At 47.6% G+C, this 70,587-nt stretch overlaps 2 protein-coding genes across 9 annotated transcripts; one reads left to right on the forward strand and one right to left on the reverse strand.

Annotated features, from left to right (window-relative positions):
* The first annotated feature begins 25,271 nt into the window (after positions 1 to 25,271).
* Positions 25,272 to 53,765, forward strand: BLCAP (BLCAP apoptosis inducing factor). 5 transcript variants are annotated; one of them, XR_007472184.1, is made up of 6 exons: positions 25,272 to 25,430; positions 33,787 to 33,905; positions 40,586 to 40,783; positions 47,596 to 47,813; positions 48,943 to 52,001; positions 53,403 to 53,765. XR_007472184.1 is itself a non-coding variant. In XM_004272829.3 (2 exons), exon 2 carries the CDS (start codon positions 33,963 to 33,965, stop codon positions 34,224 to 34,226), a length of 264 nt encoding a protein of 87 aa, XP_004272877.1. In that variant the 5' UTR covers positions 25,278 to 25,430; positions 33,787 to 33,962; the 3' UTR covers positions 34,227 to 35,710. The 5 variants fall into 5 exon arrangements, 1 of the variants encoding a protein (XP_004272877.1); XR_004484837.2 differs by adding an exon at positions 39,343 to 39,557 and having other exon boundaries at positions 25,278 to 25,430; positions 48,943 to 53,765; XR_004484836.2 differs by having other exon boundaries at positions 25,278 to 25,430; positions 48,943 to 53,765.
* Positions 29,543 to 31,989, reverse strand: NNAT (neuronatin). Of its 4 annotated transcripts, none has more exons than XM_033433702.2 (3): positions 31,797 to 31,989; positions 30,794 to 30,869; positions 29,543 to 30,553 (listed from the first exon to the last, which is right to left on the reverse strand). In XM_033433702.2, exons 1-3 carry the CDS (start codon positions 31,866 to 31,868, stop codon positions 30,324 to 30,326), a joined length of 378 nt encoding a protein of 125 aa, XP_033289593.2. In that variant the 5' UTR covers positions 31,869 to 31,989; the 3' UTR covers positions 29,543 to 30,323. The 4 variants fall into 4 exon arrangements, with proteins under 4 accessions (XP_033289593.2, XP_004272875.3, XP_004272876.1 ...); XM_004272827.3 differs by having other exon boundaries at positions 30,789 to 30,869; XM_004272828.3 differs by lacking the exon at positions 30,794 to 30,869.
* Positions 53,766 to 70,587: the final 16,822 nt, after the last annotated feature.

The raw sequence follows: 70,587 nt of genomic DNA on the forward strand, positions 1-70,587 counted from the left end.
TGGCTGCCGAGAGATTCGGACACATGGAGACACAGATACATTCTAGGCCCACCCTAAAACATGGGCCCAATACCACCCGGGCCCTTCCAGTGGTCCCAGGAGCCCAGAAAAGCACCAGGAGACCGTCAGGAAATTCCGGGTGTGGGGTTTGAGACCCCTGGAGCCACCATGTCATGATTTCTCCTCTCCTGTGTACACTGTTCCCCTGCGGGGTTCAGAAAGTGTCAGGCTATCCCAGGAACCACAGCAGGAACCTGCCACTTGGGAGGAGGACCCCAAAATCCAGCAGATCCCTGGCTCAGAGCCCTTACATTTGGAAATCAGCCCTGCCGGCTTCTTATTCATTCATTGTGGGCATGCCACGTGTTTGCTGGACACTATTCACATCAGGTGGTGAGCAAAGTCCTGCCCTGATGACACGTAGTGGGGAAGATGGACCATATACAAAAAGCAAGCAAATAGGTAACATAATCCCAGTTGATTATCCAGCAGTTCTACTGCTCGGCATACCCAAGAGAAATGAAAATATATGTCCGTATGTCCACACACACACTTGCATGTGAATGTTCATAGCACCTTTAATTCTGATCGTTGAGAACTGGACACAGCCCAGGTGTCCTTCAACAAGAAAGTGAACAAACCACCTGAAGTACAACCATACGATGGAATACAACTCAGCCATAAAACTGCATGAACTACCCATACGCACAACAGAGTGCGTGAATCGCAAAAGCATTACACTGAGCAAAAGAGCACGTGCCGAATTATTCCACGTGAAATTCTAGAAAAGGAGAAGCTGAGATACAGTGACAGAAAGTGGGCCAGTGGGTCCCTGGGGCAGGGAGAAAGCCATCTAACTGAACTTTGGGGGGGTGATAGAAACGTTGATTCCCGTGCTGGTTACGGACATACATATTTGTCAAAACTCATCACGCTGCACACTTTAAATGAGTGTCTTGTATGTAAGTTATACCTCAATAAAGTTGATTTTTTAAAAGATGCAATGCCAACAGCTATAAAGACAATAGGATGAATGGAGAAAGGATATATTTAGGATAATGTGGTCAGAGATGCCTCTCTGAGGAGCTGATATTCAAACTGAGAATTGCAATAGGCAAGCTGGACTTGGCTGTATCTTAGGGGAAACATCTCAGGAGCAAGACCAGCAAGGGCAAAGGTCCTGAGGCAGGAAAGACCCTCCCTTCATGCCCCAAATAACTGAAACAAAGCTTATACCATCACATACCCAAGGGCTGCCAACTTCTGGCCTAAATAAAACAATAAAAAGGGGGCTTGCTCCTCCTTCATGCTGGTCTTGGTTTTCTGGTTGTGCCCACAGACTGCTGTAAGTGGTGTGCTAATAGGGCCCACTCCAGCTCTGGGTTTCATCTGGGTGAATGAAACCTGCAGCTCCAGGGCAGGAGGGGGAAGTAGGGGTATCCCTGGCATTTCTTGCCTCTCTGTCTCCCTTTGGGTTCCCATGAAAGCAGACTCTGAGACAAAGATTAGGATGCAGGTGATTTCTGTGGGAGGTGGTCCCAGGAAGCACAGTTTGAGAGCAGAAAGCGAGCCTGGGAAGGGAAGAAAGCCAGTGCAGGGTTGTTAAGGAGGAGGTAGGTCCCTGCTGTGTGCAACTGGGGCTGATCTGGCTGGAGGCCTCTGGGACCCCGCCTGGAGCACATGGTCGAGGGCCAGTCCTGGGGCATGAACTCCTTGGTGAGCCCCGCTGCCCGATGTGTGTGGGCTGACCTGCTTCTGGCCAGAAAATGCCCTCAGGCAGAGAGACACAGAAAGATGTCAGTGAGGGCAGTACTGTCTGCGGGCCACCTCCAGGATGGGGCGAGGGAGGGGTATGGGCAGGGCACCAACCACATCTGCTACAGCATCTGACTGGAGACACGGGGCAGGAGGTATAAAGCGTTCTGCAATTTTTATTTCATTGCAGGTTATAAGGATCTGAATCTTATAAGGTACAGCCGCTCTAACATGGCTGACTCTAGCACCTCCTGTTAGAAGCAGCCTGGTCCCTTCAAGCCAAAAACCAGGGCTTCCCCCAACTCCTCACCTTCTTTACTCCCATATCCAGTCAGGCCCCGAGGCCTGTGGATTCTGCCCTCCTCCCTGTCCTCTAGGCCCTGGCCTCACGTCCTCCTTATCACTCCCCAGTCAATCCAGGCCAATGAGGTGTCAGAGTAACCCTCAAGGTTCCAGCCTTGCCAAGCTCCTCCCTCTCTCCGTCCTTGCTGTGGCTCCCACCAGTCTCAGCAGCATTTATCAATCATCTATCCCTGACCCACCTGCATTTGTTACTTACTTAATATTTTCTTCAAGATGAGTTGCCTGTTTGATTTATGTACATTTATCTTCAAAATGAAACTATTAAAATCATACACGATTTAAAAATTCTTGTGAAATCATGAACTTGATGTCCTATCTCAAATCATCCAGCCTCTTTCCTCTTCCTTCCCTGGTATCCCCTTGAGGATCAACAGTGGGTGTCAGGGTGGGCATCCCAGGTGGCCAATGCCCATCAGTAGGGCAACTGGGTCTGGGTACCACTGCCAGCCCCCCGCTGCTCCCCTGACATTCTGTTTAAGCTTTAGCATCTCCCACCCGGAATACCAGCCCTCTTGTGGAAGCCCTCTCTGCCTCCTGTCCCCCTAACCCCATCCAGGCCACTTCAGACAGATGTTTTAAATCCCAGTGGCCACACTCCACCCCTGCACAGCCCCCTTCAGTGGCTCCCATACCCCTGGGACAGTGTCCAAACTCATCCCCTCAGCATTGGAGGATTCCCTTGATCTCACCCCCTCCACCTCCCCTCCCTCCTCATCTCCCACCCTACACACACACACCCACACACACATACACACACACACACACACATACACACACACACATACACACACACAGCTAGAGCAGCACTGCTTCCAGACTTTTAGCTACGCTGTTCCTTCTGCCTGACATTTTCTTCCCACATCGTTATATATCTGACGCTCTCTTATTCATCCTTCAAAATCCATTTCAAATAATATTTACTTTCTACAGTTTCTCCCCTCTCTGAGTTCCCAGAATAATCAATTTCTCCCTCAGCTGGCTTCCCATACCCCTCTGCTCAGCTACCTGTTATAGTATGAACCATCTGGTGCCATGGACGCTGTCCAGATGCTTCCTTTCCTACGTGGCTGGGAGTGTTTGTTTTGAGGAGAAGGGTCTGGGGTGTGTCTTATTCATATAATGTACACAAGTATTTCTTTAGTAACTTCTGTATGCCAGGCACAGTGAAGGATACGGTGGATACAGCCATGAGCAAAACAGACTCAGTCTCTCTCCCCTGAATCTTGCAGCCTTAGGGGATTAAATACACAGACAAACAAATGCGTATATAATTTCCAAATTGTGGTAAGTACTATTAAGAAATCACTCTGGGTGTTTGAAGAGAGAATAATGAGGAACCCATTTGGATAGGGCAAGAAGAGAAGGCCTCTGTGAGATGACATTTGAGCTGAATCCTAAAGGAGCCAGCAAGAAGAAAGGCTGAGGTCAGTGTTCCGAGCAAAGAAAACAGTCGTGCAATGGCCCTGAGGTGGGAAAGTGATGTGTTCCCTGATGAGAATGGAGGCCAAGGTGGCTGGAGCAGTGTGGTAAGAAGGAGAGCAAGATGAGGTTACAAGGGTGGTGGCGGCTATATGACACAGGGTGTAGGAGACATTGACAGTGCTACAGCTAACAGCACCCTCACACCCTGGTGGCTTCCAGTGTCTTTCTGCCTGAGGGAGTCACTTACCCACAGCCCTGAGCTTGGCTGGGTGCAGAGGAAAGGTCTGGAGAGTTAAACCCCAAGGGTCACCCTTGATCAATGAGGATCAGGGTTTAGAAGATAAAATACCCCACCTTCCCTCAGGGCCAGGATGAGGCCAGTTTGTACCCCAGGAAGGGAGACACCTGGGGCACGAAATGTGAGATACTCTCGGCGTTGTGCAAGCGTTGAGTCAGCACCTGAGAGCAAGCACCTTCTTAAATGTTTTTATAACAGCTTTATCGAGATGTAATTCACTTACCATAAAGTTCACCCTCTTAAAGTGTACAACTCAATGGTTTTAGTATTTTCACAAAATTGGGCAACCATCACCACGCCCTAATTCCAGAACATTTTCCTGATCCTGAGAGGAACCGCGTACCCGTTAGTCACTTGCTAGCTCACCTCCCATCCCACCCCGCCCCCCAGCCCCAGGCTGCCGCTCATCTGCTTTCTGTCTCTGTGGGTTTGCCTATGGTGAACATTTCACAGAAATGGAATCATACAGTATGTGACCTTTGGGGGCTGGTTTCTCTCACTTAGCATAATGTTTTCAAGGTTCATCCATGCTGTAGTGTGTGTCAGTACTTCATTCCTTGTTATGGCTGAATAACATTCCATTGTCTGGATAAATCACATTTTGTTTATTCAGTTCATGGGTGTTTGGGTTGTTTCTACTTTTTGGCTATTATGACAAATGTTGCTATGAACATTCATGTATAGTTTTGTGAGGATGTGCGTTTTCATTTCTCTTGGGTGAATTACTGGGTCATACGGTAACTCAGTGTTTAACTGTGTGAGGAACTGCCAGGCTGTTTTCTACGGCAGCGGTACCATTTTACAAGCCTACCAGCAGCGTATGAGGGCCCCAATTTCTCCACATCCTTGCCAACACTTGTTCTTGTCCGTCTTTTGGATTGGAGCCATCCACGGGGTGTGAAGTGGTACCTCGTGGTGTCTCTTCATCTCTGGCATCCTAGGTACCTCGCTCGCCTCACCTTAGTCCCGGCCCCTGATTCCTCGGCCTTCTGATTCAGGTACCTTTATCTCCACACAGTCCCTCTGAGGGTCCCCTGCGGATTGAGCCCATGGCCTACAGCAGGAACACACCCATCCCAGCGCCCCCTGTAGGCCCTCCCTCTCATCTCACTTCCCAACTCCCACGTGTACTTCCTGTGATCACCTCCCATAGAAAGTTCTTGCACCCAAATCCTTGTCTCAAGGTCTGTTTGAGGGGAACCTGGGCTAAGACATATTGCCAGGAGGGTCACAGTGAGGAATTAAAATTGAAACTCTCCAAGAGCGATGGGCGGAGCCTGAAGAGTTTTAAGCAGATGGGTGACGGATCCTGATCTCTCTTTTAAAAGATCACACAGACTTCCCTGAGGGGAACAGAGTGTGGGGTGTCCCGAGTGGGCGGGAAAGACCAGGGAGGCCCAGTTGCCGTCATCCGAGATGGACTCAACAGGGCCACGAGCAGCAAGTGGACCAGCACAGTGCCTGACGAGAACCTGGTGCTCGGTAGCTGCTTGTGGAATTAAATGGAACTGGGTGGGAAGGGACAAGAAAACCTCTAGGTCACAGTGGTGTCTGGGATGGGATTTGGGGGCATTGTGAGATTTCAAGAGATGGGGTTGTGGGGCTTCCCTGGTGGCGCAGTGGTTGAGAATCTGCCTGCCAATGCAGGGGACACGGGTTCGAGCCCTGGTCCAGGAAGATCCCACATGCCACAGAGCAACTAAGCCCGTGAGCCACAACTACTGAGCCTGCGCGTCTGGAGCCTGTGCTCCGCAACAAGAGAGGCCGCGATAGTGAGAGGCCCGCGCACCGCGATGAAGAGTGGCTCCCGCTTGCCACAACTAGAGAAAGCCCTCGCACAGAAACGAAGACCCAACACAGCCATAAATTAATTAATTAAAAAAAAAAAAAGGAGAGAGATGGGGTTGTGTGTGTGGCATCCCGGTGGAGGGCAGGGTGAACAAAGGCCAAGAGACAGGATTCTAAAAGAACAGAAAGGAAGTGGGTTTGCCCAGAGCCCAGGGTGCCTGGGAGGAGCAGGGAGCGACCACGTGAAATGGCTGTGAGAGGGTGTCCCTGCTTCCTGGAAGCTTCTTAGAAGCTGCAAAATGCCAGACAGACCTTAAATAATGGAAAATGAGACTGTGGCAAGAGTGTATTTGAGAGCTCAGAGCAAGGGAGGGTCACGGTCAGGGTAGGGTTGGAGGTGGGAAGGGCTTTTCTTTTTATCCTTTTCACCTGGTCTTTCATGGAGCAAAATTCATAATGAGGTCAAAATTGATGAGGTCAGTTTTTCCTTTTATGGATCATATTTTTGCTGCATATATAACAGCTCTTTGCCTGGCTCTAGATCCTGAAGATGTTCTCCTATGTTTTTTTCTGAAATTTTTCTGTTCAGCATCGTATCCACTACTCTGTCTTCCAGCTCTCTAATCCGTTCCTCTGTTTCATTTAGTTTACTGTTGATTCCTTCCAGTGCATTTTTCACCTCAGTTATTGTATTCTTCATCTCTGTTTAGTTGTTCTTTATATCTTCTTTTTTGTAATGTTTTTTATTTTTAAAATTTATTTATTTAATTTATTATTTTTGGCTGCGTTGGGTCTTCGTTGCTGCGCGTGGGCTTTCCCTAGTTGCGGCAAGCAGGGGCTACTCTTCTCAGCAGTACATTGTTGTAGCTTCTCTTGTTGCAGAGCACGGGCTCCAGGTACGCAGGCTTCAGTAGTTGTGGCTCGCGGGCTCTAGAGCGCAAGCTCAGTAGTTGTGGCACAGGGGCTTCGTTGCTCCGCGGCATGTGGGATCTTCCCGGACCAGGGCTCGAACTCATTTCCCCTGCATTGGCAGGTGGATTCTTAACCACTGCGCCACCAGGGAAGCCCGTTCTTTATATTTTCTAATTCTTTTTTTTAAAGTGCTAACATCTCACTCTGTGCATCCATTCTTCTCCCAATTTCTTTGAACATCTTTACAATCATTACCTTGAGCTCTTTCTCAGGTAGATAGCTTATCTCCAGTTCATTTACTTCTTTTTCTGGGGTTTTATCTTGTTCCGCCATTTGGAACATGTTCCTCTATCATCTCATTTCATCTAACTTTCTGTTTTTATTTCTATGTATCTGATAGGTTGGTTATGTTTCCAGAATTTAGAGAAGTGGCCTTTTGTAAGAAATGTCCTGGGCATCCCAGCATCACACTCCCCTCTTGTCACCAGAGCTATATGTTCTAGGGGTGTCCGCTATGTGGGCTGCATGGGTCCTTCTGTTGTGGTGGGCTGACTACTGAGGGTGGTCTGGTAGGCTTGGTTGGCCCCCAGTCCAGTTGGTTGCCAGGCCCTGCCTTGTGCAGAGGCGGCTGGCCCTGGTTGGTGGGGCCATGTTACAAGGTGGTTGGCTGCAGAGCCCTAGGGGGCCCCAAGGCTTGTGCTGGCTCACTGGTGGGTGGATTCAAGGTCCAGGAGATCGCAGGGTGGTGCCCACCCACCGGTGGGTGAAGCCAGGTCCTGGAGCTAGTGCCAGCTCACTGGTGGGCACAGCCGGGTCCTAGGGTCTGACTGCAGGGCCCAGGGGGCCCAGATCTGGTGTCAGGTGGCTGGTGGATGGGGCCAGTTCCTGACACAGCTAACTTTGGGGTCCCGGGCGTCCCAAAGCTTGTGTTAGCCTGCTGCTGGGTGGGGCCGGTGCCCAGCTGGTCCCAGGGCAGATGCTGGCTTGCCGTGGGTGGGCTGGGTCCACAGGTTGGGGGGCTGTTATTGTTCTGGGGCTGGTGCCACTGGTGGGTAGAGCTGAGACCCGGAGACTAAGGCTGCAGGGCCCTGGGGGTCCTGGGTCTAATGCCTGTGTACTGGTATGTGGAACCAGGTCCTGGGCTCTCTGGTGGGCAAGGCCAAGTCTAGGGCTAGCTGTGGGTTAAGAGGGTCTTAAGGCAGCCTGTCTGCTGATGGGTGGGACTGTGTCCTCACCCAGTTAGTTGCTTGGCCTGAGGTGTCCCAGTACTGGTGACTACGGGCTGCTGGGCAGGGGCTGGGCTGGCTCCTGTGTCTAGCGAGCTCTGGGGAGGATTCCACAGTGGCACTCGCCAGCACTAGTGTCTACGTGGTAGAAGGAGCCCCCAAACGGGAGGCAGTGTCTGTGTCCCCAGGGGGAGCTCCAGTTGCCTCCTGCCTCTCTGGGAGACTCTCCAAGATCAGCAGGTAGGTCTGACCCAAGCTCCTTTCAAATTACTGCTTCTGCCCTGGGTCCTGGAGTGTGTGCGACTTTGTGTGCACCGTTTAAGACTCCTGAAAGCCAGCCCTGCTGACCTTCAAAGCCAAACATTCTGGGGACTCATCTTCTTGGTGCAGGACCCCCAGACTGGGGAGTCCAATGTGGGGCTCAGGCCTGTCGCTCCTTGGAAAGAATCTGCCTGTCTTGTTGTGGTTCCTTCTTTGTAACGTCTGTCATAGAAGATCTTTTCTGGTAGGTTCCAGTCTTTTTCGTCAGTGCTTGTTGTACAACTAGTTGTAATTTTGGTCAATGCTGTTGTATAACTAGTTGTGATTTTTGGTCAATGCTTGTTGCATAACTAGTTGTGATTTTGGTCAATGCTGTTGTATAACTAATTGTAATTTTGGTCAATGCTGTTGTGTAACTAGCTATAATTTTGGTGTGCCTGTGAGAGGCGGTGGAGTTCAGGGTCTTTCTACTACACCATCTTGGCCAATCTTCCTATTCACTTTAGTTATTATACAACTTACTTAAATTTTTTTATTGTGGTAAAATACACATAAGTATTTTATTCTTTTTGGTGCTACTGTAAAGGAAATTGTTTTCTTAGTTTCCTTTTCAGATTGTTCATCGTTTGTGTACAGAGATGCAACTGACTTTTGTGTGTTGACTTTGTATCCTGTTAATTAGCTGAATTCATTTATTAGTTCTAACAGTTCTTTTGGTGGAATCTTTAGGGTTTTACATATAAGATCATATCATCTATGAACACAGATCACTTTACATTTTGCTTTTCAATTTGGATTCTTTTTATTTCTTTTTATTGTCTAATTACTCTGGCTAGAACTTTCAGTATTGTGTTGAAGCGGTGAAAGCAGACATCCTTGCATTTCTTCCTGATATTAGAAGAAGAGCTTTCAGTCTTTCACCATAAAGTATGATGTGCATGTGGATTTTCATGTATGGCTTTTATTATGTTGAAGTAGCTTCCTTATTCCTATTTTGTTGAGTGTTTTTCTCATGAAAGGGTGTTGCATTTTGTCAAGGGCTTTTCTGAATCAATTGAGATGATCACGTGGGTTTCTTTTCCCCTTCATTGTGTTAATGTGGTGCATTACACTGATCGATTTTTGTATGTTGAACCATCCTTGTATTGCAGGAATAAATTGCATTTGGTGATGATGTATAATCTTTTTAATATGCTGCTGAAGCAATAGCTTTATGGATCTAACTCCTAGGGTAATGAAAATAAAACAAAAATAAACAAATGGGACCTAATAAAATTTAAAATCTTTTGTACAGTAAAGGAAACCATAAACAAAATGAAAAGACAACCCACAGAATGGAAGAAAATATTTGCAAACCGAACAACTGACAAGGGATTAATTTCCAAAATATACAAACAGCTCATGCAGCTCAATATCAAAAAAACAAACAACCCAATTAAAAAATGGGCAGAAGACCTAAAAAGACATTTCTCCAAAGAAGACATCCAGATGGGCAAAAAGCACACAAAAGGATGCTCAACATCACTAATTATATGAGAAATGCAAATCAAAACTACAGTGAGGTATCACCTTACACCTCATATGGTCAGGATGGCCATCATCAAAAGGTCTACAAATAATAAATGCTGGAGAGGGTGTGGAAAAAAGGGAACCCTCCTACACTGTTGATGGGAATGTAAATTGGTACAACCACTATGCAAAACAGAACGGACGGAGGTTTCTTAAAAAAACAAAGTTACCATATGATTCAGCAAACCCACTCCTGGATGTATATCCCGAGAAAAGCATAATTCAAAAAGATACATGCACCCCAGTGTTCACTGCAGCACTATTTACAATAGCCAAGACATGGAAGCAACCTAAATGTCCATCAACAGAGGAATGGATAAAGAAGATGTGGTATGTATATACAATGGAATATTATTCAGCCATTTAAAAAGAACGAAATAATGCCATTTGCAGCAACATGGATGGACACAGAGATTATCATACTAAGTGAAGTAGGTCAGACAGAGAAAGACAAATGTCATATGATTATCACTTATATGTGGAATGTAAAAAAATGATACAGATGGGCTTATCTGCAAAACAGAAACAGACTCACAGACTTCGGGGTCAGGCTTGTGGTTGCCAAAGGGGAGGGGTGGGGAGGAGGGATAAATTGGGATTAACATATGCACACTGCTGTATGTAGAATGGATGATCAGTGGGGACCTACTCTGTGGCGAAGGGAGCTCTGCTCAATATTCTGTAATGGCCTATATGAGAGAGGAATCTGAAAAAGAATGGATATATGTATGTGTGTGGCTGTATCATTTTGTTGTGCACTTGAAACTAACACAAAACTGTAAATCAACTATACTCCAATATAAAATAAAAAATTAATTAAAAAATAAATAAAAGCAGTTATAGAAAAATAAAAAAAATATGCTGCTGAATTTGGTTTGCTAGTATTTTGTTGAGATTTTTGTGTCATAGTTCATAAGGAGGTTGGTCTGTAGATTTGTTTTGTTGTAGTATCTTCATCTGGCTTTGGTATCAAGACAATAATGCTGGCCTTATAAAATAAGTTAGAAAATGTACCCTCCTCTTCAATTTTCTGGAAAAGTTTGAGAAGGGGTGGTATTAGTTCTTCTTTAAATGTTTGGTAGAACTCACCAGTACAGCCATCAGGTTCTGGGCTTTTATTTCTTGGGAGATTTTTTTTTTTTTCCTTTTTTTGCGGTGTGTGGGCCTCTCACCGTTGTGGCCTCTCCCGTTGCGGAGCACAGGCTCCGGACGCGCAGGCTCAGCGGCCATGGCTCACGGGCCCAGCCGCTCCGCGGCATGCAGGATCCTCCCGGACCAGGGCATGAACCCGCGTCCCCTGCATCAGCAGGCGGACTCTCAGCCACTGCGCCACCAGGGAAGCCCTGTTGGGAGATTTTTGATTACTGATTCAATCTCCTTATCAGTTATAGATCTATTCGGATTTTCTATTTCTTTATTATTTAGTTTTGGAAGGCTTTGTGTTCTAGGGACTTGCCCATTTCCTCTAGGTTATCCAATTTGTTGGTATAGGATTATTTTAGTATGATCTTATAATTCTTTTTTTTCTCTAGAGTTGGTAGTAATGCCCACACTTTCATTTCTGATGTTAGTATCTGAGTCTTCTCTTTCTCTCTTAGTCTATATAGTTAAAGGTTTGTCAATTTTGTTAAAGTTTTCAAAGAACCAACTTTTGGTTTTATTGACTTTCTCTCTTGTTTTCTATTCTCTATTTCATTTATCTCTGATCTGATCTTTATTATTTCCTTCCCTCTGCTGGCTTTGGGTTTAATTTGTTCTTCCTTTTCTAGTTCCTTCAGTTGTAAAGCTAGGTTATGGATTTGAGATCTTTCTTGTTTTTTTTTTTAATATAAGCATTTATAGCTATAAATCACCCCTTAACATTGCTTTTGCTATGTCTCATAAGTTTTGGTATGTTATGTTTTCATTTTCATTCATCTGTAAGATTTTTCTAATTTCCTCTGTGATTTCTTCTTTGATCATTTGTTGTTTTAAAATGTACTGTTTAATTTCCACAAGTGTGTGAATTTTCCAGTTTTACTTCTGCTATTTTTTTTAAAGGAATTTGGATTTTTTTTAATTAATTAATTTATTTATTTATTTCTGGCTGTGTTGGGTCTTCGTTTCTGTGTGAGGGCTTTCTCCATTTGCGGCAAGTGGGGGCCACTCTTCATCATGGTGCGCGGGCCTCTCACTATCGCGGCCTCTCTTGTTGCGGAGCACAGGCTCCAGAGGCGCAGGCTCAGTAGTTGTGGCTCATGGACCTAGTTGCTCCGTGGCATGTGGGATCTTCCCAGACCGGAGCTCAAACCCATGTCCCCTGCATTGGCAGGCAGATTCTCAGCCACTGCGCCACCAGGGAAGCCCCCTTCTGCTATTTTTTAAAATTTAAGAATACAGCATGTTAGTATATATGCTCCTCAGTAAAGAGAAAGAAATATTTATGATCAATCAGAACAAGCCCTTCATTTCAATGCTACTTAGTTTGGGATGAAGATAAAGTTCTAAACAATAAGGCAATTATATGATTCTCATTTTCAGAGTTTTTAAAAATCAAGCAGTGAGAATCCCTCTTCAGATATATATATACACACCTCAGAAAGTATGCAGATTCTTTCATTCAACAAATACGAACTATTTCACCAGGTAGTCTGCTAGAAAACAGGGTTACATCAGTGAATTAAACAGGCAAACATCCCTGCCTCCCAGGAAGAGGAGGAGACAGATAATAAACAATAAGCATATTAAATGAATAAATTACATAACATGTTTCAAGGTAACATGTTACAAGGTAAGTGCTATGGGAAAAAATAGAACTGAGTGAAAGGGATCTGAGTGTGGGGTAGGTTGCAGTTTCAGATAGGATGGTGAGGTCTGCCTTGTTTAATAGATGATACTTGAATATAGATTTACAGGATGTGAGGGAATAAGCCATGCAAATATCTGAAGGAAGGGCATTCCAGCAGAGGGAACAGCCCATGCAAATTCATAAGTGGGGGGTGGGGGGAAGATGTGTGGAATCTGCAAAGAACAAACATGAGGCTGGAGTGCTGCAGAGGTGATGCCCAAGGTGTAGCAGGGAGGCAGCTCAGGGAGAGTCTTATAGGATTTAGGATTTAACTCTGGGAGAAATAAAGGGGCATTGAGGATTTTGAGTCTTGACATGATCTGATTTATTTTATTTTAAATTAATTAATTAATTTATTTTTTGCTGCACTGGGTCTTTGTTACTGTGCACCGGCTTTCTCTAGTTGCAGCGAGCAGGGGCTACTCTTCGTTGCAGTGCACGGGCTTCTCATTGCGGTGGCTTCTCTTGTTGTGGAGCACAGGCTCTAGGCACGCGGGCTTCAGTAGTTGTGACTCGCGGGCTGTGGAGCGCAGGCTCAGTAGTTGTGGCACATTGCTCCGATCCCATTGCTCCGAGGCATGTGGGATCTTCCCGGACCAGGGCTCGAACCCGTGTCCCCTGCATTGGCAGGTGGATTCTTAACCACTGCGCCACCAGGGCAGTCCAATCTGATTTATTTTTAACAAAATCACCATGGCTGCTGGGTCTTGACCACAGCAGAGCTAGGCTGGAGGCCAGTAAGAAGGCATTTGCAATAATCCAGGTAAGAGATGATGGTACCTTGGATCAGGATGTTAGTGGCAGAAATAGTGAGAAATGATTGGATTCTGGAGCTCTTTCAAAGCAGGAGTCACAGAGATTGACCAGAGGTAAGGAAAGTGTCACGGATGACTCCAAGGAGAAAATGGAGAAAAGGGAAGGAGGGCCTTGCCATCAGCTAAGATGGAAAAGACGGCAGGTAGAGCAGATCTGGGGTAGGGGAAGGGTCAAGATTCCTGTTCTGGACACTGAGTTTGAGATGCCTGCCAGATACCCAAGTGATGGTACCCAGTCGACAGTTCAAAAGAGTGATATTAACCTCCTTCTCTGGCAAGGTTAGACACTGAGAAATAATTCCTTATCAACATGATGTCATGACTTTTGCACAACAAACTTTTGTTTCTGGAAACCATCTGAGGCAATCTCCAGGATCAGTCTTTCATGGAGTGTGTCAAGTTATTTACCAATGTCCGCAAAGTGATGGGAGAAGTGTTCTTAGCCTCTCAGGGCTGCTTTCCAGCTTGGAAAAATACAATCTTTTTTTTTTTGTTTTTGTTTTAATGTAGTTATTTGTTTATTTATTTTTGGCTGGGTTGGTTCTTCGTTGCTGCGCGTGGGCTTTCTCTAGTTGCGGCGAGTGGGGGCTACTCTTCATTGCGGTGCGCGGGCTTCTCATTGCGGTGGCTTCTCTTGTTGCAGAGCACAGGCTCTAGGCGTGCGGGCATCAGTAGTTGTGGCTCGCGGGCTCTAGAGTGCAGGCTCAGTAGTTGTGGCACACGGGCTTAGTTGCTCCGTTGCATGTGGGATCTTCCCGGACCAGGGCTCGAACCCGTGTCCCCTGCATTGGCAGGCGGATGCTCGACCACTGCGCCACCAGGAAAGCTCACTCACGATCTTTTAATTCAATTTTTAAGTGTCTCTTTATCTTGTGCAAAATACTTTCAGCGAGTCCTTGAGCTGAGTTTATAACCAGATCACTGAGGCCACAAAAAGTTTTTCGGCATTTGTCTTATGGCTGACAGACTGTGTGGGATTGGCGATCTCCCTCCTATGGCACAGGGGGTTGTGTGGGGTCCCAGAGATCATCAGGGCAGCGACTGCTTCCTGAGTGTTTGCTGTGCGCCTTGCTTTCTGATCACACAACTTCTATGTTTATTCAGTTCTAATATGCAGGGCTTTTTCACATTGCTAAGATTAGGATTTTGATGAAATATAGAAAAAAATGAGGAAACCATGATTTTTAAAGGATTTTTTTTATTTTTAACTTTTTTTCTGAAATAACTTCAAACTTAAAGAAAAAGTCACAAGGGCTTCCCTGGTGGCGCAGTGGTTAAGAACCCGCCTGCCAATGCAGGGGATACGGGTTTGAGCCCTGGTCTGGAAAGAGCCCAAACGCCACGGAGCAACTGAGCCCGTGCTCCACAACTACTGAGCCTGCGCTCTAGAGCCCACGAGCCACAACTACTGAGCCCGTGTGCCACAATTACTGAAGCCCATGCGCCTGTGCTCCACAACAAGAGAAGCCACCGCAATGAGAAGACCCCGCACCGCAACGAAGAGTAGTCTCCCCTCACTGCAACTAGAGGAAGCCCGTGCACAGCAAAGAAGACCCAATGCACCAAAATAAATTTATTTTAAAAAAAAGTCACAAGAATAGTGGAATGAACTACCATAGGCCCTTGACCCAGAATCCCATATTATTAACATTTTGCCACATTTACTTTAAAATTCTCTCTCTTTCCCGTTCTCTCTCTGTCTCCCTCTCTGTCTCTCTCTCTATGTCTCTGTCTCTGTCGCTCTCTCTTGCTGTTTCTCTCTATATATACATGTATACTTGAATCATTTGAAAGTAAATTACAGACATCATGCCTTTTTCCCCCTAAATTTCCCAAGAACAGGATATTTTCTTACATAATCATAGTATAACTATGAAAATCAGAAAATTTAACATGGAAAAATAGACCATTATCTAATTCATAGTCCACATTCAAATTTTGCCAACTTCCCCAATAGTGTCCCTTATAGCCATTTTTTTCCAGGGCAGAATTCAATACAGAATTTCATGTTGCATTTAGTTGTTACATCTCCGTATCCTCCTTTAAGTTCTTTTCTTTTTCTTTCTTGACATTGACATTTTTGGAGAGTCAGTTACATTGTCGGCCGTCCCAAATTTCAGTTTGTCTCATTGTTTTCTCATGATCAGATTCAGGTTCTGCCCTTTTGGCAGGAAGACCACATAAGTGGTACCCTTCTTGGTGCACCTCTCTGAGGGGTACACATGTCGGTTTGTCCTGTCACTGTGATGTTAACCTTGATCCCTGGGCTAAGGTGGGGGTCTGCCAGGTTTCTCCACTATCATCATTTTTTCCTTTGTAACTAATAAGCCATTTGGAAGGAGACATTTCGAGACTGTGAATATATTATTCCTCATCAAACTTCCACCCAGAGTTTCTAGCATTCGTTGATGATTCTTATTCTTATTCATAGATTATTTGTATTTTGCTATTATGGTTGCAAAATAGTGATTTTTCTAACCCCGTCATCCCTTCTATATGTATTAGTTGGCATTCTGCTGTAAGAAAGAGCTCTCCCGTTTATTTCTTTATTAACCGTTTGGACTCATGGATTCCTATTTTATCCCATGGGAAAGAATGTATTGCTGTCATTATTTAAGCTGGTGTTCTACTGTCACAAGAGGCAGAATTTGAACCCAGATCTTTCTGATTCCAAAGCCTATGTCTTAACCACTCTTCTCTACTCCAGGCTGCTCCTTAGCTTCACCTTGAGCAAATTGCTTAACCTAAGACTCAGATTTACTATTGGAAGGATATACGAGGCATGTGTGATGACTGACAAAGATCCCAAAGGGACAGTCTGTGGTGTTCCCACTCAGCTGACTCCTAGGGCTAACCCCCATTCCCTGCCAGGACCTCAGCACAATTCCACTCACCCGACTTCAGGTGGTGCCGCCCTTTTGCCTGGTCCTGGGCTAGGGTCTTAGCACGCACAGATGAGTCAGATCTAGTCCCTGCCAGTATGAGGGTGCTCCATCCGACTGGGCCCCAGAGTGAAACAGTCTGGAGCAGAGCCACAGCTGAGCCACAATGGACATGAAGCATGAATGAGAAATAAACTTCTGCGGCCATCAGCTACCGAGGTCTTGGGTTGGTTTGTCCTTGCAGCATAACCTCATATATCACTCCCTGTCTTAGGTTCTGGAAGTACAACAGGGACCAAGACAGACTTAGTCTCTTCCCTCACGGAGCTCACACTCTACTGGGGAAAGCAGACGCTAACCAAATGAATAATTATTTAGTCACTGTTATGTTAAGGGCTACAATGGAAAAGTACTTGCTACTGGGAACAGCATGTATAAGGGAACCTGAAATCATCTGGAAAACCAGGGAGACAGCTGACGAAGCAACAGTAAAACCAAGACCTTAAGAATGAGTTTGAGGCCTTCCCTGGTGGCGCAGTGGTTAAGAACGCCTGCCAATGCAGGGGACACGGGTTCGAGTGCTGGTCTGGGAAGATCCCACATGCTGTGGAGCAAGTAAGCCCACGCGCCACAACTACTGAGCCTGCGCTCTAGAGCCCGTGAGCCACAACTACTGAGCCCGCGTGCCACAACTACTGAGCCCGCGTGCCTCGAGCCTGTGCTCTGCAGCAAGAGAAGCCACCGCAATGAGAAGCCGTGCACTGCAACGAAGAGCAGCCCCGCTCGCCGCTACTAGAGAAAGCCCGCTCACAGCAACGAAGACCCAAGGCAGCCAAAAAAATTAAAATAAATAAATAAATTTCTTTTTAATTAAAAAAAAAAAGAATGAGTTTGAGTCAGCCAGATGAAGAAGGGGAGGGGAGGTATTCCAGTAGAATGGTAGAGGGCATGGCATGTGCAAAGGCCCTGAGGCAGTAAGGGAGGTTTTGACGCTTCCTTCTTTAATTGCCTCTCCATTCCATGAGCCCCAAGATTCTGCTGATACATTTCCTTTTTTACGTAAAGTAGCTGAAATTGCACTGCTTTCCACCAAAGGAGTAAAAACTTCAAATTGTCGGTGGGAATTTTTGGCCACAGTCTGCACCCTTTCCTCAGAGTCACATCAACTTGAGTTTCAAATAAATCCTCACCTCAATGGACTCATTGGTCAGAAAGAATTTCCTGTGCTAATGAACATGTGGGCCCATCTGCCTTCTCCAAGGAAAAGTCAAAAAAGTATTCTTTTGTGCAACTAAGTATGGAAAGCATTCTGATTTCCTTTTCTCCTCGAGTTGATTCTTCAGAAGTCATTGGCACGATCCTATACACATCAGGGCATCAGAGCCCAGCGGTCTCTCTCAGCAACACTTCTGGCACCCATTACCTCCTCCCATCCCTGAGGCTGGGGCAATGTCACAGCATAACCTGAGTCAAAACAACAACGACAAAAGGAGTCTCTACCTGCTGGGGTAGATCTGAACTCAAGATAGTCTCCTCAAGTCTGCTATTCCCTCAGTCTTACCCATTTCAGTAAATCTATCCATTTTTCAAGCCCAAATCCCAAGAATCATCCTCAATTCCTTTCCTTACCCCCTCATATTTAAGCAGTCAGTCAATTCTGACAGCCCTGCCTCCAAAGAAACAAACTAGTCCACCTCCCTGTATCACCATTTCCTCTACCCTCCACGAAGCCACCACCAACCCCCCAGACATCTGCCTCAGCCTCCCCTCCATCTCCCCACAACCTCTCTGGCTCTCAATCCATTTACTTCACCTAGAGTGATCTTTTAAAGATACAAATATTCTGCTTAAAGCCCTCCATTGGCTCTCCATTGTCTCAGGATCAAATCCAAACCCTCTCCTTGGCCTGTAAGACCCTGTGTGATATGACCATGACCAGGTCAATCCCCTCTCACCCTCAGAGATCCAGCCGCACTGACCTGCTTGTGTTCTCTTGGACCAGCCCTAATCTCTCACTTCTAGGCTGTCTCAAATTCTATTCTCTTTCCCTATAATGCTGTCATCCACATTCATGATCCAGAAAACTCCCTACTCATCCTCAGTGTTCAGGTTAGATGTTATCACCTTCAGGAAGTCTTCCTTGGCCATCCCCACACTAACTTAGTTTCCCCTGTTTACGAGTTTTCGCCGTGATACAGTGACATGTTTATAATCTCATGTACTGTGTCTGGCTCCTCTGCCGTCAGACTGTGAGCTCAGTGAAGTCAGGGGCTCTCTCTCTTTCTTGTTCCCCACTGTATCCCTAGAGCTTAGAACAATGCCTGGCTTACAATAGGTACTTGATAAGTGTTTGTTGTAGGCTTGAATGAATGAATGACAACTGGGACTCAGGAATCTAAGCTTCATAGATAGTCCTTGCCAGGATCCCATAATCTTCTGGGATTGACTTGACCAATTGGGAAGGAAGAGCTCCCTAGGTCCTAAATTCTCCAAGGAATATTAGGGAGACATTTTACAACTTATTCAAACATGGAAGTCTAAGTTTCATTTCTTCTCCCTAAAATAACTATAGATTATAGTTATGTTCTGCATGAAGCAGGAATATAATTTTTTGTGTTTTCCCAGTACTCATGCAGGGGCCTGACGTAGAGGGATTAATAATACAAACTTCAGGTCTACGTGGCCTGAATTCAAATCCAGTTCTGAGTCACCTATAGCTGCGTAGCCTTAGGCAACTGACTTCTGTAAATTAAGGTTAATAACAGTCTATCCTTTATAGAACTACATTTAAAATTAACTAATACAGCTCATTTAACACTCAGTGTCTAGCATAGGAAGAACTTAGTATACTGTACCATTATTGTTCACATCATTAGTAGGTTGAAGACACTTTAATAAGAATGTTAGGCATTTCCCCATATTACCACTAGATGTCGCCACGGACTAGGCTAAAACAGCAGCACTAACTTCCCAAACGTAAAAGCCCTCAGTCTGGAACAAAAGGACCTTGGAGAAACTGAAGACGGCGACACAGGACCTCTCGAGGTCCTGAAAGCAGGGCCGGGATTTGAACCCAGTTGTCCTGCCTCCTTAAGGATGGCAAACTTAAGGGCCGTGGTTAGGAGGGGCCCTCCCCATCTGGGTTCCCACAGCTCATCCAGCCCTTGGGATAGGCTGTTTTATCCATTTGTACTAATAGGTAGCCCTCTGAGTGCTAACTTTGTGACAGGTGCTATTCTAAGCTCTTTAAAACATGAACTTACTGAATTCCCAGAAATAAACATTTGGGGTAGAGCCTCAAGTTTTCCTCATTATACACATGGGAAAAGTGAGGCACAGAGAGGTTAAGTAACTTGCTTGAGGACACACAGTTAGTAAACGCTGAGTGGGATTAAAACCCTGGCATTCTGGGGACTTCCCTGGTGGCGCAGTGGGTAAGACTCCGTGCTCCCAATGAAGAGGGCCCCGGGTTTGATCCCTGGTCAGGGAACTAGATGCTACATGCATGCCTCAACAAAGAGTTTGCATGCCGAAACTAAGGAGACTGCCTGTCACAACTAAGCCCCCACACAACCAAATAAATAATTTTTTTTTTTTTTTGCAGTACACGGGCCTCTCACTGTTGTGGCCTCTCCCAATGCGGAGCACAGGCTCCGGACGCACAGGCTCAGTGGCCATGGCTCACGGGCCCAGCCGCTCCGCAGCATGTGGGATCTTCCCAGACCAGGGCAGGAACCCGCGTCCCCTGCATCGGCAGTGGACCCTCAACCACTGTGCCACCAGGGAAACCCAATAAATATTTTTTAAAAAGGAATGGCTAACTATTAAACCAAAAAAAAAAAAAAAAAGTCATTCTGGCTGCAGTATGTACTACCCTAGAGCTAACTTCTTTTGTCACCTTGGTAACAATGTTTCTTATTACATATTTTTAATTAGAGTATAGTGGAGTTACAGTATTAGTTTCAGGTGTGCAACATAATGAGTCAACATTTTTATAGATTATATTCCATTTAAAGTTAGTACAAAATAATGGCTGTATTTCTCTGTGTGGTACAATATACACTTTTTTAAAATGTATTTATTTATTTATTTATTTATGTCTGCATTGGGTCTTCATGGCTTCGTGCAGGCTTGTTGCTTAATTATTTTATACACAGTAGTTTGTATCTCATAATCCCTTATCCTTATCTTGTCCCTCCCCTCTTCCCTCTCCCTACTGATAACCACTAGCTTGTTCTCAATATCTGTCGGCCTGTTTCTGTTTTGTTATATTTGTTCATTTGTTTCTTATTACATTTTAAATCTTTTGATATCACGTAGCTTCTTTGCTGATTTAACAAATAACTATTGCTCTATTACAGTAAAATTTCCTGAACCTAAGTCTTGGTAAGGAAATAATGTTGATCTTCAAAAAACATCATTGTTGGGGACTTCCCTGGAGGTCCAGTGGTTAAGACTCCACACTTCCAATGCAAGGGGCGTGAGTTCGATCCCTGGTCGGGGAACTGAAATCCCACATGCCGTGCAGTGCGGTCAAAAAAAAAAAAAAAAAATTGTCAAATGGAGTGATGATGTAGGAAAGTAGGTATTATGCCTTCACAAAACCTTGTTCTATAAATACCAACCTTTTGCCGATTCTTTATCATTTAGCTCCAAATTTGCCATCCAGTTCCAACTGAATTCCATGAACCTGGTTACCAGCTAAATCAAAGGCTTGGAGGAAAGTGAAACAGGGAGGAGGTTGGCCTAGCTTTTCGTTCATTCATTCATTCAACAGTTACTGCCCCCTCCTCCCTGCCAGGCCCTCTACTGGGCTCTGAGGCCAAGCAGTGACCTCAGAATGGGCCCTGCCTTCAAGGAGCTCATAGCCAAGTCAGAGTTAACAGACAGAGGGGGTGCACACACAGAGGCGTTGCTTGATTGCCCGTCTCCCCAGACTGTCTACAGACCGCGTTTGTCTTACTCACTTCTCTATCCTCCATGCCTAGCACAGTGCCTGGCCACATTTTAGGTGCTCAATGTTTGCTGAATGAATGCAAAGGCTTCATGGAGGAGGTGGCACTGACCTGGGGCTTGGACACTGGACAGGCTATTGACAGGGGAAGACGGGGAGAGGGGACACTCCCTCAAGAGGAAGGATCATTTTAGGAAGATCATTCTGGCTGCTGTGTGGAGGACAATGGTTCTGGGGGAGATGCGGGGCACAGGAAGACCAGCAAGGAGGCTGGTACAGGGCCGAGGAGAGAGAGGGTTGTGGCCTGGAGTGGGGACAGAAAAGGCCCAAAGGGGGATTCTGAAGGGAGGGACAAGACATGGGGAGCACAGAGCACGAGAGGGCAGGAGTCACAGGTGCATCCAGCTGTCTGGGGGAGGGGGCAGGCTGGAGAGGCCTTGACAGGAAGTTAAGGTCTGTTGAACAAAATTGTAAGGCAGAAGGAACTTCCAGATCCCTCAAGTCAGAGCTCAGCTCTGGTGTCATTTCTCCCACCTGGAACGGAGCTGGGGGCGGTGGTGGAGCAGTCCTGTGGGTCCAGGGGAAGGGAAGAGAACTCAGCTCCATGTGAATAAGGCCCTGCCTCACCTTCTCCTGTTTTCTGGGGCCCTGAGGGGGAGAGGGTTGGCTACCACGACTTTGTCAATGCCCAGACCTGGCATGAAGTTTACTGGAGGGTGAAGTCCCTCCAAAAACAGACCTGATTCTTCCTCAGCGGCACACATCACACGCCATGGATGGCAGGACCTCCTCCTTTCTTATTATATTTTATTTTTCTCGGGGTATAACATACATAAAGTACGTAAAGTCCTCTAATCTTAAGGTACAACTTGAATTTTTGCCCATGTAATTACCAACCAGACTAAGATATGGACCTTTTCCAGCACCCCAGAAAAGTGCCTATTGCTCTTCCCCCATCTCTATCTCCCCCTCCCCCAGCCCCCTCCGACCCAGGTGGCTTCTGATTTCTAGAACCATAGATTAGTTTTGCCTGCCCTTGAACCTTCTGTGAATGGAATCATACAATATGTACTGTTTCTGTGTCTGGACTCTTTTAGTCCACATAGCATATGTGAGTATAATCTATAGTGTCACGTGTCAGCAATTTGTACTTTTTTTTCTTATGCCATGCCGGACGGCTTGCGGGTTCTCATTTCCCTGACCAGGGATTGAACCCGGACCACGGCAGTGAAAGCCCAGAATCCGAAACACTAGTCCACCAGGGAACTCCCAGCAATTTGTACTTTTATATGTAAAACATAGTAGTCCATTGGATGGACATGCCGTATTTTGTTTATCCATTCTCCTGTTGATGAACATTGGGCTATATCCATGTTGAGCTCTGAGTAAATCTGCTATGAAAATCCTTGCCCAAGTCTGCTTGTAATAGCCACTTATTTCTCCTGGAATGAAAAGCTAAGAGTGGAAATTCTAGTCACAGCGTAAGTGTCTGTTTACATTTAGTGGAAACTGCCAGTTTTCTGAAGTGGTTGTACCAGTTTCCTCTCATGGGCAGTGTGCAAGAATTTCCACATCCTTGCCAACGCCCAGCCTTTCTCTTTTCTAAACAAGAGTTTCCACTGTGAGACTCCTCTTTTCCTCCAGTGTTGGATATTGGGTGTGCCTGGCATGAGTGCGTAGATCCCTCAGCCCAGAAGCAGCAAGACAGAGGTCACATCTAGTTTGTTTGAGTCTCAGCTACAGGAGGAATGGTCATCTTCTTGATGTGGATGAGACCCCAGGAACTGGGGTGGCAATCTTATGACCACGAGCATGAAACCAACATGAGGACAGCACAGCAGAGATGAAATGAACCTGAGAGATGGAATGTTTGTGATGACATGGTCAAGCCACTCAACTAACCTGTCACTGAGTGGCAGGGTATATTTATTTTTTTAAGCCAAGTGATTTAGGGTCTTGTTTTTGGAACTTGAATCATAAAGGATACAGTCCCTAAGCCCCCCCTTGTAACCAGACCGAATGGTGCCATTTCTGTCCTCCATAGCAGTCATCTCCACTGAGCATTCTTTCCTTCCTGAAACCTCCTCTCTGGGATCCCATGCTCACCTGGTCCTCCTCCTACCCCACGGGTCACTGCTTCTCAGCCTCCTTTCCTGGCTCTTCCTCTGCCTACTTATTAATCTACCTTCACTTTCTTAGGACCTCATCCAGCACCATGATGTGTGTACTGTGTGCTGATGTTACTGAAATATGTATCTCCAGCCCAGATCTCTCTTCTGAGCACCAGTCTCATATAAAGCGGCCTATTGACCCTCTCCACCCAACCATTGCCCAGGCTTTTCAAACTTACCTTCTTAGCCAAACTCTTGATCTTCCCCCTCAATTTGAGCCTGCTGCAGGCTTTACCACCTTAGTCAAGGGCTCTTTCATTCTTTCATACTCAAGGCAAAGATCTAGGTGTCTTTGCTAATGCCTCAACACCCACCCACATTCCATCTTACATTCTCTACGTCTCCACCTTCCAGGGTCACCATTCCTTTGCACTTGGAAACCTACAACAGCCTTCTGGCTGGTCTCCCCACACCCGCTCGCAAGTGCTTTCCAAGCCATGTAGGGTGGTCTTTCAGAGACCCAAACCTGGTATCATTCCCCTGATGAAAATGATAAAAAGATAAAGATAAAATCCAAATTCATTAGGTAGCACTACCTGCCCTACTTACTCCTTCCTCACCCTCAGCTGCTGCTTCCCACCTCCACATCTGGGACAAGTGGTTCTTTCTGCCTACAACATTTCCCCTCTCACTCTTGCCCTACAAAACTATCTTTGGTTTTTAAGCCTAAATGCCAGCTTCCCAAGGAGTTTCCACTCTTACCCTTCCCACTACATGAGGGTTCCATTAATTTTTTTTTTTTGGCCAGACTGCGCAGCCTTCAAGATCTTAATTTCCCAACCAGGGATCGAACCCGCGCGTTCGGCAGTGAGAACATGGAGTCCTAACCACCAAACTGCCAGGGAATTCCCCTCCATTAATTTTTCATAGCACTCTTCATATTCCCCCACAGCATTTCCAATCATGCATAATTACATATTGATTTGATTTAAATTATTTACAGATAGTGATCATTTGATGATTAAAAAAAATTTTTATTGACGTATAGTTGCTTTACAATGTTGTGTTAATTTCTGCTGTACAGCAAAGTGATTCAGTTATACCTATATATACATTTCTTTTTCATATTCTTTTCCATTACGGTTTATCACAGGATATTGAACACAGTTCCCTGTGCTATACAGTGGGACCTTGTTTATCCATTCTATATACAGTATAATAGTTTGCATCTGCTAATCCCCAGCTCCCAATCCATCCCTCCCCCACCCCCTCCGCCTTGGCAACCACAAGTCTGTTCTCTATGAGTCTGTTTCGTACATATGTTCATTTGTGTCATATTTTAGATTGCACATATAAGTAATTTGATGATTGCTTTTCCACCCCTCCCCCACTCTCCCCCAGTAGCCGGGCATCTCCTTGAATTAGAACAGCGCCTATTTCACGCTCCATTCTATCCTCTTGCCTTTAGCACTGCATTTACACACAGTAAGCTCTCAAGGAATGTGCTTATTTAGCTAATAAATCGATACATTGACTCATTTAATCCCTATAACAACCCTGTGAAGTAGGCATTTCATCAGATTCGGGGAAGCTAACAGTCGGGGTGGGCAAGTGGCTCGCCTAAAGTACAGGGCAAGAAGAAGAGTCAGGTCCTGACCCAAGTCAAATCCTAAATTCTGAGCCGGAATATTTCCGCTCCTGACCTTTGGCCTTGGTAAAGGGGCCAGGGAGGAGGCGGACTTTGAGCCACGGGAACGTTTTCACAGATTACACGGGTCATCCACGAGGACCAAAGCGAACAAACGTTCACCGACAGAGACTAGGGTACGCCCCCTCCGCTCTAAATGTGTAAAGATCACAATCCACTGCATATGTATGAGGGGACCAAGGCGGGGGGGGGGGGGCGTGATTCGGAGCTGTCCTGGATGCGCCTGATCAAAAATACTTCGGATTTGAAGACTTCAGAACCCCCAGATTTCTGAACACATTAGCAAAAAGTCTTCAAATGGTCATCTGTGGCACACGTTAGGAGGATATCGGGCATAGAAGACCCCCCCAATTTAGGTCGTATTATCAGGCATCTGCCGTAGGCAGCCCGATCCCAGAAGGGGTCCTCGGTCGGCTCGACTAGAAGACGAAGGGGGCGTCTCCCCTGCTTCCTGCGGCGTCGGAGGCGAGTTGAGGTGGTGGCAGGCTGCGGCTACGAAGGCGTCAGCGGTGGCGGTGGCGCCATGGCAGGGCTCGCAGGTACCGTGGCGTCGGCCTCCTGGGGGCGGGATGAGAGGCCCTTAATGCGGCCGCGCCGCCATGTTGTCCCTTCGGGGTCACCTTAGGCGTCGTCCGGTCCCTCTCTGGGGTTTTCCTTCCGCGCACCCTGGGGGCCGCCCCTGTCCGGTGTCACGTGATTGCCCTGTTTGGCCCCCCCAGCCTGGGCCTTGGGGGGGTCTCTTCGTGGCCCGAGGGCAGGGCACTGGACTCCTGGGTTCTCGTTCAGGCCTCCAAGGTCAGCACTCGCCTGTCTGCTTCTGGGATGGGGCAGGCAGAGCTGGGGAGCTCGGGGCTGGGGGTGCGACAACCTTCTTTCCGGCCCCGGTGCACGTGGCAGGGGACCCAGCTTCTGAGATGCCTGTCACTCTGTCCCCGCCGCTTAAGTTACCTTTTTTTTTTTTTTTTAAACCAGAAGGGGCGTGGGGGAGAGGAGAGAAAAGGGTCTCCCTCCCCGGGTCCCCGCCTTGGTGTCTGGGGTGATAGGTTGACGCTCTGCTTTGGGTCGCGGGTGCTTCTTACTCTCTCTAATTTTACACCAAGTCCGGACACCCGTTCCCTTTCCTACAGTATATGTGGGGAGTGGCTCTCAAGGGCAGCTGAAGGAATGGGTTGCCTGGCACACTAATGGCCTGGAGAGAGGAATGGGGGATGGGGGACAGTTGTTTTTCCTTCCCTCTTCCACACCTTATTTAATTTCCTTCCAGGCCTCTGTGTCCCTTTTCAACGCTAAATGTTGGGGCAGACTGGGGTCTGTCCTGGGAAAGAAACGGCCTTTCTGTTTATAGGTTCGGATCACGTTTTATCCCTTTCAGGGAACTGGTGTTTTGGGGACAGCTTCTGTTTGCCCTGCTTGACATGGTACAGCCATCCCCTCAGCCTTCTGGACGGCAACACTAAAGCCAGGACACACACACACACACACACACACACACACACACACACGTTCCAGCTTAAGTGCTAATGCCAAGTGTTAGATCTTGTTTGTTTGTTTGTTTGTTTTAAATCAGAGACTAATTAATGTCAGCGAATCTGTTGAAAGATTGCCGAGCCCTGGTCGGTTTCCAGTGACCAGATCACTTCCGTATCTGAAATTGGTCTTGTTAGAATTGCTGCCAAAAACAGTTTAACCTTTTATCTGTAACATGTTGTTTCAAAGAGGAATCTGGAAGGCTGGGTTTGGCTGTCTTTTTCTGTTGTTGTTCTCTTATCTTTGAAACATATGCATTCCATTTCAAGCCTGTAGCTGTATGATATACCAAGGACCATGTGTTGCCTGCCTCTCTGACTTCCTGTTCTGGGAATGCTCTGGAATCTGGATCCTGCTGGGGAATGGGCCCCGTGGGAGGGAGAAAAGGAGGCAGAGGGGAAGCAGGATCATAACCAGAGAAGATGGTGACATGTCTCTGGGGCATATAGAGGAAATCAGATGTCTCCAGGGAAAAAGAGGCTGTTGTTAGACTAATGTTTTGTATATATGTGCACGTTTAAATCTCTGGGGGAAAACTCACTGCAAATTCAGAATCTCACTGTAGGGTACTGGCTTCTGAGTAGATAGAAGTTTGAAAATAAATGTCTGGCAAATGACTCACAGCACACCTGCTCCCTCATCCAATCCTACCCAACCCACATGCAATAAGCTGTTGCTGTCCTGCAGCGGAAGCTCAAGAAACTTGTCCTTCATTCGCAATCCAGATATTCCACAGGTAGAGGTAACAGTGTCACATAGCACCACACACTTCCGACAGTCATGGTACCTAGACCCCTCTGCGGTTTCACCTCAACTGGTTAGGCTAAGAAACTAACATCCTTTGGGGGCATTAGTCCCAAGAGTCTTGCCTGTTGCTGGAGTCTCACAAAGCCATTCCAGTTCCCTCATAACTCAACTGCTCGATCCTTGGCCTCGTGGGGGCAAAGTCTTGAGGATGTGGTAGAGAAAATTTAAGCAAAGGGGGGGCCTGTGGACTAAGGGCTTTGCAACAAAACTGTAGTCATTTTCAACTCTTTTTGTTGCTCTCTATCAGAATAAAATGTTTTAATGGTATTGCTTCTGGAAAAAATGTTATAAACAAGATGTGTTTGGACTAGATTTCTAAGCATTGCACAGGAATAGAAAGTGAACACATTCCTTCCATCTTCTCTGGTGGACTGTGTTTCCTGCCATAACATGAGGGTTTGGATGGGGCATGAAAGGGGGGAGTGGACATTGCACATTCAAGCCACCCATGCGGGTGCAGCCCATCAGGGCAGCCCTTGCCTGGAAGTCTGTCATTTCATCATGCCACACTCAGAGCCCTGCTGATGGATGGATGGAGAAAGCCCTGCAGTTGGGCTTTGCCAAGATCATCTGGAAAGCCCTGGGGCTGCCAGCAGCCTCCTGCCTTTTAAAAGGGGGCCTACAGTGTCGAGAGCAGCCAGACACTTCAATGCTGCTGCAGCCTGTCCCCCTGAACCCAGCTACCTTATAACTGGGCTGAGATTAGAGAGAGCATCTGGGGCATTGGGGCTGTGGGTACACCCCTTGAGGGCTCTGAGGGGAGGGGCACCCTTTATTGAGAACACATGTTGAAATATGTTCATGGTTCTCTGCATTTAGTGTGGAAAACCACAGAAACTCCCAGTCTTGAGGCTTGCCAGGATACAGGCTTCAGAAGGGAGGTGTGGGCATTGCCTGCTGCTGAGTCACCCTGGGGCAAGAGGAGACCTACCCCACCAATAGGCTACAGTAGGGGCTGGAACCACCCAGCCTGAGGAAGATGAGGCTCCGATCGCCCATCCGCACCCTAGTCCCATTGAGTCCTGATTGCCACTTTGATGGCAGAATGTTTCTAGTATGTTGGGGTTCACTGGATCTTAGCAGTCCTTTTACAGAGGAGAACCGAAGGTGGCTAGGAGTGACCTGACCAGGTTCCCTGGGCTGACTGATAGCAAAGCCAATACTGGAATTGAGGTCTACACCCTCCACCTCCATAATTCTCTTATCTTGAACTGAAGTTATAGGTGCCTCTAAAGGTGCTAGTGGTTGGGCTGAGAAACGCTAGGACCCTAGCGCAGGGGCGGGTAACATCAGGCTCAACGGATTGAGGCCCTTTGTGCTCCAGAATTGTTTGTGACAACTGTGACTAAGGGATTTGAGGAAGTGGCAGAAAGATTTATAGCCCTCCAACTCACGCCCTGGATGTTGACCCAGGAACAGGTGTGTGGTGACAGGGGCACACAAAGCCAGAGACAAGGCTGAACAGGCGGCAGGGCCATTTGGTGAAGCAGTCAGCTGACCCCACGTAAAAGAAGCCCTGACTCACTGAGGAGTGGGAGAGAGAACTTGGGAGCCGAGCAGGCAGCCCACCCTACCACCGTGGCATGATGGCAGGGGAGAGCCCAGGGCCCGGGACCTGGTAAGCACCCTTAAGGATATGGAGGCTCGTGCTGGGAGAAGCAGAGGACCCAGTAGTGGGGAGAGTGAGCTGGAGAGAGGTTCCTGAGGGTGGGGGAGGAGACCCTGGGAAAGTAGGCGGGCCTGGCAGGATGCCCTTGTAGTGGTTCTGGTAGAGGTGATAGGGCTGGGAGGGATGAGCTGGGTGGGGGAGGTGCCACACCACACGTTTTACCCCATAGTCATTGTCCAAACCAGTGCCCCCCCACCCTCCCCCACCCGCCCTGCTCATTTCCTTGGGGATCTTGGATGGAGATAAGACTGTGTTCTGAATTCCTGATCACCCTCTTGGTCCCTAGTACCTCCGTTTTGAGGGCTCGTCCCACTTTCCCCCCTCCTATCTTTTCCCTCCTTCCATCTTTCCCACTGATTACTTGCCAGAGCCCCTTATTCCAGGAAAACTGAAGGCACCCACACCTTTGGGCAGGTATAAGTGGTCCCTTATTCCGAGACCACAAGTGAAGATGTCCACCTTTTTCTTTGGGTGGTGGTGCGGGCATGCGGTCCTTTATCTCAGGACAGTGTTGAGATGGAACTGGGTGTGTGAAGGTTTATTCCCATTTTGTTGCTTCCCCTCCGTCCCTCTCCTAAGTACAGTGCACATCAGCCCAGTCTTAGAAGTATGTGTTGAAGCCGGAAAAGAAGTCACAGGAGACAAAACTTTTTGGTGCGCCTCCACCGCCCCGCAGGGTCCTGGGACACTGTGCGAGACAGGGGAGGTACTTTTTTTAATTTTTTTGTAGAGGCGGTCCCTGTCCTCCAGGAGCTTACAATCTAGCCGGGGAGACACAACTAATGCACACTTATACAATCATTACAATTAGCAGTTACCACAATATTGACCACAATTGCGTGAGACCTGGGGGATGCAAGATCAGTGAGGGGTTGGGGGCTTGGAGAAGGTGTTTTGGTAAAGATGGGATTCGTTTTCTTGTTCAGTAGGTCCAAATTGAGTGACACATTTCTTTTGGGTGGGAGTGAGGCGAAAGAGGAACTGAGGGAGCAAAGGCAGCAAGGCTGGAATGCACATGCCGTAGGCAAGGGACAGTGAGAGGGCCCCGCTCTGTTTCTTAACCCTCCTCCCTCACCCTCTGCCCTCCAGCCCCGCCACACAGGCACGCAGTTGTCACTTGTCTGCTGCACGGAGATTCAGGGCTTCGGCTGGTGAAGTTGGAATGTCCATTCTGCTGGCTGGTGTGGTTGTCTGGATCTCTGTGGTGCGGCCTGCTGGCATGGCCGTGGCTGTGGGGCTGGGATGGCGCTGTCCCGATTTGGTCCAGATCTGAATGCGTTGCCTGTGCCCAGATCTCAGGGGTCTGCTCCCCCCATTCCCCCCTCCTCCCTCTACCGCCACCCGCAGTAGGATGGGTGCAAAGGGGTGGGGAAGGGATCTGGTGGTGTCGTCATTGTCGGTGCTGCTTCTCCGGGGGCCTACCGGCCCCTCACTGACCTTGGCAAGTGCTCCTCTGGCGAGAGGGCACAGGGGACGCCCCATTCCTGCGCGGCACTGGCTCCCATGCTGGTGGAACTGCACAGGAGCACCTGGTGACAGGGCCGCCCAGGGGAGGGGGCTGGAGCCTCAGTTGGGGGCCCGCTGGCGGCGCTCTCCCAGCACGTGCCGTCCGGTTCTCGACACGGTGTACGCCAGCTTCTGCAGGGAGTACCTGAACACCTGTGGAGAGAGAGAGAGACCCAGGACCTGCCCTTAGAGGCGAGCACCCGCAGCGTGTCTGTAGTGCTGCCGTGCCCGCCCCCGCCCCCGCCCCGCCCCCCGCCCCGCCCGCCTGTCCAATGAGGAGAGGCGGGTGCGGGCGCAGCTTGTCCACGAGTCAGGGCAGCTGGAGCTTTTCCAACTGTGCTGAAGGCTGCATGGCCGCAAGCTGATTGGACCCACAACTTAGGTATACCTCACTTCTCGCAATGGGCTGTGTCCCTGGAGGATTTCGAAAAGCGAATCCTACCCAGTAAATGCAGCATTCCAGGAACACCTTGAAGGAAATATGCGATTCCTTTGGCAAAGGATTCCTTTAGCAGGGAATTCTTCCTGCAAGGGGTGCTTTTAGGGTAGATGATTTTATGGGCAAAACAATTTCTTCTGATTTATTTCTTTTTACACAAAGCGCTTTGCCTCTATTTTTTTTTTTTTAATAAAGCGAACTGTCCTTTTTCGGAAGCGCTTTTTTTCTGTTCTATTTTTCCTGCAAAGAACCTTTTCCTCTAACTGTTTTCTTCAAAGCGCTCTTATCGATTCATAGTTTGTTAGCTCCTTTGTCTAATATTTTTTCTGCAAGGCGCTTTTTATCTAATGCATTTTTTTCTGCCAAGTGCTTTTGTCTGATTTATTCTTCCTGCAATGCGCATTTTCTCTAATTCATTTTTTCCCGCGAATTTTTCTGATTTGTTATAATCTTGTTTGCGGAGTGCTGTTTTTGTTTTTCCCCTGAGAAGTGCCTTTTTCTAACTTATTTTTTGTCCCACCCCCGCAAGTACTATATTTTCTAAAGGAAAATTTCCCCGCAATGCGCAATTTTTTTAAGGCGGAAAAATTCCGCTGTGTGAGCGGTAAAGTCTCTTTTCGCAAAACAGAAGTGCCCCGCCTCCCTCCTGGGGTCGAGTCTCACGTAGCGGTATTTTCTTACCACGTTGGTCGCTAAGAGCCTCGGCGATCGTCCGCGGCTGGCGCCCGCCGCGCCCCAACTCTTTGTTCCCGGGCGGGCGCATTGGGAAGGGTCTACGCGAGGAGGAGGGCGCAGGGGACGGGCGGGGGCGTGCGGTGCCGGCCGCGGCACTTGGGTGGGCAGGGATCGCGGCAATCAGGACAGGACGGGTCGGGATGCGGCAATTGTGACGCGGGCTTGCCGGTTCAGGGGGCGCACATCGCGACCCTCTCCCACCCAGCACCCGGGCACACTTACCTGCAGCAGCACGCGGAAAATGTACCAGCCGATGATGAGCAGTTCAGCCGAGGCTGCTGCCACTGCTGCCATGGTTCCGAGAGTGGTGGGTGGGTGGTTGAGAGCGAGTGCTGCCGGTTCCGAGGTCCGTTCGCCTCTCGGAGTCCGCTGTTGGGCGCACTGCCGCAGCCGCGGTGGCCGCGCCTTAAGTATCCGCCCACCGCCCAAGTGCGCATGCGCGCTTGGGGGGGGGTCCGTGAGGAGGGGTGGCCGGGGGCGCTCCTCATTCGTCAGGAGAGGGAAAAAAATAATCCATCTGTTCTTTCCACACCGACCCCCGCCTCCTGAGTTCATCTTAGCCCCTTTCCAGAAGATTCCGCTGTGCCCGCGTTTGAATTTTAATGTAAAATGGAGGGGAAATGCAACTCTGAGTTAGCGCATAGGGTAAGAGTACGGGTGCGCACCCCTTAGTAGCGGAGCCCATCTCTCCAAGCCCGGGCCTGCAAATTCGAGCCCAGTGTCCGGTGCCACGCCAGATCACACCTGGGCAAGGATGGAAAAGCAGAGGGACCTAATTTAGAGAGGGATCATCTGCCCCGCGGAGCAAAAACAGGTGCCCCTTCCAGAAGCCTTGGCTTCACAGGCCCCCCCGCTCAGCACTCTTTTTCTAATATTCGATGTATTAGAAGACCACGTCCTCTGCTTTGCGAGAGCCTCTGAGCGCGGAACCTTTCCCTGATGCCCGCATCCCGCTTCTTACGGTTGCTAGATCTACAGCGGTGGCAGCTGTAGGGAGCCGAGCCAGGGCACTGAGCCCTAGGTGCAAAAGCGATAGTCATCGGGTGTCTACCCTGTAGGAGGGATGGCGCCTTTGTATGCACGGAAGGGATGGGATGAGCTCTCCGAAGAAGTGGTCTGAATGCGCTCTGGGATAGTTTTCTGCTAGGCGGGTAATTCAACCTCTGCTCCCCTACCCCCCAGGCGCTGGTAGGTCTTCCTCAGCCAGCGAGGTTCTTTGTACCCGTTGCGCTGGGCGTCTGGAGCTTGGAGGAGGGTTTTGCTACCGCCGCCAGAGGGTCGTGGCTGCTGCCGCTCCGATTCTTGGCGCGGCACGAAGACCGGAATGCGGTCTGCGAGCGCGGCCCTGGCGCACCGGTGGCCCGCTGCTCGAGAGCACCACTTCTCTCCAGCAAACTGCCTGGCACAGGGGCCAACTGGCATTTGCCCCTATGTGAATAGAAAATTAATTTTGATTAAAAGCTCATAGAAGTCAAGTTCTATACAGTGCCGGCAGCAGATGGAGAGCACAAGGCAACCCAGAGAGGTCAGTTTGGACTAAGTAGCATGGTGATTTTTTTCCCCCTACATTGACTTTCGAAGAAGTTGGCCGATTTTAATAAAATGACGCCGGATTATTTGAAAAAGGCAAGCTCATTCTAGGCTGCCATCTTAAAACAAAATATTCGGTGATGCTGCCGCGGCGCCTTCCCAGAGCTTGCAAGGATCCATTGCCGGCAATCTCCCGCCGGCAGTGCGCCACTAACTACTTTAACTCTCCACTGAGCACCTGCTGTGAGAGATACTAGATACAGAATCCTTTTCTTATTCCTCAGGGGTCACAGCATGGAGCCCATGGCCGTCCGGTGGCAACCACAGGGCGGTATTGTGAGGTCTGGGTCCCTTGAGGACGGGCCGCAGCCCCAGGAGGCGATACATGATCTCTGCTGGGCAGGGCCCAGGCAAAGCCAGGCCACTGTGCCGGACCTGCCTAGAGCCCTCTGGCCTAGCCCCAAGAAGGGGAGACACCCAGGATGCTTCTGGAAAGGGTGACTTGGAGAGGAGTAGACTTCCATGGGTGGGCAGGGAGGAAAGGGCATTCACATTTGCTGTTGTTAACCATGATCCATTTTTCCAAATAAGTATACATTCTGTTCCTGTTTTTTTTTTTTTTTTTTTTGTCTGTCTGTCTGTTTCGTGTCTGTTTGTCTGTTGTGTTGACTTTTCTCTTCAGGATCCCTGCTGCCTTGGTGATCCCGGGCTGACAGCCAGAGACCACAGCGGCTCAGCTCCTGGAGAGCGAGGGTTGAAGAAAGCAGAGGGCAGCCGCCCGCGCCCGCTGGCTCCCATTAGGTCGGTTCCTGCAGCGGTGCCCGGTGGCCTTGGCGAAGGCCCTGTCCAGCAGAGATCATGTATTGCCTCCAGTGGCTGCTGCCCGTCCTCCTCATCCCCAAGCCCCTCAACCCCGCCCTGTGGTTCAGCCACTCCATGTTCATGGGCTTCTACCTGCTCAGCTTCCTCCTGGAACGGAAGCCTTGCACAATTTGTGCCTTGGTTTTCCTGGCAGCCCTGTTCCTCATCTGCTATAGCTGCTGGGGAAACTGTTTCCTGTACCACTGCTCCGATTCCCCGCTTCCGGAATCGGCACACGACCCCGGCGTTGTGGGCACCTAACAGCCAGCCCAGTTAGCTTTCCAAGGAAGCAGAAGACGGGAGGGGAGGCATTGACATAGGTCATAAAGCATTGGAGTTTCAAATCCCGCGGCCCTGCGGGGGCCACATTCCTGATGGCGCCTTTCTGGCCTGTGACGTTTTATCCTTATAATGTGAATAGCACTGACCGGTGCTTTTATCGTAGAGTCCTGTAGTCGTGGGTGGTCTCGTGGTTGTGTGTGTTCTGTCCCCATCTTGGCCCCTGACTGGCAGGATGGCCACCCCCCTCGCCTCATTCCCACGAGGAGCCTGCACCCATCCTGGTCAACTGCCCCAGCATGATCCGGGCAGATAAAATGCCAGTCTCATTGTCACCTCTGTGACCCTTCCTTGTCAGAGTGTTACTGACTCCTCCGTCCCTCTCTTGGCTTCCTGTTAGTTCTCTTTAGCCCTTTCCTTTTTTGGGGAGCACCTGTCCAAGACAGGGCTCCGTTTTGCACTTATCTCGAATATAAAGAGATTGCTGATGCCCGAGAGCCTCGCTTTTTCATTCTTCTTCCCTGGCCGGCGGGCTGGACAGAATTGTGTCTTGACTGCTGTCCACAAATCTTCAGTATTTTCCCCACGTCATTTTGAAGGAAGAAGTAACAGATACATGTTGCTCTTTCACCTGGGGGTCTGGGCTCCTGCTCAGCAGCCCAGCTTCGCTTCCTCTGCCCTTCCTCCTGCCTGTCTCAACTGTCGCAAGGAGGGGGCCTCATTTTGTCTCCCATGCATGCTCTGCAGGATTGATGTGTGGTGTGTTTACGTAGATCTAGCAGTCCCCAGCCGAGTGAATGGGAGAGTACTTGTGTGTTTCATAACAGCCACGATCCCCTGATAGGTGTTTGGATATTTTTTGGTGTGGTGTGCCGTGCGTGCGCGTGTGTGTATACGTACGTGTACAAGTACATGTGTAAATCCTTTTTAAAGAAGCTTTATCGAACGTGTTGTGATTTTGAGGTGTAGCAATAGCTAGCTTGTAGGGGCCGCTACAGTTGGTATTTAGTATGGGGATTGCAGAGTGACCAGCACACTGGACTCCGAGGTGGTTCAGACGAGACAGAGGGGAGCGGTGGCCATCGTCCTCATGCCAGGAGCTTCTCCGGTCCTGCGCGTATAGACTGTATACGTTACGAAGAATACACGGGAAGACTTTGTGACTGTCACTTGCTTTTTTCTTTTTCTGCGCTTCAGTAAAAGTGTTGGCACATGAGACTGTCTCCTGGCCCCTGCCCGCTGGGGATCAGCATGGTTGTCCTTCCAGTCTAAACCATCCATCTTTCTCTTGCCTGAAGGGGGAGGGAGGTGGGCCAGGCAGAGGACAGAACTGGAGGCAGTCCATCTAGGGGACGGGACTGCGGGGCCACACTTGTGGAACATTTGGACTGCTATTCTGGAGCTTTTATTTCTGGTGTGTTCGTTGCACAGCTGTTTGAAATGTTTAATAAAGCTTTATAAACTTTCCTCTGTGGTTTTATGTGGCTGCAGTCCCTTTGGGTCGTGGTGTTGGATTTCTGAGTTGGTGGGGGGCAGCGGGTAGCATGGAGGGGCTGAGGCCTTGGCGCCACAGTACCTTAGGCTGAAAATTTGATCTGCTCTCTGGAGAGCAGATGGTGGGATTGGGGGCGGGGGAGCAGGGGGCAGGCCAGGCGGTGAACAGGAGGGAGTCTGAAAGTTTTCAGAGATGAGACATTTGCGTTTCTCAGCTCCCATGGCTTCTCGCCTGAAACTGTTTCCCTCCGTAGGAGATTTGAGTAACCGATCCCTTGACAAACAACTTAAGACAGCTGGAGCTCTAATCATCAAGAATTTTTATGGTGCTGCTTTTGAAGTAAAAATAAAGTGAAACCCCTTATGGCATTTCAAGTGGAAAAATAAATAAGGTTGGCCGTCCACGTAGGGGGCTCCGGGCGATGGCTGGAAGTGCGGGAGTGGCGTGGTTCTGTGCCGTCAATGTGCACGTGCTCCCATGGCCGTGACCTTTGAGACAAAGCTGGGTGGCTTGCCAGGGCCCTGTGCTGGGTGTCCACCTCTCCATCTCTTCTCCTTCTAGAAAACATAACAGGAACACTGCCTGTCCAAGGCACAGGGCTGTTGTCAGAGTTTATTGTTGTAAAAGGGCTTGGGTTGTTTCATAAAAGGTCATCTGTTATACCTAGATTGGTAATTTATTGCTATGAAGTTTTGTGTAGTTTTCTCCTGCCCTTTGCAATCTCCGCATCGTCAGTGTATCCCTTTTTTCATTCCCACCATCGCCTATCAGTGCTTTTCCTTTTCTTCGTCAAAACTTGCCAAAGGTTTGTTCATTTTGAAGGTGTTTTCAGAGAACCAAGCTTACTGATTATGTCTGCTGGGTATTTTCCCTATCTGATGCTTTTGTGTTTTTACCTCTGCATTCTTTTGTTTCCTGCGTTTCTGGATGTATTTTGTGGTTCAGCAAAGTCTTGACAAGTTGAGGAGTGTTACACGTGGAAAGGATGGTTTGTTTAGCAAACATTGAGCCCCTGTACTGGGCTTGCTGGGGATTTCAGGGGCAAGACCCAGGCCTGACTCTCCAGGAGCGCATGACTCTAGCCTAGTGGGAAGACTTAAGAAAATAGACAACTGCAAATTCCAAAAACAAAACAAACAAACAAGGCTTTTGTGGCCACGCTCTCCTGTGGAGGCACCTGGATGATAAATGAAGCCAAGATTATTGCTTACTTTGCTCTCCCTCAGAAAGCAGCTTTCTGTCATAGGTCAAGCTCACTAAAGAGTCACAAACAGGCCTCCCTCTGAAAGATTTGTGGCCCTTTGCAGCAGGGAGCCTGCAGCCCACCCTTTCCAAGGTGATGCCACATCAGCGTTCTGTCTGCCCAGCACTGCTCTCCACCTGCCAAGGCAGCACCAGCAGCACCCTGCCCCCTCTGCCTGAAATGCCTTTCAGGAAAATGAGAAGTGGATACCTCTTCTGGAAAAGAGCAGGGTACCAGGTCTTAGAAAACCACACCCTGCAATTCTGCCAGTCGCCGCGGCTCCTAGTGTTGCTCGTGTGGTACCTGGTAACCACAAGATCCCATGAGGCCTAGGTCTGGGCTTCTTTAGGAACTGGTCTGTGCCCTGCTCTGTGCCTCAGTTTCCTTGTAGGTAAGATGTGGGCTTTGGAGCAAACACAGTCTTCCTACCCCTAATATACTGGGAATCCTTTCTCCGAGGATCTTCGGGTCCTCCTGGATGCATTTGAGGGAAGGTGATTGAGCTCTAGGAAGGTGGCACTGCCCTTGCAGGGCAGCCTGCATATGCCTTATGCTTTAATGATTGTACCACATGCGCCTAGATATGCCTCTGTCAGGAAGCCTTCCTGGACTCTTCCCTCTCCCTAGAGATCCAGTTGCCTAGATGACTTCACCCAGCCCTCTGTTGAGTGCTAGTGGTCATGCAGACTTTCTCTTTCGCAGTGATTGGGCTCCCCTGACCTCCCTAGGGGGCTTGCATTGTTATTTAATCTGAGGTACTTGTCAGAATCCTGTACAGGACCAGGCCTTGGGGTCACACAGTGGACAGGGTGGACCATCTCTGCCATCAGGGAGTCATCCAAGCTAATGGGAAAGGGGATGACCTTGGGCAGAAAATCCCACAGATAGATATCATATGGACTGTGGCAGGTGCCCTAAGAGCAGTCTAGGGGGCACCTGGTGTGGGCTGGGGAGGATTGATGTTCAGGCTGAGACCTGAGGACAAGTGTAAATGTTGGAGCAGTGAAATAACAAATGAGATGTTATTTCTCACCATCTAATCAAGCATCTCTGCTTACAGCTGAAGAGACTGGGCTGAAAGCAAAATGAAGGACCACCAGTATCTGGCTGCCCTGGAGGGCTGTATTGGGAGATAGTAAGGGGGGTTGAAGGTTGACGTGTTGGTGGCGGTCCCCCAGACCCAGTCCTGAGTGAGAAGTCTTCAGTTTCCAACTGACTGGAGCCATCACAGACAAGGATCTGATGGGAGTAGGGGGTGACCCAATCAGAACAGCATTTAATTTAAGGTGGGATTTTTTTCAGTAGGGAACAGGATAGCATTTGAGCAGTAACAGCAGCAGGACTGTCAAGAAGGTCACTGCCCTGTCTAGATCATTGGGAATGGGGAGGAGTAGATCCAAGGAGCCATGGTGGGTGAGGAGGGGAAGGCAGGAGAAAGAGCAGGCTGGGGAGGGAGGACAGAGAAAGATGAGAGACTCCCATTGAATAGCTGCAGGAAGTGAGGTCAGGGAGGGGGCATCCCTTGTGTTCAGTTGGCTGCGGGAGCCAGAACCCAGTCTCCTGGCGTCTATTGCAAAGCTCACCCCTCATCCCCCAGCCCCCTAAAGGGAGAAAGGGTCACTGCTCTGAAAAGAGGGAGGAACTAAGCAGTGCTGTCCTCAGCAAGCCAGGGAAGGTGATCCTGACTAAAAGCCAGAAGAGGGGCAGAGTTTGGTCTGCCAGGCTTCAGGGAGAGAATTCCATATCGCGAGAAAAACTTTGATTAGAGCGGGCTCAAGATGAAGGGGAGGAGCTGGCCGAGCAGCAGCTGGAGGCTTCAGACAGAAGCCCTGGGTCTCCCTCTCCGGCTCAGTGGGCCGGGACTTGGGGAACACTTTAGGGCCGACAAACCTTGAGCGACAAGGTTTCAGGGAGCCCGGGCCCTATGCCGCCACCTCTTTGACCACACGTCCCTGAGCCTCAGTTTCCTCACTGGCAAAATAGAGATGGTAACACCCCCTGTAGCCTGGCTCAAGGCCAAGTCTTCACAAATGTTACTGCCTCTCTTCTGTGCCCTACCACCCTCCACCGACCCTTACTGGGCTCAGGCTTCATAGGGATGTGGTATGATCGTCCAGCTCTCCCGCTCATTCATTCCTGCAGGGAGCATTGCCAGGCCCTGCGCCCAGCCCAGAACCTGATAAGACCATGCCCTCCGTGAGGAGCTCCTGCGGCAGCAGCGGGGAGGGCATCGAGGCAGTCCTGCAGGCGCATGATCACTGTGCTGTGTCATTGGGGCTGTGTGGAGTTAGGGAGAGACCTCATTTGCGAGGCCGGATGTCAGCACCTCAACATGAATTCCCTTAATTATTTTTTACAAGCCCCGAAATGACAAGATCCTAAAAGGGAGAGGAACACCTAGACGGTGCTCTTTCCTGAGAGGCCAGAACCCTGGCTTTGCATCCCTGCTTGGCCACCAGCTCGCCTAGGACCGTCCATGGATTTTTCCCTCTTGGAAAGAAATCACTGCCCATTCGGCCTCCTCCTCATGAGGAACTGGTGCGGGGATGTTTGAGAGTGCCCTGTCAGATACGGGGTAAGCACGAACCTTCTCCACAGACTAACCCTTTGAGCGGTTCTGGCCTCTCACCTCTTTTCCTGGACAACCTGTGGAGAGTCTACAGGGGGACGCCTCACTGCTTCTTCCGAAGCTAAACTCTGCCGATCCCTGCCCCACACTGCTAGTGGCCGTTCTCTAGGGCAGGGCGGGGAGCTGAGCCCTGGGCCTGATCCCCACCCCCTTGCCACGTGACCTTGCTCTCCTCTGCTCATTCTTCTCCAGGCACCGCCCCCCAACGCCCATCTGTTCACCTAGGAGGGGTTGGCCCAGGAAGTCTTTAACGTTTCGAAAGCCATCTTCTGTGAAATATCAGTGAACTTTATCCTTGTTACTTCAGTCTTAAAAGTATTGGTTGAAAGAAAGTATGTTAAGACAAGCAAGCATTTAATCAAAGGGTTTTTTGCATTAAAGAATAAACTTTACATCTCTGGGGTGCAGAAGTGTCAAGAATCTTAGAGTCAAAGCAGACTCGGGAGGGTCTCTGAGGGAGGAAGACAAACATAACCCTTCCTTGGTTCCCTGTTGCTTGTGGTCCTGACTCAGCTTGGCTGTCAAAGCCCTGAACCACCCTTGAGGGTGGGGGCTTGATCTTTGTCCCTTGACCAGGCACAGCACGTGTCTGACCAGGCCTGGATAGAACCTGCTGGTTGGCTGGCCAGGGCCGTGGATGGCTGGAAGGCTCAGTCAATCTCCAGACTCCCTAAGGAGCTGAGTGGCCCTCACTCTCCTAGAAGTGCGGGGATTCAATGCGCCTCCCAAGGCTCCTCTTGGCAACTCTGAAGTGGCAGTATTTTCCAGCCTCTAGGGTCATATTTTACACACAGATATCACAGACACTAATATGTCACAAAAGATACGTGAGAAGAACCTTGTAAAAGGCTCTATAGCCTGGTATCCTTCCTGTGGCAACAGGTGGCTGTGAATCACCTCCCCTCCCTGGGCCTCAGTTTCCCCATGTGTAAAATGAAGCAGTTGGACTAGATAATCCTTGAGTTCCTTTCTAGCTCTAGCATCACCCTCAGATGCCCTGGTACCCAGAACAGTAATTGGACAAGGGGCATGGTGACCCCAGGATCTGGGTCAGTCCACATCTTGGAGCATGGCGGAACCGATGGCTGCAGCCCCCTGGAAGCTGAACGTGGCAGGAACTGGCTGAGAGATTTTTTTGCTGATGGTGAAATGTCCTGGCAGAGTCTATGCAGGTAGGTTGATACAGGTGAGGGGAGGGGTTGGGCTGTCCCTCCCTTGTGGTCCCCGAGTAACATATCCTTGCAGAGTCAGAAGCTTCCAGGACTGTTTGCTGGGTGCCAGCTAGATTCAGCCACTCATATTGGCAAAGTGGGTGAACCGTCTTTCCGCACACTGTCCTGGCAGGGCTTGCAGAAAGACTTTCTGCTGCCACCCTTAAATGCTTCCCTGCAATTCATCGTTATTGTGTCTAGAATCATACCTTCCTATAGCCTTTTGGTTCCCTGTCCAGGTGGCATATTCTCTGAGGATGTTGTGGTCCTGATGCCATAATCAGCCAGGAATAACTTAGCTCAGTGTCAGAGCCACAAGGGGAAGACTTGTCCAAAGTTGGAACTCTGACTATTGAAAGAAAAATAATAATCCATTTTCAACCTCACCTCAGAGCACACCCCCAAATTCAAAAACTTTTGATCAGAAAGGAGACATAAACCCATTAAAAACCAGAGAGGAAAAAAAAAAAAACAGAAAAGGAATTGGATATTTAAAGTGTCTGAAAGGGGGAGCCCCTCTAAGCTAAAAAGCAACAAAATGCAAGAAGGCAAAGACCGACCAATTTGAATACATCAAAACTAAGTATTTCCAAAGTCAAACAATATCACAAGCAGAACCAAAAGGCAGAGTGGGTAAACTATTTGCAGATCCATACTGTGTAAGAGATCACACGCAAAAGCTTAACAGTGAAAATGCAACAGATAGGTATGTAATTCATGTAAACAGCTTACAGAAGAGGAAATAGAACTGACAAAATTTTTTGAAAAAATATTCAATTTCACTAATAACAGAAGATCAAAGATAAGAAACAAAAAAGAAGCACTAGTTTTCACCAGCAAATTAGGGGAAAAATGTTTAAGAATACTCAATGCTGATGAGGATACAGTGGAAGAGGCACTAAGTGCGAAGGGGAATGTGAATTGGTGTAAGTTTTTGGAAAGTAATATAATAGTCAAAGAGAGGAGAGAGATGAAAGTTTCAAGAAAGGGCAAATGGCCTATATATTTATACAACATTTATTGAGTGTCTGCTTTGTGTCAGGCATGGTGCTGGGTGTTAAAATGTGAAGATAAATAAGCTATATTATCTGCTCTTGGGCACACAGTCAAAGAGGTAGAAAAACACAGATTCTAAAATGATATGTAGTAGTAAGAAGGCCAGAGCTATGCTTGGGACACATGCAAAGCATGGAGCAGCTGGGGTGGGTGGTACAAGTGTGAAGCTTTATGGGAGTATCCAGGGAGGTTCCTAGAAGAGGTGCCTGGATGAGTAGGAGTTATTCAGGTAGAGGACAGAGACAGAAGTGAGAGGCATCATGGATGAACTCATAGACAGCGTTGCCAAAGTGTGAAATAAGAGGCAGGGGATGGAGAAGGCGGGACCGGATCACCTAGTGCCATGACTGTCTAATTGAAGAGTTTGGTCTTTTTCCTCTTGACAACAGGGAGTCACTGAAGCATTTTGAGTGGGCACGTGCCATGGTAAGATTTCTGTTTTAAGATGATGACTCTGGTTACTTGGAGACATTTGGAGGTGTGAGAACCAGTGAGGAGATGATTGCTTTGGTCCAGGTAGAGAGGGCAAGGCCTGAATTAGGGTGGGGGCCAAGAGGATGAAGAGAAGGTAAAGTTAGGAGAAGCTGCTGACTGACTGTTGCTGGGGTCAAAGAAAGAGAGTCAAGGATGCCTCCCCTGTTTGTGTCTTGGGCGGATAGGAGAATACCCAGGAGAAAGAGCAGGCTTGGGGGGGCTAGAAGAGGATCGTTGAGCTCCATTTTGGACAAGTTGAATGAAAGGTGGGCATCCAGGTGGAGACGGCCTGTGAGGAGCTAGGAGAGAGCTTGGATCCCAGCAGAGATTTGAATGAAAGATTTGGGTTGTGACTGATGGCAGTTGTAGCCATGGACTTTTGTGAGCTGCCCTAGGAGAATGGCAGCTGAGAAGAGAAAGGGGGTCTAAGACAGAGAACCTCTCCCCCATTTAAGGGTGGGCAGAGAGAAAGAAAAGCTCACAAAGGCAAAAGAGAAAGCAGAAAGATATGGAAAAAGCACCTGGAGCCTGTGTTGGCATGGAAACACAGGGATGTGGAGCGTTTCCAAGAGAGAATAATCAGCCGACAAAAGAGAAAAGCCAGTTAAGTAAGGACTGAGGGCCTGGCTGGAGCAATTAGGGGCCCCTAGATCCTCACAGGGGCAGTTCCTGTGAGAGGTGGGTCAGAAGCCCCCACAAGGTGGGCAGAGGAAAGTGAAAGGGGGAGGCAAAGCAGGCAGCATGGCACCTGTCCTGGGGAGTTCGGAATATGGGGGAGAAGCTGCTAGGGCTATGATTTGAGTCAGGATGAAATTCTGGGCTGGGCTGAGAGGAAACAAGGATAGACATGATGGAAAAGAGGTTGAAAGGGCTGTCACCTAAAGTCCTCTTGTCTGTATAAATCAGAGGCAAGATCAAAGGGCATGGGTGGTAAGGAGGAATAATGGCTATTGGTGACCTTGACTAGAGCTGTTGTCAAGTAAGAAAGTCTACATGCCAGTTTGGAGCTCACAGAGGAAGTGTGGACATCTCCCTAGGGGGTAGATGGAGAAGTAGGAGAAGGTGCAGAGTTCATGGAGCAGGGCCAGACTCAGCTGTGACTGACACTTCAGGGATGGATGCAGGAAGAGGATGCTGCTGCGGAGACTGAGAAGCAGTGGCCGGAGGAGAGGACCGAAAAAGTGGGGGCCCTAGAAGCCCAGGGAGGAGAGCGTTTCCAGAGGTCAGGGTGGCCATTTATGTGCCAGATGCACAGAAGTCAGGGGAGGTGAGAGCATCCCGTGGACCTGGTCTTTGGGGACCCCTGCCATAGCAACTCTGGGGGAGGGGGAGAAGCCCAACTGGGTGGGGGTGATCTGGAGACTGGCTGAGAAAGCAGGAGGGAAAAGGGAGACCTGAGAGGACAGAAGTTTCTAGAAGGTGCTGTTTCTTACACACTGACATTTGGAGGGAGGAGGGCTATGCGAGGACAGAAGAGCAGGGACAGGTAATGAACGGGGCCCCGGGAGCAGTGGGATTAAGTGTATAGGTGAAGGGATTAGTTGTGTTCGTGGAAAGGGGAAAAATTAAATCATGTACATTTTACCAAGTAACCTGATCTCTGTGTTTTTCTGGAGGTTGTTTTTATGCCCTCCCAGTACTGACTACAGCTCTAATTAGCAGTAGTTTCATCCTGCCTGATGTCTGGGGCTGTGTCTTATTCATTTTTGTACCTTTCGGTACCTAGCAACAGGCAGCGAGCTAGGTAGAGACAGAATAATTGTTTTCTGCTTGAAATCAAATGTCTGAAATGGAGGTTCAGAATTTTTTAACCACAAAGATTTTGTGACAAATACCAAGGAATTAACAGACAGGGAAATAAGAGTCAAGCTGTCTGTATGTGAGGCTGTCTGGGTCTCAGGAAATGCACTCTGCGCTCTGGTGCAGGCACAGCTCTTTATAGTTTTTATGGTGAGGTTGTGACCATTGGCTCATCTGGTCATGGCAAACCCACTTTCCTTCCCCTAGTGAGGCAGACAGCTACCGTTAGTCCCATTTCACAGGTTAGGAAGCTGAGGCCCAGAGAGGCAGGATAGAGGGAAGGAATGATGGGCATTGAAGTCGGTGGGGATAGGGCACAATCTTGAATGCTTCATTCAGGGTCTTCACCACCACTACCTGGTGGTATCTCCTAGACATTGAGGAATTCTATTTCTTCCAAAGTCAAGAGGGAGCCTTGGTCTAACTGGCGGAGCTCGGGCCTCATTCCATCCTCTGACAGGACTCGGGTGGTGAGAGGCAAGACCTGAAGGAGAGGCCTCTGTGGCTTCTGTGTGAGAGAGCATCCCATGTCCCACCACAGCCACGTAAAATAGGGAACAGGAAATCTCCCTAAACAAGCGTTGTTAGGGTGGAATAAGGGATGCTAGAAAGCCCAACGCCACCGCCCCCCCCAGACATCCATTATAGGAAGTAACCAGGCAGAGGCAGGGAGACCTGTTAGGAGGCCAGGGTCCAGATAAGAGAGGGAGAGGCCTGAACTAGACCAGTGGATATGGAAATAGATCCAAAACTTGGAGATAAGAACCAGAAATGATGGATCATTAGCTATTAGGGGGAGAGAGAGGGTGAAGACAAAGACTCCCATGTGTCTCTGGGGTCTTGACGGTGGAGAGACCTCTGGGAAGGGGACCACAGCATGGGGAGCCAATGTGAGGGGCAAGACAGTGGTCTCAGATACAGCCAAGGGGTCAGAGTCATAGCCAAGTGGAGCCCAGCAGGCACTTGGATCAAGGGTCTGGGGCTCAGGAAGAGATTCTACTGGAAGTACTGGCCCAGGGCCATGACCGCTCGAGTAATGGGAACCCGGAGAATGAGTGAGATCACCAGAGAATGGGGCAGGGCCCAGGGCAGAATCATGAGTTACAGTGACATTTGAAGAACCAATCAAGGTGTGGGTAGGCGACAAAGGAGAAAGAAAAGGAAAGGCCTGAGAGGCGCGGCAACCAACCAGAAGAGTGGGTTGCCATGGAAACCAAGGTAGTGAAGAGTTTCAAGGAGAAAGTAATCAACACTGTCAAATGCAGCAGAGAATTCCAGTAAGATAAAGACAGGATTTTTTTTCTTTAGATTTGATGATGAGTAAGCTTTTGATGACCTTAATAAGAGCATTTTGGAAGAGTGATGGGGCATAAGCTTAAATAATGTTGAGATGTGAGGGAGAGGTGAATCTGTCGCCAAGCGTCCTTTGAGGAATCTGGAAAGAAGACTTGGAGATGTGAAGGACAGGGGTGGGAAAGTTGAGCGTAGGAAAGGCAGGAGCAAGTTCATAGGCAGATGTCAACGCTCAAATGTGACGTGTTGTTTAGTGACGACAAAAGTTTATTCATTCTACATATTCTAGTTTATCACCTATTTTGTGCCTGGCATTGTGCCTAGCACTGTGGATTCTGTGGTGAATGAGTTAAAATAGGCAGATTTCCTGTTCTCATGGAGCTTGTATGGTAGTAGGGGAGAAAGACGTGAATCAGATAATCACACACATAAATGTATAACTTTTGACAGGCACTCCAAAAGAAAGGTGCCAAGTGCTGGAGGGTGCACAACAAGGGGACCTGCCCTAGGCCAACTCCAGGAGGCTTCCCTGAGGAGGTGACACTTGAACCAAGTTAAGGAGACAGAGTTAACTGGACAGAACAAATTGGAGAAGAGCATTCGGGGCAGAGGGAACAGTGTGTGCAAAGCAAGGTGCTGTGAGGCCAGAGAGGCAGGCAGTGCTGGCTGGGCAGAGCTTTAGAGGCCGGGGCTGAGCTCCTGTGTCCATCATGAGAGTGAGGGACACGTGCCTGAGGCCTGCCCTAGTATCTCCTGTGATCTGAGACTCTGGCTGGTCCATGGAGAAGTCATTAGAGGAATCACTTAGGGAGACCAGGTAGGAAGCTTCTGTCTGGACACAACACATTCTGGTCAGTCTTGGTGCTGGATGGATTGAAGAGGGGGAGGGAGAGGGGGAGGTATTCCAGAAGTCCCCTGAGTTTCTGGCTTGCCTTACTGGTGCGTGGCAGTGCTTTTCTACAAAGAAACTAGGCCTGTGAGGCAGACCCCAAGTCTGGTGGTAGACAGCTGAGGCACCCAAGCTGGGACATGGGGAGGAGGTGGCTGAATGCATGGACCTGGAACACAGAGCGAGACCGGTTCAGAACTCCTGAGGGGTCCTGAGTGGAAATGTAAATTGAAGTGGTATCAGGTTTCTGGAGCATTCTGAGGGGATGAGGGAGGCTGAGGAAGAAGAGGCCAGGCACCAACGACTGGGGCCTGTAAAAGGAAAGAACGACCCTCCTAAGGTACAGAAAAGAAAGGGCCAGAGAGGTCTTTCCCCAGAAAGATGGAGTGGTCATCAGTGGGTATGTGCAGAAAGGTCAGGGGTCAAGGGCACATCCACAAGCCCCTCCGATGTGCAACTGCACAATCACCATAGTGCCCCTGGAATTGGGCAGCCTGGGGTCCCTGCTGATTGCCACCCCCAGGGCCCATGGGAGACCTCTGGGGACCTTAACGGAGGCAGCTTTTGCCCGGGGTGGGGGGATGATTAAGGAGAGGAAGGAGAGAGGCAGCAAAGTCTAGGCCCTTTAAATTAAATTTTAGTCTTCAAGGAAAGAGCAGTGCTGGCATATGAATATTCTGAGGGAACGGAGCCTGAGTAATGGAGTGATTAAGGATGGAGACAATTAGTGAAATGAGTTCCCACGGGGGTTGGGTTCAAGTGTGGTGATGGATAAATTAGTTTGGGGCAATAATGTGTATTTGACTGAATGGGGCAAAATTTATTTATTTACCTTTTAGAGGGTAACTTGATCTCCATGTTCTTTTGGGAGCTTTTATCTGACCTATGTACCAACTACAGCTCTAATTAGCACCATTTTTATCCTGTCTCATGGCTGGGATCCTGTCTTCTTATTTTTTGTGTTTCTCAGCACCTAGCAACAGGCAGTAAGCTCTTTGGGTGCTGAATCAATATTATCTGCCTTGGAATGAAAAATCTGAAGTCAACATTCACACTTTTTGACCAGAAAGAATCTGTGACGATTCTCCGGAATTATGATGCAGGAGAGAACTGGGGTATTAAGTCATGGTGGCAGGGGTTTGCATGGGTGGGTAGGTGGAGAAAAAGTAAAGAAGTCGGCTCTCCTCGTCCTTATAAGCTCTGTGCCATTTATGCATGTTCACATTCATCATCTCATGTGAACTTCACCTTCCCCCACAAGCAACAGAGCATCACCCTACATCACAGAGGAGGGAACAGAAACTGGAGAAGCAAGTGCCTTTCTGACATAGAGCACAAGTAGCAGGAGCTGGATTCAACCTCAGTCCATCCAGGATCACAGTCCTTCTTCCCAGGACCAGGTTGAGCTGAGAGGAAGAAGAAGAGGGGTCTGTGAGGTCCAGGTGGAGACGCTCCGCAGGCACGTGCGGAAGGTTGGAGGTACGGTCCGACTGGAAACAGGATATTAAAGCATCGTATCAAACTGTGGTGATAACATCTGCAGCGCTAGCACTAGGGCAGGTAGCACTCTTGTCTAAGAAACCTCCCCCCCACATGAATGATATTTACATTGAAGCCCTCTGTATTTTTTTTTTAATGTTTTTCTTTAACCCATCTGAAATGGATTTCCGTGTATGGTGTGACACAGAGATCTAATTTGATCTTTTTCCAAATGGATAACCAGTTGGCTAAGCACCATTTATTGTCCCAACAGTATCTTTTCTCCCAGTTCCCTACGTCTACACTCTGTTCAGGTCTGTTGAGCTGTTTGTCTACTTCTGGGCCAATACCAGATTTTAATGAGCAAAAGCTTTATCTTACTACCCAGTAAGTTGAGCACCCCTCCCTTCCTTGCCCTTTATTCTTTTTTAAAATTATCTTGGTCGTATTGCACATTTACTTTTTCATATACACTTTCGAATCAGCTTGTCAAAGTTCCATGAAAAAAATCCTGTGGGAATTTTGTGTGGGATTTCATTGAAGGGAGAAATAACATCTTTAGGATATCAGTTCTTCCCATCCGTGAACATGGTATCTGTCTCCATTTAATCAAAGTCTTATTTGTTTGGTTTGATTTTTAATGTCTTTTAATAAAGGTTGGTTGCTTTTGTCATAAAGGTTTTTCACATTTCTTACTAGGTTTATTCCTGAGTACCTTATCAGTGTTGCTCCTTTTGTGAGTGTAAAAGGTTTTGCTGTTTGCTTTCCAAATTTTAATCAATTTACTAATCACGATGCTTCATTCGCAGACACACACTCGGAGTAAATGTGCTTTGTTCCTGGGCACACAAATGAGAGCACAGCACACATATAAAGTAGAAGTAATTGGCTGGAAATGAATTAGAATTTTTGAATTAAAATTTAATTATATAAGTAATACATGAATACATTTTCCTTTAAATAAAATTATAGTATTACAGATAAAGAAGTCTCTCCTGAACAGCCCCCCGCCCCTAGATCCCTCTCCCCCTCCCGAGGTAGCTCTCTTAGGCTTTTGCTGTTCATCCAAAATGTTTTCCGATGCCCATTGAAACACATCTTCTGTTCTCTTTTCGTGTGTTTTGCACAGACGTGATGTGTACAAGCTGGAGGTGTTGCTCTCAGCTTAGTGCGCCCTGTGGGACTCCTGGTGTAGCCGACGTGCTCTGCCGCAGTGTTCCTTGCAGCTGGCGACTGGCGGCCTTAGGATTACACCATGTTTGATTTTCTTGTTTCCTATTGATTGACTATTAAAATGTTTCCAGTGTCGTTCCATTAAGACAAACCTGTAAGAGCATCTTATATTTGTTCATTTTGCACATGTACAAGTATTTCTCTGGGATAGATACTTAGAAATGGAACTGATGGGTCATAAGGTATTCATATCTTAAATTCTAATAGAAATTTCTGAAGTGTTCTCCAAATTGCCTTCTAATGTAATCTCCTGCTAGCAGCGTGTGTGTGTCCATTTCCCCAGACCACGTCCAAGTTTTCCATTTTTAACCAGTCTGATGAGTGAGAAATAGCATCTTGCTTTAGTTGGCATTTTTCTGAATTACCTGCAAGACTGAAGTCTTCATGTGTTTACTGTGCATTTTCATTTCCTCCTCTGGATTGCTTGTGCATATCCTTTGCCTGTTTCTTTTTTTTTTTTAAGGTTTTTTTTGTCTTTTTGCTATTGATTTTTAAGAGTTTTTTATTTGAATATTAATACTTTGTCATGTATATTGCAGATGTTTTCTACATTGTGATTTGTGTCATTTAATTGTGTAGTATCTTTTTGTCTTAGAGAAATTTTAACTTTGATACGATCAAATTTGTCAATCTTACTTTTAGGCCATTTTTACAGTCTTATTTAAGAAAGTATTCCCTGTATCAAGGTCATAAGTATTTACTGTATTTCCTTCTCTAAAATTTATAGTTTCTGTATACATACATATTTAAGCCTTTATACTATATACAAAAAATAAATTCCATATGTACAAATCTTAGGATCTAACTTTAATTCCTCCCCATTCCCCCCAAATGGATAGGTAATTGTCCCAACACCATTTATGGAATAATATATCATTTCTCCGCTGATTTAGAACTGCCTCCTCTGCCTGACACTGAATTCCAATGCGGGTCTGTGTCAGAGCTCTTTCTGGTCCACTGATCTATTTGTCTACTCCTGAGCTTGCTAATATGCTTTGCTAACTGGCAGGACAAATCCCACCCTCTCTGTTGTTTTTGTAAAATTGCCTTGATCATCCTTGCATATTTGTCCCACCACATGAATTTTAAAATAGCCTGTCGAGTCTCAGGAAAAATTCTGCTGGGATTTTAATTGGGATCACATTGAGTTTTAGGTAAGTTTGAAGAAAATTGGCACCTTTATCATATTTGAGTCTTCTGCCAGTGCTCGTTGCTATTATCTCTCAGTTCCGGTCACTCTCATGTCTTTCAGGGAAGTTTTATGGTTTTCTCTAAAGTCTTGCATATTTCTTGATAAATTTATTCCTAGGTTTATTACAGGTTTTGTTGTCAACTGTGAATAGGGTCTCCTCTCCCTTTATTTGTTTGGCCCTTGTTTTTCCATATTTCATTTCAACCTGTTTACCGATCAGTGGGCTTGACTTGCAGACACACATGCAAAGTGAACATTCTTCCTCCGGGGGCACAAATATGCAAGCACCACCAAACACAGAGAGCCGGCGTAATTGGCTGGAAACAAATTAGAGTATTTTCAGATTATACTTTAATTAACGAAGTAAAGCATGAATACATTTTCCTTTTGAAAGTCGGACAATATGAATGTAACTAAAGTTTCCTTTGGCCACCCTCTGAAATCCTAGTTTCCCTCCCTCACCCGCAGTTTTATGTGTCTCCTTCCATAGAAATGTAAGTATCAATGGAGGTATTTTGAATGAATCATCCCACTCTATAGAGATTTTACTGTAAGCTGTGTTTTTTCACTCCATCTTATATTTCTAAGATATACTGATACAAATAGCTCTTGCCAGTTCCTTTTAGTAGCTGTGTTATATTCATTCCCATGAATGTGCTACATTTTTCCTTCCTAAGATCCATGGACATTTAGTTGCATCCTTTTCTTTCCTCCATCATAAGCAGTGCCACAGAAAATAGCCTTACATGTGCCTCTTCTGTAATGTTTCTCTAGGATGGTGATTGAGAAGTGGAATTTGTGTTCTCAGGGTTTCCACATTTTTAGTTTTAGATGTTACCAAAGTGTCCTCCATAATTTCTGTACCGTTTAAACTTCTAGCCAGAGGATATGGGAGGACTCCTCACACCATAAGTGATTGTTTTAAATGTTTGCCAATTTGCTGGGTGAAAAATTGAATAATTTTTTAAAGTTTATACATACCTGTTTGCTAGTGAGATTTTCATATGTGTTTTAGGCATTTGTATTTTCTCTTTTCTGAATGATCTGTTTATTTTTGCTCATTTAAAAAATTAGGTTGTTTGTCTTTATCTTATTGATTTTTGAGTTTCCTAGTGTAATCTGGATATTAATCTTTTGTGTGTGTGTGTGTGTGTGTGTGTGTGTATATGTATATATATATATGGCACATGTTTTCTTCCAGCTTGTCTGTTGCCTTCAAATTTTGTAGGGGCTTTTGTTAGACAGAAGTTATCAATTTTGACATAATCAAATTTATCCATCTTTTCCTTTATTCCTTGTATTTATATATCATGTTTAGGCCTTTCTTACTCCTAAGGTTTAAGTATACTCTGTATTCTTTTCTAGTAATTTTGTTTTTATTTGGGTCTTTTTTTTTGTCGGGGGGTATGCGGGCCCCTCACTGTTGTGGCCTCTCCCGTTGCGGAGCACAGCCTCCGGACACGCAGGCTCAGCGGCCATGGCTCACGGGCCCAGGCGCTCCGTGGCATGTGGGATCTTCCTGGGCCGGGGCATGAACCCGTGTCCCCTGCATCGGCAGGCGGACTCTCAACCACTGCGCCACCAGGGAAGCCCTATTTGGGTCTTTAATGCAGCTGGAATGTATGTTTATGATTGAAATGAGATATGATCTAATCTTTCTGCAAACATACAGCTGATTATTGCAACATGACGGACTGTCTAGTTCCTTCTCTCTCCACTGATCTGAAGTGAAACTCCCTCATATACTGAATTGCCATGTCTAGGTAGGTCTGAGGCGCTGGTTCTTTTCCACCAGTCTGTATATTTCTGTCTGCATCAGACTGTTTTATCCACTCTAGCTTGAGACCACCTTTTGATATCTGTTAAGTAAAATGTTCCATTTCATTGTGCTTCCTGTTCAATTAACTCAGCTAACTATTACTGCACGTTAACTCCTCCACATGAATTTTAAAACCTGCTTGTCAGGTTCTGTGAATTTAAAGATTAATTTGGGGAAAATCAATATCAGTACAATCCTGAGTCTTTCAATCCATGAACACAGTATAGCCCTGCACTCATTCTGATCATCTAAAGGGCAGCCTTTAGTCCTATTTTATGGTTTTCTCCATAACGAACCTACCAATTTCCCGATGGGTTTATTCCTATAGTTTTTATTGTTGTTGTGAATGAGTTCTCTCTGCACCCCCTGTTTTGTTTTTCTTTTGCTTGCTACATTTTTTTTTTAATCCATTAATCACTGTACTTCATTCATAGACACACACAAAGTAAACGTTCTTCCTTCCTGGACACAGACGTGCAAGCACTGCCAAACACAGAGCTGCCATAATTGGCTGAAAATGAAAGGGAACTTTTCAAATGAAAGTTCAATGACATAAGCGCAACATGAATATATTCTCCTTTTTGAGAAATAGAACATTGCAGATGAACCTAAAGTCCCTTTTGGGCACCACTGCCATCCCATTTCCTTCTTACCCAGAGGTTGCTACTGTAATGGGCCCAATGTACACTTTTCTAGACTTTCTAAAAATTTGTAAATACGTAGGTAGGTACCCACAGGAAGTTACATGGTATAGTTGTCTCAAGTAATGAGAATTTTATCTTTTCCTTTTCACTTTTCATTGATACTCAATTTTTGTATTGACCTGGATTTTATTATGGTTACAGAACAGAATGTCAGTATTATCACCCATCACGATGTGATGACCAGTGACCTTCTGTAGCCAAACCATAGGCAGATGTGAAAGTACAGATGTAGAAGCTGGGAGATAGCAGTGGAGGGAAGGGGTCAGAGGACTGACAGGGACGGTAATGGGAGGCACAGGAGCGTCTGTGGACACACAGTGGAGTCAGGAGTGAAGGGGCAAGTAGGTTTCTTAAAATTAAAAACCAACAGAGGTACTTGACAACTGTGGTGGGAGAAGCAGGGATGGTGGGGAGTAGTTTCCAAGTGACCCAAAGCCTAATCTGCCACATGGGACATCAGTGGGTCTTATGAACTATTTAGAAATAGGGTATCATAGATGCTGGTCAGAAAACTCTCATGACCCGATTTTGACTAGGATCTTGTGAATATTGTCAGGCAGCTTCAAGGAAGCACTTTCCTCCCTGGTTAAAGGGATGCATCTGGAGAGCTTTATTGGTCCTGCCCCTTCCTTTCTGCCTAGGTGCTGTTGGGTAAAAACGTGATACTTGGAGCTCTGACAGCCATCTTGTGACCAGGAGGGGAAGGCCAGGAGATGCAACTCTGTGCTGACTCAGTTCGGACACCTGGCACCACTGACTTCTGGACTTTCTTTGAAATAAATAAAATGGTGTTACTGTTTAAGCCACTCTCGGGTGTTTTGTTAGATGCTGGTGAAAGCATCCTTCCTAATGCAAGGGATCTAATTGTTTCTTAGAGCTGAGAGGTGACCTAAAGGAACAGATCACATACTCTGGGGTGAGAGTTTGGGGATGGGGAGAAGGCAGAGAAGGCTGCTCTTCTGTCCTCTTGGAATTTTTTTTTTTTTTAACAATGTGTATGTATTACAAGGAAAGAGACAGAAGACTCGTTTTAAAACAGTTCTGATAAGAAGTGTTTCAAGATGTGAACAGTGGTTGCCTCTGGGTGCTTTGGGTACTTAGCAATTTTCTAAGATGTCCACAAATTATTTTTGCAATTAAAAAAATGCAAAGACCCAAGTTCTTAGGAGATAAAACATGAGAGAGGTAAGTTTTTTTCGTTTTTTTTTTTTTTGTTTTTTTAATTAATAAATTTATTTTTGGCTGCATTGGGTCTTCGTTGCTGCTCACGGGCTTTCTCTAGTTGCAGCGAGCGTGGGCTACTTTTTGTTGCAGTGGGCGGGCCTCTCATTGCAGTGGCTTCTCTTGTTGCGGAGCACGGGCTCTAGGCGCGCGGGCTTCAGTAGTTGTGGTGCATGGGCTCAGTAGTTGCGGCTCAGGGGCTCCAGAGCACAGGCTCAGCAGCTGTGGCGCACGGGCCCAGCTGCTCCACAGCATGTGGGGTCTTCCCGGACCAGGGCTCGATCCCACATCCCCTGCATTGGCAGGCGGGCTCTCAACCACTGCGCCACCAGGGAAGCCTGAGAGAGGTAAGTTTTGATATAGGAAAAGGAAGGGCCCAGAGTTTAGAAGACACTGCCCAGGTGAAATCCTAGATAAAGACTTGGATTCAAAAGACTTGAGAGCTGCGAGATTGGGGGGAGGCGAGGGGAGCAGGCAGAGTAGGCGTGGATCTCATCTCTTACCTGGTCCCCATGAGGCCAGCAACCTCCATGGGATACACCAAGGACAGAAATGAGTCCAGCATGTGTGGGGCACACAGGTTTGGGGCCTGGAGGCAACACGAGGGAGAGCACTGACCTGTGTGTCATGCCGAGGAATTTGGGCTTTTATCCCAAGGGTAGTGAGGAACCAGTGAACGTGCTTAAGCAGAGAGACCGATGTGATCACGTTTTCATTTAGTCATGTTTCTTTGCCAGTGAAAAAAAACTGAAACCAGCTCAGACAGAAACAGAACTTGATTGGCTTCTGTAGCCAAACCATAGGCAGGCTAGTTGGGCGTCCAGGTCCCCTGAAGCCAGAGACTTGACTGTCAGACCCTTCCTCTCCCATCTCCATGTCTCCATGTCTCGCCGCATGCCAGCCCCACCCTCCCAGACCTGCCTCTCCACATGCTGGCATTCATGGCTACCGCTGTTTTCCATCCCTCAGGTTCGTGACCAAAATAGCCCGAGGTGAGAATGCAGGAATTTGGTTAAGAGGCAATCAACGATGGCCAATAAGGTGGGTAATGTAATAAGAAGGTGAACTTTGTTCAAAACGGGACAGCAAAATGATTTTCCAGGAGAGTTTGCATTGGTTTAGGTAAAGAAAACAATAAGTCCTGTCACCCCTCTGGCTACCTGCAGAAAAGGGTTTGAAGGGGCCCCCCACAAGCCTGGAGGCAGGGAGAATATCTAAGAGGCCGCCACAGCTATCCAGGTGAGAAGGGATGCAGTGCTGAGCTAAACAACGCGGCTGGTGGCGAGGAGGTGGATTGAAGAGACGATTAGAAGTAGAAATAGGAGCCCCAGGGCCAACCAAGCACGAGAGATGAGAGAAGATGAAAAGTTGAAGATGGCCCCAGTTTGCTGGCCCAGAAACAGCCACAAACAGATACAACTGTATTGCCAAAATACAGTTTCTTTATTTCTCCGTGACTCAAGGTCACTCTTACCCCCCCCCCCCCCCGCTCCTTTTCTGTTCAGTAGCACAAACTTAGTCGGTTTGAGGTAAACGCAGTCACATCTGGACGTTCCCTGAGTCTCTCTTAAGTAGATTCTTGGTCCACTTCCAGCTTCTCCACTTTCCACTGCTGCTTCCCTTCTCCTTGAGGGTGGTCCATGTTCTGGGCTCTCCTAATTTGTCCTGGCCCCAGGGTGTACATCTGATTCTGGATCCCAGGCTCTATCAATTGCCATCCACTGAACCAACACATCCCCACCGAACACTTGCCCTGACCACAAAGCATTTCCAAGTCCACCAGCTACACTCACGCTCTACCCTATACCCTCATCGTGATCACCTTGCTACAGGGACACAGAGGACTGTGGAGGACACCCCCAGGCCCATCTGTCGAACACCTGCTCCCATCAGGGCTGTCAGCCTCTCCAGCCCTTGCTAGGAGGTGTTGGTCTCCTGGCAAACACCATGAGGAACCAGGCAATATCCCCTTCTACTCTGGGATAGCCCCAAATTTCTTTTTGGAGATCTAGCATCTACTGTTAGTTCTGTCTCCATGTGATTCCCCTCCTCCCTCTAGCTGGTCAAATTTTATCCCTTACAGGCAGAAAGACAGCTTCTGCATTCTTCCCTATTTACTGTTCATGGCATCAATTTCAAGTTCTGAGTCTCTTCGGTTCTTTTGTCTTTACAAAAGATCAGTGACCACAACCAAACACCGTGTCTCTGTTGTAGGTTTCAAGAGACTATTTGAAATCACTGACTGTCTTTCTCATTGCCTTCATGCTGTAACAACCCAAATCCTCCCCCAAAGCCCTGACTGAATGGGAAGAGAGTGACCATGGTAGCTAGTCTCCAAAGATGGCCACCATCAATTCCTGCCCTCCCTGTATGCACATACTACTCCTCACATCAAGAGGTAGAGTCTCTATCCTTTCCCTCCCTGTGAATCTGGGCTGCCCTTAGTGTTTACTTGGCCAATAGAACATAGGGCCAATAACAGAAAAGACATTCTGGGACTTGGGAAACTAGGTCATTGGGAGCCTTGTAGCTTCCGCACAGGCCTCTTGAAACACTTGGTCTTGGGACATTCCCTCTTGCAACCCAGCTGCCAGGTTGTGGGAAGTCCAACCCCTATGGTGAATCCACATGTGAGTGCTCCGATCAACAGCCCCGGCTGCCAGCTGTGTGAATGAGCCATCTTGCACAGTAAGCCCAGTTGAGCCTTCGATGACTCAAGCCCCAGCTGCCTTCTGACCGTAAGTCCATGAGTAACTTTAAGCAAGAACCACCCAGCTGAGCCCTGTCAACACCCAGAACCATGAGAAATAATAAATTGTGTTTTCAGGTCACTAAAGTTTGGACCTGTTTGTTACGCATTAAAACAGTGACAGGCAAGGAAGTGGGGGTGGTGATGGTGGGAAACACATGGAGAAACATACAGAATAGTGTCCTACTACACAGCCTGTAAGTGGACCATTATAATACAGTGTGGTAAGTGCGATCATGAAACATAGATATGTACAGAACTTTCCAGAGCAGGTGACCACTGGTCTGATTTCTTAAAGATGAGTAGGAATAAGCAAGGTAGAAGGCACTGGAAGGACATTCCAAGCAAAGGAAGCAGCACAAGCTAAGCCCCAGAAGTGAGGAGTAGCAAGAGTGAGCTTCAGGGCATTTGGGGTTCCTGGAAAACTAGAGAAGAAAGATGGAATGAGAAGAGTGGATTGCAGAACGGACAGAGATCAGACCCTTCGGGGCCTTGGGTGCCCTGGAGTTTGGACACCATCCTGCAGTCAGTGGGTGCTATTTTTACACGAGCGATGTGTTCGGATTTGTGGTGTGGGAAAATCACTGTGGGAGCCAGTGTGAAGGCTAGATTTGGCAAGTGACGGTCTCTGGGTAGGGAGATCAATTAAGAGACTCTGGTTATGGTCCAGGTAAGATAGGATGAGACCTGACCTGGAGCAACGGCAAGAGGGATGGACGGAACCCAAAAACCTTTAGAAAATAAAGTCAGAAATGCATGGTGATTTTTGGCTGTTGGGATGAAAGAACCAACGGTGATTCCCATGTGTCTTGGGTGGGGCCCTCAGTGGATGGCGGGGAGGTGCTTGGGAGGGGAAGCACAGCATGGGGGGCAGTTTGAGGGGGGCAACAATGGGCTCAGTCTCAGGTAGAGCTGGGCTGGGGGTACAGCCAGGTGGGCCCCAGCAGGCAGCTGGATCCCAGTCCAGGAAGAGATTTGACTGGAGGGGCTGACCCAGGGACAGAGGATAACAGGACCTCTAGGAGTGAGTAATATCGTCATGGAGAGAATGGGAGAGGACCCAGGGCACAACTGTGAATTATGGTGACATTTGAGGGGCTGACTGAGGCGTGGGCGGTCGACAAAGGAGAGAGAGAAGGAAGGACCTGAGGGATGAGAGAAACAACTAGGAGAGGGGGTTGCCAAGGCAACCAAGGTAGTGAAGAGTTTCAAGGAGAAAGTAATCAACACTCTGATATGGCCCAAATCTCAGAAAAATAAGAAGCAAAGCCCTTTGAATTTAGCAATCAGGGGGCTATTATGAACGTCAGCAAGTACTGTTTTGGGGGGTGAAGGGGTAAAAGCTAGTTTACAGGGGCAATGGAGTGAATGGGTGGAGGAGACGCAGACCTCTCCTGAGGCTGGATGACTAGGGGAGGAGTTGGGTGGCAGCAAGAAAAATGCGAGTGATCAATGGAGGAGTTTTGAAAATGAGAGACCCTAGAATTTTCTCTTCTTGAAAAAGGGCATCAGCAGAGAGGGAGAGGATGAAAAGAGGAATGATTTGTGAGCCGGGATCCATCTTCTGAACCCAGCTGAAAGGAAACAAGTGGGTATGATTGGAGATGCCTCAGGGAGGAGAGGAAGCCATGGAGAAGACTCCCGGTGATGCCCTTTCTGATCCTGAAAAACTTGATGGCAAGGTTGTCTACACTGTCAAATTCTGCAGGGTCGTTAAGACTGATAACAAAGGGAAAAGGTGCATTGAACTGAGTAGCTCGAGGGTCATTTGGTGACTGTTCTCGATACTCTACACTGACCCCTCCAGAGCCATTCTCTTTTTGCATCCTGTTCCGTGCCCTGGATGACCAACCTTTATACCACCCATGCTTTCTGCCCTCTGGTTTCTAGTTGAGTTTGACCAATGGAGGAACCAGTGGGAGAGTCGAGGGGGAAGGAGAGTGAGGTTCTCCTGGCTGCCTTCCTATGGGCTGTGGGTTGGCAGTGACTACCATCCTTTACTCATGGCCACAGGTGGGGTCCCTTTCTTAAAGCCACAGCTTTCTCTCCAGGTTCTGAAATCCCACACCCTTCTCTCATCTCTTTAGGCCTAGAGGTACTGAAGGCTTCCAACTGCTGCTCATCTCTGGGTCCTTTGTCATCTCTTGGAACCCTTAATCCTGCCACACTTTGTGAATAGTCCTTTCATTAAAATAATTTCAGTTAAATCCTTTGGGTGCACCACCCTACCAGAATCTTGATTGAATCAGTGGTTCATCTAAGCACTGGGACAGATGCGTGGGAAGGTACACGATGCTGAGCAAAGACAGACCTTATCTCTCCCCACGTAGAACTGCCAGTCCAGCGAGGAAGCCAGGTATTAATCAAGACAATAAAGAAATCCCTAATTTTAAACTCTGATAGGTGCCATGGAGAAATCGTCCTAGATCAGAGAAGTAACATTTGATCAGAGGAGTGGACGTTAACTAGAAATGAGAAGAGCTTTGCATATAAGGATACAGCATGTGTGAAGCCCTGTGCTAGGAGGGTGGTACATTCCAGAAACCGGAGGCCATCATGGCTGCAGCACTTATCAGGAAGAACGATTTTGACACAAGTGACAGAAAAGCCAACTCAAAAATGGTTAAACTATAAAAGATTTATTATCACACATAATGAGGAATCCCAAGGGAGGCAGCTCTAATGTCATCAAGGACCCAGTTTCTGTCCATCTTTCAGTTCTCCCATCCTCTGCTTATGGGCTCCTGTCCCCATGGTCACAAGATGGCGGCAGCCACTCCAGGCATTGTATCCACCATACCAACATCCAGAGATGGATGAAAGAAAGTGGTTCTTCCTTAAATTGATACTTCTTTTTTAGGACTAAGAAACCCTTCCCAGAAGACTCTACCACCAACAACTCTTATTGATTAGATTTGCGCCACATGTCCGCTCAGAAGCCAGTCACTGATGAGAGGAATAGACCTGCCCTTCGTGACTCTCATAGATCAGTCTATGTCACCTGGAGTGGTTTCTGTTAGCAAGAACCAAAGAGAAATGACTGTCGGGTAGGAACAGTGTCAGAGAGCGAGGGACCGTGGTGTATGGTGAAGCTGGAGAAATCAAAGTCGATCTTTCTCGAAGAGCCATTGAATGATTTCAAGTAGGAGGTGGGCATGAAAAAGGTGTGTATTCTTAAAGGACCCCTCTGGCTGCTCTGTGAAGATTGGATCATTGGAAGGAAGGATGGATTTGAGGAGACCGATTAGCAGGCAACTGCAGTGGACCAAATGAGAGATGATGGCTTGGACTAAGCTACTGGTGATGACGATGGAAACAGTTAGGAGGTAAGATCCACCGGCCTCATGATGGGATGTCTCAGGTGAAGTAGGAGGAGATTCTAGGTGACTGCCAAGTGTCTCCTACCACAGCAGCGTTGTCATTCTCCAAAATAGGTGGACTTCCCTGGTGGCGCAGTAGTTGGGAATCCACCTGCCAATGCAGGGCACACCGGTTCGATCCCTGCTCTGGGAAGATCCCACATGCCGCGGAGCAACTAAGCCCGTGAGCCGCAACTACTGAAGCCTGCACGCCTGGAGCCTGTGCTCCACAACAAGAGAGGCCGCCGCAATGAGAAGCCCCTGCGCCACAACAAAGAGTGACCCCCGCTCGCCGCAACTAGAGAAAGCCCACACGCAGCAACAAAGACCCAATGCCACCCAAAAAATCTTTTTTAAATTAAAAATTAATTAATTAATTTTTTAAAAAGCAGGAAACAGCAAATGAGGTTAACTGGGGGGAAGAAGGATTAGGAATTTGAACTAAAAAAGGGTAATCAAGTGATTCAAAACAGACCAGGAGTTTCGTTTCAGTCACAGGGTTGAGATGTCTGAGATGTTGGTAGATGTTTGGCTTTCGGGTCTGGAGCTCAGGGTAGAGCTCTGCACTGCACATGGGAGGGTGGTCATTAAAGAGAAGGATGGATGTGTTGGTCTAGAGCTCAAAGGAGGCTTGGACTGGACAGTCAGTTTGGAGAATCAGCTCCCAGGAGGTCTCCAAAGCATTAGGGATGCATGAGATTGAGGGGAAAGGTGCTCAGTGAAAGAGAAGACCAAGCCCTGGACAACACTGACATTGGACGGGGCTGGTCTGGACGTGGAAGTGGAGTGTAAGAAAGAGAAGATAAGGAAAGATGGGCTTCAGAAGCCAATGAAGAAGAGTTTCCAGGACAGAGTAGCCACTGGTGGGCCAGGTGCACAGACATCAGGGGAGGTGAGGGCACGCCCTGGACCTGGACATTGGAGACCTCTGCCACTGCAACTTTGGGGGAGGAGGCAAAGCCCAGCTGGGTGGAAGATGATCTGGAGACTGGCTGAGAAAGCAGGAGGGAAAAGAGGGACCTTGCGGGGGGTGGGGGGAGAAGGTTCTAGAAGGTGCTGTTTCTTTCAAGTTGACATTTGGAGAGAGGAGGGCTGTATGAGCCTGAGTTTGAAAAGCAGGGACAGGTAAAAGGGGTCCCAGAACAGTGGGATTAAGTGTATAGGTGAAGGGATTAGTTGTGTTTGTGGAAAGGGGCAAATTAAATCATGTACATTTTACCAAGTAACCTGATCTCCATGTTTTTCTGGAGGCTTTGTCTCTGCCCTCTGAGTAGTACTACAGCTCTAATTAGCAGTGGTTTCATCCTGCCTCATGTCTGGGGCCATGTCTTTATTCGTTTTTTTTTGTGCCTTTTGGTACTTAGCAACAGGCAGCGAGCTAGGTAGAGGCAGGATAATTATTTTCTGCTTGAAATCAAAAGTCTGAAATGGAGGTTCAGAAGTTTTTCTTTTTACCAAAAAGACATTGGGAGAACTTCTGAGGGAGTGAGATTAAAGGCAAAAGAAGCTGTTAGTGTAGGTGGGGGTGGAAGGGTTGGGGGTTGGAAATGTCACCAGGTTAGTTCCATGGCTGGACGCTGGGAGAGGCTCTCAGAGGATGTGCACAGGAGGAAGGGCTGGGACTTCTCCTCCCAACATGGACCCAGCTCTTCACAGGTGATGGCATTGCCCACTGGCCAGGTGTCATCCCCACCTGTTCTTTTCAACAACTCCCATTGCCCGATCCAGCTTTTCTCTCCTTACATCACTCGGCCTCGGGGCAGCAACTGACCCAGCTGATACCCCCTCCTGAAAACACCTTTCCCTGGCCTTCATGACACCAAGACCCCCCAGTTAACTTACCCCCTCACTGTCTATTCTTTGGCTTCGTCCACACACCACCTAAGTGTTGGGTTCCCTCAAGACTCACATCTGGGCCCTCTCCATCTTTCTCTATCTTCTCACCCTGGGTGGGCACTAATGACCCCAGCCCTGCCCTTTTAAGACTGGCCTGCCCAACTACCTGGCTGACATCTCTACTCGGATGTCCTTCACCAACACCCCAAACTTGCCACAGCCAATCAGGATGCTAACTTCTTCTCCCCAAAACTTTCTCTCCCCGCTTGCCTTCCCCTTCTCTGCCAAAGACCCGGGCTTCAACCCAGTTCCCCAAACCCGGCCCTTCGAGTCAGCCTCGAGTCTCCCCTGCCCTCACCCCTCCCATGGAGTCCCAGGAAATCCTGGCCGTTCCGTCTCCAGAATCATCCCCAGTCTGACCCTTACCTCCGCCCGCCCCCTCCACCTGCTTCCCGCCACCTCCCGCCTCCCATCTCCTTGGCTGCAAGGGCCTCGCGGCTTCTTTCTTGCCCCTCACCTATCCACTTATCCACACAGCAGTAAAAGCAGACGCTTAAAAAGTAAAAGAGACCACGTCATCTTCCTCCCCATCAGCAGCCCGCAGTGACGTGCCCGCGCCCTTTCTCGAGGCCAGCAAGGCCCGATCTGCCCACCCGTCTCTTCAATCCCCGTGCCGCGCCCTTTCTCGAGGCCAGCAAGGCCCGATCTGCCCACCCGTCTCTTCAATCCCCGTGCCGCGCCCTTTCTCGAGGCCAGCAAGGCCCGATCTGCCCACCCGTCTCTTCAATCCCCGTGGCCGCTCCAACTCACTATCCTCAGGCTACAGCGAATTCCTCCAGTTCCTCTCTTGGAGGCTTTGCTCACTTTGTCCCTGGTCCCAGGAAAGCTCTCCCCTACCTCCTCTCAGCCTTTTGGGCTTAAATGTCCCCTCGGAGGAAGCCCTCTCTGGCCACCTGTCCAGGCAGGATCCCTGCCCCACTTCCTTCCTCAACGTTCCATTCATTTCCCTCATGGCCCTGGTAACCATTTCTTCAGTAGTTGCCTTTTTCCTGTTTTGAAAGGCTCTCCGCTGAAAGAGTCCTTACTCTTCCTTATTGTCCTAAAAGCTCCCTGAAGGCCATTTCTTCCCATTCTGGTATTCCTGCTCCTCAAACACATTTGTTGAGTGGAGAATGAAGCTATGTTGATGTTCTCCACCTCATTTGGTTATGGCAAGCCCATTTTACAGACAAGGAAGCTGAGGCATCCAGAGTCACAGTGCCTGACTGGCAGGGGCAGTGCTAAATCCAGATCTCCTGGCCCCGCCTCCAGATTTCAGGACCGTACCCGCCACTGGCCTACCCCTATGGAGCACAATGATACGATTTGACTTCCAGGGAGAAGAAATAGCTAGAAAAACATGTATATGTGTGGACAAGTGGTGTTGTGGGAAACCCAAGATGAGACACCCAAAAGGAAGTTGGACGTGGGGGTTGGATGCTTGGCCAACTGATCTGATAATAAATAGAGATTTCAAGGCTTCTAACCCGAACAGATGCTGCAGTATAAAACAAAATAATATTTGTTTCAAAAATAGAAAAACATCTCAATGGAATAGAATAGAAAACCCAGATGGCGCTCCCTAGAATATCACTGTGCCTTCTGAGAAGAGCAGAGGCATCACAAATTAATGGAGAATGGAAGGATTTGTCACTAAGTGGGGCAGCAAAATGATCTTTATTCTATTTAGGAAACCCAAAGCAATTTTTACCTCCCTCTGTCCTAACGATCAAAATCAACGTCAGGTGATTTAAAGAGTTCAATGCAAAAAAAAAAAAAAAGGAAAAATTATACTACTAACTAGAAAAAAAAGTAGAAATGATTCATTATCTAAACTGTGATTGAGAGAGGCCATTGTAGCCTTCGCAGCCATAGAGAGAATTATAAAGGAAAATACAAATATAATTGACTATAGGAAATGTTAGGTTCTGCGTGTTGAAAATTCTCATTAATAAAACATTCACAGAGCAGTAAGAATTTTCATAATGAAATGTTGGGGCAATGAAAGGCAGCAAGAGTCCATTTATGAAAGATGAAGTTCAAAAGGCAAATTCAGTTGAAAATGTTGAACTTAGTCATACTAAAATAAATGTAAATTAGGATGGAGAGATACCACTTTGGACCCATTGAAGGAGCACTACAGAACGAGAGGCTGTCAGTGCTGGCTCGGTCCTAGTGGCATGGGACCTCTTCTGCACAGCTGGCAGGACTGTGAAGTGGCAAAACCATTCTAGAAGGCAATTTGCTTAAGACGTGTGAAGAGCCTCAAAAAGGTTCATACTGTTTGGCTCAGGAATTCCACTTACAGGAAGCTCATCCCAAGAAAATGATCTAAAGGAAAGAAAGATTAGTGCAGAAAGATTTGCACTGTGGCTTTATTTATGAGAGGGAAAATACAAAGGAAAAAAAAAAGAAGCTATCAAAATCTCCAACCCCAGGGGAATGGTTAACCAAATTATGTTTCATTCATTGAATAGATTATTAGGCAGCCATTAAACATAATAATTACAAAGAATGTTGACTAACACAGAGAAGTGCTTAGCATATAATCGGTGTAAGAGGATGGTGCAAAATTATATATATAATAAAAGTATTTATTGTAAACGAACGCGTAAAAAGGCTAAGAAAAGATGTGTTTTTCAGATGCATTTTCACAGAACATGACTGTGGGTGCTGGGACTCGAGATGTTTCTGTTCTTCGTGCTTTAGCCACTGTACACATTTTCTGCAATGATCAGGTATCACTGTTCTTATGATAATAGATTTCAAAAATACAGGTGAGAATAAGAGTAGCTAATGAACACAGTATACAATATACTCACCCTCCAAGATCATATATTACGTTTATAATAGGAAAACCAAGAAAAAAGAAAAACAAGTCTTAAGGGAATGGTACCTGCACCAGACAAGTTTTGAAGGTAGGGAGGAGGGATGATCAGAAAAGGAAAGAAAATGGTCCAGCTTGAGGGAGGCTGCTTGGGAGGGCCTCTTTCAAAGAGTTGAGGAATGGGGGCTTCGTGCTCCTGGAAACCAATGCCCATCATTTGAAATGCCCGTCCTAGAATATGGTAAGAATTCTTCAGTTCTATAGATCAATGTGTCTGTTCCTGGCCACACTGTTTAATCACTGCTGCTTTATCCTATGCTTCCTAGTAAGGCAAACTCAATCCTTTTGCTCCTACTGTGTCCCCACCACTTGTTTTTCTTTCTCAAAATTATCTGGGCTATTCTTGCCCATCTCCTCTCCCTTATGACCTTTAGAATCAGCTTATTAAGTTCCCATTAGAAAACCCTGGTGGGATTTTGATTAAGAAGGCATTGAATTTGTACCTTAATTTGGAGAAAATTGACATCTTCACAATATCGAGTCTTCAAGACCCTAACATTTCAAGGGTGGTTGAGTCAGAGGCTCTGATTAATGAGACTGGGAAGGAAAAGGCGTCATAGAGACGGGTTAAAAACAAGGAGAGGGTGTTGTCATGGAAACCAAGAGAGCCGAGCGTTTCAAGAAGGCGAGGGTGATCAACAATATTAGACCCTGCAGAGAATTCCAATAAGACAGGGCTGGAAAAACACCCACTGAAGTTGGTAATTAGGAGGTTATCGGAGCCCTCAGCGAGAGTGGTTTCAGGGGTGAGATGGAGCAGAACCCTGACTGCAGCGCCTGAGGATAATAGATAGTTGGCCAAGACGCCCCTTTTGCCGAAGTTTAGATAATTAAGTTTAGATAATTAGAAAAGTCTCAAGGATTATTTGGGAGCTAGAAAGTGAAGTGTGGACTCAGGGGAAAGTTTTCAACTCAGGTCAACAAATATTTTCTGAGTATCTCCTTCCTATGTGCTGGCTGGCTGTTGGGGAGACGGTGTGAACAGGGCAGACACATGCCTGCCCACGTGGAGCTGATGGTCTGAACGGGGAAACAGACATGAATCAAGCAGTCATAGGAGTAAGTGGATAATAACAAAAATGATAATCACAAAGAGGAGGTGCCTGGTGCCGAGAGCAGCCCGGGGGCCCGAAATCAGGGATGGGAGGGTCAGCTGATGTTTCCTAGAGACATCTGAAAGATGAACAGGTATCACCACTAAGGGGAATCAGAATGAGTGTTCCAGGTAAAGGCCCTGCAGTGGGAGGGGCAGGACTCGTGGGAAGGGAAGGAAAAGAAGGCGGGTGAGTGACGGTGAAGAGGGTGAGAAATCAGCTGGAGAATTCAGCAGGCTGGGAAGGTTTGAGGTTTGATCCCAAGAGTGATGGAGGGGGTTTTGGAGGAATTCTTTTTTATTTTTTTGGCAACGCCACGCGGCTTGTGGGATTTTAGTTCCCCGACCAGGGATAGAGCTCGGCCCTTAGCAGTGAGAGCGGGATGTCCTAACTACTGGATGGAGGAGTTTTAAAATAGTGGTGACATGTTCCCACTTGCATGTTGAAGATATCACTCTGGCTTCTAGTGAGGAAAGGGGTGCAGGGAAACCTGGTAGAGGGCAGCTTCCCGTCCATGATCCAGACCAGGGCTGTGGCTTGGACTAACACGTTGGCAGTAGACTTGAAGAGAGCTGGAAGGATTCAGGAGCCATTGGGAGGTCAAGTCTCCAAGGCACGAGGCAGCCTGTAGATGGGGGACAAGTGCAAGTAAGCGGGGGAGGAAGAGCCCAGGTGTCTGGTGGTGTCTTTCCATGAGACGCGGGACTCTAGTGAAGGATCAGATTTTGGACAGAGTTGTCTGTTGAGTGTGTGGAGTGTGAGGTGCCTTTGGACTGCTGGATTCTGGAGACTGGGCTGGAGAAGAGGACTGGCAGGGGGCTTCCGGCACGGGGGGTTGCAGGGGTACTGCAGCAGCTCGGGCAATGGGTGAAATTAAAGACTAGAGTATGGAGGCAATGAGCAGAGGACAGAAGCTGAGCCCAAGTGAGCATCAGCATCTAGGGGGCTGGATACAGATAAAAGAGGCTGAGAAGGAGGGATGGAGGGGGAAAAGCACGATGGGGAGAGTCCCCAGAAGCCCAGGGAGAAGAGTTTCCGGAAGGACAGAGGGGCTGCTCACGGGCCACGGACAGAGGGTCAGGGGAGGTAAAGGCTGATTGGCTACTCTGGACTTGGCCTTTGGGGCCCTTTGCCAGTTTTCTTTGGGGGGGTCAGGGGTGAGGGTGATCCAGGGTCTACCTGTGAGGGAGGAAGGGTAGATAAGGTGTGCAGAATTTTTCATTTGGCTTTGGTTTTAATAGAAGAGCCACATGCACCTATTAATTTTCCCAGAGGAAGGCACCTGTGGGATGTGAGCCATTGCAGAACAGGGCAATTAGCTACATGAGGCCACGTGGACAAGAGGGATCCATCCTGAGCGATAATGTGCATCCAACCCCCGGGAGAGAATTCAATACTCAGCCTTTTACCTGCATCCCGCTTCCTTTCAGGGAATTTGTATGTGACCTTTGTGACTTCATAGTGTCTCACATTAGCAGGAATTTTTCATCCTGCCCGTGGCCGGGTCTCTGTCTCATCCATTTTGGAATCACCCACAGCCTGGGGGCTGGGGGCTGCTGAATACATTATTTTCTGACTTGAAATAAAATGTCTAAAATGGAGGATCCAAACCTTTTAGCCAAAAAGAGTTGGTGATCAATGGAACAATCAGAAAAACATTGTGTGTGTGCTGAGTTCTGCATGGGAGAGTGAATGAGAGGTTAGGAAAGGGTTTTTGGCAGGGGGCGGGGGAGGGGGGAAGAGATGGCTGGCACAGGTCTTTGCAGTTTACACAGCGGGGTCATAGCCATCCTGTGGTTGCTACAGACGCTGTGAGGCAGATAGAGAAGGAAGCTGAGACCAGCATGGGACATTTGCTGTGGAAAACCTCAGAATGTGTTGGTGGCCGGCTGTCCCTGCCTCTGATTCCAGCATCCCAGCCTCTCTCTGTCCCAGGATGAGCTCCGACAGGAGCTGCTGTTCCAAAGCTGACTGCTAGCAGAAATCAAGTCCAGAATCAGAAGGAAAAGTTACGAAAGATGAACAGAGAGTTTGTGGATCATCAAGAGAAGACATTCAACAGAAGGCTTCCTGAAGCTCGAGGTTTGACCAGCCCTCTTGGACATCAAAACATAACTCAAAACCACATCAGTGAGACTGCGGTGGCCAAGTGCGGGTCCAGGCCCTAGTCTCAGGGAATGTCACGTGATCGCAGGCCGGCCAAATAGGCAGTGCAGCTTTACCTGGCAGGACCTCACCTCTCCTGGGCCCGTCCTCACATGCTGGCAGCCACAGGCCATTGTCTCCCCGAGTTCTGCATCTTCCCCAGCTCTCCCCAACTCCCCCAGGCCCACCAGCTCACTCGGCCCCTCTAGTCCCTTTGTGGGCACCCCAGACACTCTCAGATGCCCCCACGAGGCTGCACCAGGCGCTCTGCCAGTGTTCTCTGTGATGTAAGCACCATGTTGGACTTAAGACTTCTGCTCTGGGATCCCCAGACTTGTCTGGGACCCCATCTTATTCCTCCTTGGGACTCAGCTTAGGGGCTGAGCCTCTCCTGGGGCCAAAGTTCTGGTCAATCTCCTTGGATTTCTCTCCTGCCCACAGGTTCAACCCTTCGTCCCCCTCATGGGGCCCAAGCACAACCTTGTGAAGTGTCTTTTCAATCTACCATCTATGCATAAACTTTTGCCTCTTCCGTTAGCCGTTTTTTTTTTTTTAATTGAAGTATAGTTGATTTACAATGTTGTGTTAATTTCTGCTGTACAGCAAAGTGACTCAGTTATACCTATATATACATTCTTTTTTATATTCTTTTCCATTATGATTTATCCCAGGATGCCTCTTGCATTAGCTTTGACTCCAAATCTTCTAAGCTGTGTGGAATCCAGAGTCTTTCCTTTCTCAAGCCTCAGCTCTCACCCTGCAAAGCTCTCACCTCAGCTCTGGTTCTGCAGGCTCCCTTGTAGACAAAAGTCTGCACAACCATTTTCTGTGCTATGGGCTTACAAAAACCCACAGCACAGAAGCTAAAAGCCATGTCAGAGACTCTATATAATGTCACCCAGGACCCCCACGAGCAGTGCACCCAGGAAGCTTGGACAGTGGGGTGGGTGGTGAGGTAGAGGGACTTCTACGCACACACAGTACAAGAGAAAAGTATTACCATACACCACACAGGTAAAAACGGGCACCCCGAAACAGTGAACAAAGAAGGGCTTAGTCCATAAAAGGTGCTGGAATGATTGCTAAGCTCTTTGGAAAAGCAAATCCACCTTATTCTCCACTTCATGTCATACATCAATATCAAGTTCAGATGGATTAAAGATTTAAATTAAAAATCACACTGGAATAAAGTAGAAGTGAATATTCATCCAAAACTCTGGCTAAGTGCTAGGTTTAAAAGCAAGGGAAGCATTCACAAAGAAAAGAAAGAGAAAACAGGTTTGAAATTTTAGACAAGTATAGGAACACTGAAAGCAACTTTTAAAGATGTCACGTGGAGGGTTAATATCCTTGGTGTTTAAGGATCCATACAAATTGAGTTTTAAAAATTCACATCACTGCTGGATAAATGTGAAGGGAGAGGGACACTCAATTAACAGAAGATTAATTTTTTATGGCTCATAGGTTGAACCTATTTTCCAATATCTAATTATTTTTTAAAAAGTAAATTGAAACAACAGTGAGATAACACTTTTTGCCCATCACAGAGCAAAGAAAAAAATTTTAATGACAATACCCCATGCTGGCAAGGGTGTGATGAAACCAACAATACTGCTCTTGGGAATGTAAATTACTACAGCCTTTGACCCAGTAATTACACTTACCACACTCCATCAGAAGAAAATAATCTCAAACTGACAAAGATTTATGTACAAAGAGATGTAGTATGGCCTTGTTCATGACAAAAAAAAAAAAAATTGAAACAACAAAAATAATCAACTTGGGGAAATGTTAAGCAAATTATTTTATATTCACTCAATGGACTATTATTCAATTAATCATGATTTTTACCAAAAGATCTGGAAAATTCTTATGATATGAAAGTGGAGCAGCAAGTGAGAAACCAGAGTGCAAAATGTATGCCAGATATGACCTCAGCTATGGAAACAAACGAATAACAGAAAAACATTTTTAAAAGACTAAAAGGAAACGTGCTGGGACCCTGAACACAAAGGCATGGGACTCAGGACAATTTTGATGGAGGACAGGGAAATAAATAGTTGAGCCATAGAACATGGCAGAGTGGGGTCCTGGTTGTCTTCTCATATTCAAAGAACTTTGTATCTGGAGAAGCAGGAAAGTGGAGTCTTGCTTCAGCCTGCCCTAAAGCTCAAAGAAAGGGTTGCACTGGCCACTGAGCTCAAGATATTGCCATTTGGGGGTGGGGTAGGGGAGAGATGGACTAGGAGTTCGGGGTTAGCAGAAGCAAACTATTAAATATAGAACGGATAAACAACAAGGTCCTACTGTATAGCACGAGGAACTATATTTGATATCCTGAGATAAGCCATAATGGAAAAGAATATTTTTAAATGCATATATATATATATCTGAATCACTTTGCTGTACAGCAGAAATTAACACACCATTGTAAATCAACTATACTTCAATAAAAAAAATTTTAATAAAAAAATAAATCACAATTTGTTCAGTATA

The sequence above is a fragment of the Orcinus orca genome, chromosome 16 (assembly GCF_937001465.1).
Source record: "Orcinus orca chromosome 16, mOrcOrc1.1, whole genome shotgun sequence".
Taxonomy (NCBI): Eukaryota; Metazoa; Chordata; class Mammalia; order Artiodactyla; family Delphinidae; genus Orcinus; species Orcinus orca.

Bases quoted from the DNA above. Each gene is read 5' to 3' on its own strand.
- BLCAP (XM_004272829.3), top strand. From the start codon at position 33,963: ATGTATTGCCTCCAGTGGCTGCTGCCCGTCCTCCTCATCCCCAAGCCC.
- NNAT (XM_033433702.2), bottom strand. From the start codon at position 31,868: ATGGCAGCAGTGGCAGCAGCCTCGGCTGAACTGCTCATCATCGGCTGG. The intron at 30,870-31,796 runs GTAAGTGTGCCC...ATTTCCTTCAAG, and splicing joins TTTTCCGCGTGCTGCTGCAG to GTGTTCCTGGAATGCTGCAT. The intron at 30,554-30,793 runs GTGAGGTATACC...CTCTCTCCACAG, and splicing joins GACACAGCCCATTGCGAGAA to GTGTTCAGGTACTCCCTGCA.